The sequence below is a fragment of the Oncorhynchus mykiss genome, chromosome 16 (assembly GCF_057628025.1).
Source record: "Oncorhynchus mykiss isolate SJ-2025 chromosome 16, ASM5762802v1, whole genome shotgun sequence".
NCBI lineage: Eukaryota > Metazoa > Chordata > Actinopteri > Salmoniformes > Salmonidae > Oncorhynchus > Oncorhynchus mykiss.
This window is the reverse complement of record NC_143037.1, coordinates 25,878,785-25,947,298: the sequence shown is the minus strand read 5'-3', so window position 1 is coordinate 25,947,298 and position 68,514 is coordinate 25,878,785. Positions and strand designations below refer to the sequence as shown.

The window sequence follows — 68,514 nt, the reverse complement described above, 5'->3', positions numbered from 1 at the left end:
TATTTCGCAATATGACTAGAGTCGAAAATAGGCTAAATGCAGTAGGCTGGCCAGATATAAGTAATTTATGTTTGACCCCATTCTAATGTAATATCATCAAAATTATATATATCATAATGATTATGGCTAAAGACCAGACATTTTGAGTAAGTTTAACATTTCTAACATAACTATAAGCTTAATAAGAGGCTCATGCATAACAAGTTATAAAGCATTTAAAGCTGGCTATACCTGTAGGCTTTAGACAAAGTTTGACCAACATTTAAAACTAAAATGTACAACCGGACACTATTACCCTCCACTCCTTCTTTCTTCTCTGATAGTATTGACTCAAACATAAATCTTGACCTAAAAAAAAAAAGTAACATTCCAGAAGATAAATGATACATTAACAGATTCTGAGATCAATAATATTATGCTATCTTTTCCAAATGGTGTCCACAAACTGATCAAGCACCTATGGAGTGATAATGTCATTTAGGCTTCTTGATCAGAAATGAAAAGTGCTTTGTACAATTGATGTTGCACTTGCTCAAATGTTTTTTACCATATAACAAATAGCATATCCATTGTCGGGATGTATGCCGGCTGTGTCGTTGCATGTTTTTGTCTGGTGCAATAAGAATAGAGCCGAAATAAATGTAAAGGTTGTGTTGAACATGCAACAATTTCAAAGATTTGACTGAGGTACAGTTCATATAAGGAAAACAGTCGATTGAAATAAATTCATTAGGCCCTAATCTATGGATTTCACATGACTGGGAATGCAAAACGTAGGTCGTGGCATGGATCAGAAAACCAGTCAGTATCTGGTGTGACCACAATTTGACAAATGCAGCAGGACATCTCCTTCGCATAGAGTTGATAAGGCTGTTGATTGTGGCCTGTGGAATGTTAACCCACTCCTCTTCAATGGCTGTGCGAAGTTACTGGATATTGGCTGGAACTGGAACACTGTCATACACGTGGATCCAGAGCATCCCAAACATGCTCAATGGGTGACATGTCTGGTGAGTATGCAGGCCAGAAGAAGAACTGGGACATTTTCAGATTCCAGGAATTGTGAACAGATCCTTGCAACGTGGGGCTCTGCATTATCATGCTGAAAGATGAGGTGATGGCGGCGGATGAATGGCACGACAATGGGCATCAGGATCTCGTCACAATATCTCTGTCCATTCAAATTTACCATTGATGAAATGCAATTGTGTTCGTTGAACGTAGCTTATACCTGCCCATACCATAACCCCACCGACACCATGGGGCACTCTGTTCACCACATTGACATCAGCAAACCGCTCGCCCACACGACGCAATACACATTGTCTGCCATCTGCCCGGTACAGTTGAAACCAGGATTCATTGGTGAAGAGCGCACTTCTCCAGCGTGTCAGTGGCCATCGAAGGTGAGAATTTGCCCACTGAAGTCGGTTACGACGCCGAACTGCAGTCAGATCAAGACCCTAGTGAGGACGAGGAACACGCAGATGAGCTTCCCTGAGACGGTTTCTGACAGTTTGTGCAGAAATTCTTCGGGTGTGCAAACCCACAGTTTCATCAGCCGTCTGGGTGGCTGGTCTCGGATGTGGAGGTCCTGGGCTGGCGTGGTTACACATGGTCTGCAGTTGTGAGGCCGGTTGAATTTACTGCCAAATTCTAAAAAATTCTTATTTACAATGACGGCCTACCCCGGCCCAACCTGGACGAAGCTGGGCCAATTATGCACCGCCCTATGGGACTCCCAATCACAACCGGATGTGATACAGCCTGGATACGAACCAGGGACTGTAGTGACGCCTCTTGCACTGAGATGCAGTGCCTTAGACCGCTGCACCACTCGGGAGCTGTTCTGGAGGCAAAGTGGGGTCAGACATGGTTTATTAGAAGGTTGTACTAAATAAACTGTCCAGTGATATTTCCATACTATGAGGTTGGAATAATACTGTGAAGGTTGGAATAATACTGTGAAAATGATGCCAATGCCCTTTTAGTGTAAGACAAACTATTGCTTGAGAAACTGCTCTTTGCCAAGAAGCTATTTTTGTTTATTTGTGACCATTTTAATTGAAAACAAATCACAATAAGGTAACTTAATTGTTACCCAGAAATGATTTGATATTGAGATAAAAATGGCTGCATTGGACCTTTAATAGAGTTCTTAGAAAATGTGGTCTCATCAAAAACTGAGGGAGATTTTACCGTCATTCTGTTACCAAACTTTGCATATGCACGGTTCCTCAAGTAAGTGTGTCTTTGTAAAATAGTCAATCACTCAAGCCAAGCCATTTGATAATCCCAATGAGCGAGAAACTCAGGGGTCTTCACTGTGCAGTGTCATTCAAGTTTTAGCCGAACAAGAAGATGGAGGGCCTAGCCATCGCTCTCCTGGGTTACTGTGGTAACATCTCCCGCTTACTCGGGGAGATTAGGAGCGCATTCCTGAAATAGTCATTATCCCATCAAGCAGTGCAGGTTGCAGTCCTAGACTACAAAAAAAACAGAGATGGGCAATCAGTGGGCCACAGCTGTATCATCCCCTCACAGGACAGAACATCCCGGTTTGCCATTAGTCCGTGGCAATTGTTAAAAGTAGACATCCTGCATATTGGTGTATGGTTTGTTGAACTTTGCAGGCAAGGATTTCTGCTTGGCATACATTTTAAAGTGAAAAGGTAAAGTCTCAGCGGCACTCGTTTACCGTGGAATTTCCCTTCACTCGATGTTGACATTTTCTACATAATATTCAGTAGTGTGCAGCTATCGTAGGAGGGAATTTCCATATAAAATCTGAGTGTTCTGATCATTCCAAATTACAAAAAAAGTAAACAAACATATCAACTTCATATGGGATGATTTATGATAGGGAACAGCCGGGAATAGAAATGTGGCAATCCTGTTTCCTGCTTCACCAGCCTTGTAACATGAAACGTTTCTCCATCACATGCACAAAAATTAGTTTGTCAATTTAGTCAATCGAATTGCACCAATTCATTTAGTTTGACCCCAATTCAGTGGATCTGACCCTAATTATCATATGCCTGATCAATGTTTGACGATTACATGTCATTTCTATCAATACATGGTTTGGGTTCATTCAAGTTCAGTTCTATTAATACATTTTTTATTCATGTGGGGCTAAATGGAATGCATCTAATTTCTAGAAACTATTGATGTAATCACCCTGATATAAGATTGGCCTCCTTGTTAATGACCAATGAAGATTTCAGACCATCCACATTGTCAAGGCTCTGTGGTGAACCCCTACAAATTATAGGGCTATACTTGTCTAGCGAAGGGGCGCTGTACCAATGATTTACAGTACATTCAGAAAGTATTCAGACCCCTTGACTTTTTCCACATTTAGTTACATTACAGCCTTATTTTAAAATAGATTAAAGTATTTATCCTCATCAATCTACACACAATACCCCATAATGACAAAGCAATAACGTGTTATTGCACAATTTTAAAAAAATCTATTAAAAAATAAATCTGAAATATCACATTTACATAAGTATTCAGACCCTTTATTCAGTACCTTGTTGAAGCACCTTTGGCAGCGATTACAGCCCCGCCCGGGCTCTGGCTGGGCCACTCAAGGTCATTCAGAGACCTGTCCCAAAGCCACTCCCATGTTGTTTTGGCTATGTGCTTAAGGTCATTTGCCTGTTGGAAGGGGAACCTTTGCCCCAGTCTAAGGTCCTGAGTCCTCTGGAAAAGGTTTTCATCTCTGTATTTTGCAACGTTCATCTTTGCCTCCTGACTAGTCTTCCAGTACCCTTCCACTGAAAAACATCCCCACTCCTGAGTGATGGTGCCAGGTTTCTCCAGATGTGACGCTTGGCATTCAGGCCAAAGAGTTCCATCTTGGTTTCATCAGACCAGAGAATCTTGTTTCTCATGGTCAGAGTTCTTTAGGTGCCTTCTGGCAAACTCCAAGCGGGATGTTTGTTTTTTATTTGGGTATATATTTTTTTAATTCCTGACATTTAATCCTAGTAGAAATCCCTGTCTTAGGTCAGTTAGGATCATCACTTTATTTTAAGAATGTGAAATGTCAGAATAAAATGAGAGAGAATGATTTATTTCAGCTATTATTTCTTTCATCACATTCCCAGTGGGTCAGAGGTTTACATACACCCGATTAGTATTTGGTAGCATTGCCTTTAAATTGTTTAACTTGGGTCAAATGTTTCAGGTAGCCTTCCACAAGCTTCCCACAATAAGTTGGGTGAATTTTGTCTCATTCCTCCTGACAGAGCTGGTGTAACTGAGTCAGGTTTGTAGGCCTCCTTGCTTGCACACTTTCAGTTTTACCCACAATTTTTCTACGGGATTAAGGTCAGGGCATTGTGATGGCCACTCCAATACCTTGACTTTGTTGTCCTTAAGCCATTTTGCCACAACTTTGGAAGTATGCTTGGGGTCATTGTTCATTTGGAAGATCCATTTGCGACCAAGCTTCAACTTCCTGTTACGTCCGTTGTTAGAAGGAGACCAAGGTGCAGCGTGGTAGGCGTACATTATACTTTTATTTTAAATGACACCAAAAAACACCAAAAAGCAATACGAATGTAAAGCTATATGCAGTGCAGAAAGCAACTGTACACAAACAAGATCCCACAACTGAAGATGGGAAAAAGGGCTCCCTAAGTATGATCCCCAATCAGAGACAACGATAGACAGCAAGCTGCCTCTGATTGGCCAACAAAGAAATAGACAAACTAGAATGCCCTCCCAAATCACACCCTGACCTAACCAAATAGAGAAATAAAAATGCTCTCTAAGGTCAGGGCGTGACACTTCCTGCTTGATGTCTTGAGATGTTGCTTCAATATAACGACATAATTTTCCTTCCTCCTTCCCATCCATTTTGTGAAGTGCACCAGTCCCTCCTGCAGCAAAGCACACCCACAACATGATGCTGCCACCCCCATGCTTCACAGTTGGGATGGTGTTCTTTGTCTTGCAAGCATCCCCCTTTTTCCTCCAAACATAACGATGGTCATTACGGTCAAACAGTTCTATTTTTGTTTCATCATAAAGGGGTATTGTGTGTAGAAAACATTTATTTCATCCATTTCAGAATAAGGCTGTAACGTAACAAAATTAGTTAAAAGTCAAGGGGTCTGAATCATTTCTGAAAGCACTGTGTGTGTATATATACACATACATACATACACACATCAAACTCATTCCACGGAGGGCAGAGTGTCTGCATATTTTTACTCCTCCCTTGTACTTGATCAATTAATTAAAATCACTAATTAGTAAAGAACTCCCATCACCAGGTTGTCTAAGTCTTAATTGAAAGGAAAAAACAAAAACCTGCAAACACTTGGCCCTCCATGGAATGAGTTTGACACCCCTGGTGCACTGCTTTGAAGCCACCGCGCCGCCATCTTGGCACTCCAACATCTTTGTTTAAAAAAAATGTAGTAGCTAAAGAAATGCATTTACTAATGTCTATATTTGTTTTTGACACAATTATTCTATTACAGACACCTTCATGCATACTTTTAAATGATATTACAGTACCAGTCGAAAGTTTGGACACACCTACTCATTCCAGGGTTTTTCTTTATTTTTATGATTTTCTATATTGTAGAATAATATTGAAGACAACAAAACTATGAAATAACACAAAAAAGTGTTACAAATCAAAATATATTGTATGTTGAGATTCTTTAAAGTAGCCACCCTTTGCCTTGATGACAGCTTTGCACACTCCTGGCATTCTCTCAACCAGCTTCATGAGGTAGTCACCTGGAATGCATTTCAATTAACAGATGTACTTTGTTAAGAAGGAAATCAATTTCACAAATTAAAACCTCTACGGGATCGGTGTCCCCCTGACGGGACAGTTGAGCTAGCGTGAGCTAATGTGATTAGCATGAGGTTGTAAGTAGCAAGAAAAATTATTGTTAATCTAACTGCACTGTAGCTATTACAGTGAAAACATACCATGCTATTGTTTGAGGAGCGTGCACAGGAATGTAATTGAAAATGTATATATTGACCAATTAGGCAAATTTGGGCAGACTTGATACAACATTTTAAACAGAAGTTCCTTGGATCAGTCTAAAACGTTGTACATACACTGCTGCCATCTAGTGGCCAAAATCAAATTGCACATAACCTGGAATAATACATTGTGACATTTCTCTTGCATTTCAAAGATAGGAAAAAAAAATTGCATGTTTTTTTCGGATGATCTTTTACCAGATCTAATGTGTTATATTGTCCTACATTAATTTCACAAACTTCAAAGTGTTTCCTTTCAAATGGTATCAAGAATATGCTTGGTTCAGGTCCTGAGCTACAGGCAGTTAGATTTGGGAATGTCTTTTTAGGCAAAAATAGAAAAAAAGGGTCCGAACCTTAAAGCGTTTGAGCCAATCAGTTGTGTACAGAAGATAGCCCTATTTGGTAAAATACCAAGTCCATATTATGTCATGAACAGCTCAAATAAACAAAGAGAAATGACAGTCCATTACTTTAAGACATGAAGGTCAGCAAAACCATCAAGCGCTATGATGAAACTGGCCCTCATGAGGACCGCCAAAGGAAAGGAAAACCCAGAGTTACCTCTGCTGCAGAGGATAAGTTCATTAGAGTTACCAGACTTAGAAATTGCAGCCCAAATAAATGCTTCACAGAGTTCAAGTAACAGACACATCTCAAAATCAACTGTTCAGAGGAGACGGCGTGAATCAGGTCTTCATTGTCGAAATGCTGCAAAGAAACCACTACTAAAGGACACCAATAATAAGAAGAGACTTGCTTGGGCCAAGAAACACAAGCAATGGACATTAGACCGATGGAAATCTGTCCTTTGGTCCAACTGCCATGTCCTTGTGAGACGCAGAGTAGGTGAATGGAAGATCTCTGCATGTGAAGCATGGAGGAGTAGGTGTGATTGTGTGGCGGTGCTTTGCTGGTGACACTGTCTGATTTATTTAGAATTCAAGGCACACTTAACCAGCATGGCTACCAAAGCATTCTGTAGCGATACGCCATCCCTTCTGGTTTGCTCTTAGTGGGAATATAATTAGTTTTTCAGCAGGACAATGACCCAAAACACACCTCCAGGATGTGTAAGAGCTATTTGACCAAGAAGGAGAGTGATTGTGCGCTGCATCAGATGACCTGGCCTCCACATTCACCTACCTCAACCCATTTGAGATGGTTTAGGATTAGTTGGACTGCAGAGTGAAGGAAAAGCAGCCAACATGTGCTCAGGATATGTGTGAACTCCTTCAAGACTGTTGGATAAATATTCCAGGTGAAGCTGGTTGAGAGATTGCCAAGAGTGTGCAAAGCTGTCATCAAGGCAAAGGGTGACTATTTGAAGAATCTAAAATATATTTTGATTTATTTAACACTTTTTTGGTTACTACATATCTGTTATTTCATAGTTTTGATGTCTTCACTATTATTCTACAATGTAGAAAATAGTTTAAAAAAAGAAAAACTCTTGAATGAGCAGGTGTGTGCAAACTTGACTGGTACTGTATGTGAGCTGAACATAAAAATTAAAAATATATAAAAACATTTTCCTTAAAGTATAATTTTAAGAAAGTACTAATGTTACTCTCACAACTACAACAAAATAAATACTTAAATACATGTAATTTTGTCTTTACATTTAAATGAAATACTGTAGAATTCCATTCATTCCTATGGAGGACTGCTTTTCTGAGGAGTGCCAATATGGCCTACCAGTGCCTTCAAAGCATTTCCATGGCCCAAAAAATAATATCAGCAATCCAGGGTTTATATACATCATTGCACTGTACCCACTATAAGACAAGGCCGATTGATTGTCATAAAACTTTGACATTGGCCTCACAAGGGTCTACAGATAAGAGCAGAGACCATAGTGAGAAATGTAAACACTAGAAGAGACTTATAGATTAACAGGCAGGCATGGCAAGGGTGCATTCATCGTCACGGCTCGGAAATTGCCACTGTCGCATTCCCATGGGAAAGTCCACAGTTTCTCACGTCACTTGCGGGCAAGCCCATCTCAACCACACCCAACTCGATCATTGCAGATGGTGGCAACATACTTTAACGATGATTAGGACCACAATTTGAACACATTGGACCAAGAGTTCACTTGGCCCAGCCCTACAGTAGTTGGACAAAACTTCAGCCAACAGCTTTGACGGGGTGAGAGATAGTTAGCTTGGCTTTGACGGCAGTGTAATTACACACTGTATTTTGATGACAGAATAAAAGTGTTGATAATATGAATATAATGGTAAGATACTCAAATATAAAGACTCAATGACCTAACTGGTGGTTTAAATCTAAACTGGGAGAGAGGAGACTAATAGAAAATAAAACTGTATATTTCCACATAACGCTCCAAAACAGCCAGCATGAGGTGAATCAGAAAACATGCTTGAAATACATTTGACGATTAATTGTTCTTAGGGCAGGATGTGGATGAAAACTACACTCCAAATATCAAATGGGTTAAGGGGATGTTGAATACTTTCTTTTAAAAAAGTATTCAAGCCCTAGCCTTTTGGGGGCCCTAAGCAAAAATGTTGTTGGGGTCAGGGCCCTTGGGCACATGTCCAGTGGGTAATTAGACCATGATTAGCCTACAACAAGTTTAGATATCTAAAAAATAACTGATAACAGAAAACTGCTTTATTGGTCGAGTATACAGATTTGCAGATGTAGCAGGTGCAGCAAAACACTTGTGTTTCTAGCTCCAACAGTGCAGTAATACCTAACATAATTCTTCGGGCACGGAAACAGTCGTCAATTCATATCAAGGGACCTAATGTGTGCCAGGAAATCATTCCCCAAACCATTACGCCACTAGCCTGTACCACTGACACCAGACAGGATGGGGCCATGGACTCATGCTGCATACGCCAAATTCCGGACTGCCAACAGCATGACACAACAGGAACCGGATTCGTCAGACCAGGCAATGTTTTTCTCACTCGTCAATCGTCCAGTGATCGTGTGCCAACTGGAGCTGCATCTTGTTGTTTTTAGATGATAGGAGTGGAACCCGGTGTGGTAGCCTGCTGCAACAGCCCATCCGTGATAAGGACCGACGAGTTATGCGTTCCACGATGCCGTTCTGCACACCACTGTTTTTACTGCACTGTTATTTGTTTGAGGCTCGCCTGTTAGCTTGCACGATTCTTGACATTCTCCTTCGACCTCTCATCAACGAGCAGTTTTGGCCCACAGGATTGCCACTGACTGGAAGTTTTTTGTTTGTTTGCCGCCCCATTCTCGGTACACCCTAGACACTGTCGTGTGTGAAAAGCCCAGGAGGCCAGTCGTTTCTGCGATACTGGAACCGGCGCGCCTGGCACTGACGATCATACCACGCTCAAGGTCAATGGAACAGGAACTGAATGCCTCGATGCCGGGTCTGCCTGCGTTACATAGAAAACCACTGCTATGTGACTCTCAGTCTGTAGAAGCGTACCATTTTCGTGAATGGAGTGGTGTACCTAATATAATGGCGTACACACGGAGTAAACCAAACATTAGAAACACCTTCCTAATATCGAGTTGCGCTGCGCACCCCCCCACCCTTTTGCCCTCAGAACATCCTCAATTAGTCGGGGCATGGACTCTACAAGGTGTCGAAAGAGTTCCACAGGGATGCTGGTCCGCGTTGACTCCAATGCTTCCCACAGTTGTGTCAAATAGGCAGGATGTCCTTGGGTGGTGGAACATTCTTGATGCACGCGGGAAACCGTTGAGCGTTAAAAGAAACAGCGGCGTTGCAGTTGTTGACACTCAAACCGGAGCGCCTCGCACCTACTACCACACCCCGTTCACAGGTACTAAAATATGTTGTCTTGCCCATTCACCCTCTTAAATGGCACACACACACACAACTCATGTTGTGATTGTCACGAGGCTTTAAAAACCCTTTATCTACACTAAATGAAGTGGATTTAACAAGTGACATCAATATGGGATCATTGCTTTCACCTGGGTCAGCCTCATGGAAAAAGTTCTTCATGTTTTGTACACTCAATGTATAGACAGTATGGACAGTATATGAATAGAAAAGGTGTGTACAGCAGTAGATGCGTAGGATGAGCAATGACTAGAATAATTACTGTATATACATATGAAGAGGGTAAAACAGTATGTAAACATTATTACATTGACCAGTGTTCAATGACTATGTACATAGGGCAGCAGAAGATGAAGGATAGAGTAACGGGTGGTAGCCGGCTAGTAGCAGTGACGAAGGTTCAGGGCAGGCTACTGGGCCGGCTAGTGATGACTGTTTAACAGTCTGATGGCCTGGAGATAAACAGCTTCTATCAGTCTCTCGGGCCCAGTTCTGATGCACCTGTACTGTCTGTCTTCAAAACAATTTTATTTGTCACGTGCGCCGAATAGAATAGGTGTCTACCTTACAGTGGTAAGCTTACTTACAATGCCTTTAACCAACAATGCTTTAAGAAAAATAAGTGTTAGTTGAAACAGAAAATAAAAGCAACAAATAATTAAACAGCAGCAGTAAAATAACAATAGTGCAGCTATATACCGGGGGTAACGGTACAGAGTCCAATGTGCGGGTGCACCGGTTAGTTGAGGTAATTGAGGTAAGATGTACATGTAGGTGGAGAAAGTGATAATAATAAACAGAGTAGCAGCAGCATAAAAGAGGGGCCTGGGTAGAGCCCTTTGATACGTTGTTAAGGAGTCTTATGGCTTGGGGGTAAAAGCTGTTAAGAAGTCATTTGGACCAAGACTTGGCACTCCGGTACCTCTTGCCATGCGGTAGCAGAGGGAACAGTCTATGACTTGGGTGGCTGGAGTCTTCAAACAATTTTTAGGGCCTTCCTCTGACACAGCCTGGTGTAGAGGTCCTGGAAGGCAGGAAGTTTGGCCCCAGTGATGTACTGGGCCGTACGCATTACCCTCTGTAGTGCCTTGCGGTCGGAGGCCGAGTAGTTGCCATACCAGACAGTGATGGTGCAGCTGTAGAACCTTTTGAGGAACTGAGGACCGATGAAAATGGGGGCGTGCTCAGTCCTCCTTTTCCTGTAGTCCACAATTATCTAATTTGTCTTGATCACGTTGAGGGAGAAGTTGTTGTTCTGGCACCACACGACCAGGTTTCTGACCTCCTCCCTGTAGGCTGTCTCATCATGGTCGGTGATCAGGCTTACCACTGTTGTGACATCAGCAAACTTAATGATGGTGTCTGGAGTCATGCCTGGCCATGCAGTCATGAGTGAACAGGGAATACAGGAGGGGACTGAGCATGCACCCCTGAGGGGCCCACGTGTTAAGGATCAGCGTGGCGGAAGAGTTGTTACCTACCCTTAAAACCTGGGGGTGGCCAGTCAGGAAGTCCAGGGTCCAGTTGCAGAGGGAGGTGTTTAGTCCCAGGGTCCTTAGCTTAGTGATGAGCTTTGAGGGCACTATGGTGTTGAATGCTGAGCTGTAGTCAATGAATAGCATTCTCACATACAGTTGAAGTCGGAAGTTTACATACACTTAGGTTGGTGTCATTAAAACTCAATTTTCAACCACTCCACAAATTTCTTGTCAACAAACTATAGTTTTGGCAAGTCGGTTAGGACATCTTCTTTGTGCATCAGGCTTACCTGGATAACAATATCTCTATACTCTCTACACTCGCCAGCATTAGCTTTAGCCAGCACCATCTTCAGATTAGCCTTAACGTCAGTAGCCATGCCCCCTGGTAAACAGTGTATGATCGCTGGATGGTTCATCCTTGGGAGCAATTTCCAAAAGCCTGAAGGTACCACATTAATCTTTACAAACAATAGTACACAAGTATAAACACCATGGGACCACACAGCCGTCATACCGCTCAGGAAGGAGACGCGTTCTGTCTCCTAGAGATGAACGTACTTTGCTGCGAAAAGTGCAAATCAACCCTAGAACAACAGCAAAGGATCTTGTGAAGATGCTGGAGGAAACAGGTACAAAAGTATCTATAGCCACAGTAAAACAAGTCCTATATCGACATAACCTGAAAGGCCGCTCAGCAAGGAAGAAGCCTTTGCTCCAAAACCGCCATAAAAAAGCCAGACTACTGTTTGCAACTGCACATGGGGACAAAGATCGTACTTTTTGGAGAAATGTCCTCTGGTCTGATGAAACAAAAATAGAACTGTTTGGCCATAATGACCATCGTTATGTTTGGAGGAAAAAGGGGGAGGCTTGCAAGCCGAAGAACACCATCCCAACCGTGAAGCACGAGGGTGGCAGCATCATGTTGTGGGGGTGCTTTGCTGCAGGAGGGACTGGTGCACTTCACAAAATAGATGGAATCCTGAGGTAGGAAAATGATGTTGATATATTGAAGCAACATCTCAAGACATCAGTTAAAGCTTGGTCGCGAATGGGTCTTCCAAATGGACAATGACCCCAAGCATACTTCCAAAGTTATGGCAAAATGGCTTAAGGATAACAAAGTCAAGGTATTGGAGTGGCCATCACAAAGCCAGGACCACAATCCTATAGAACATTTGTGGGCAGAACTGAAAAAGCGTGTGCGAGCAAGGTGGCCTTACAAACCTGACTCAGTTACACCAGCTCTGTCAGGAAGAATGGGCCAAAATTCACCAAACTTGTTGTGGGAAGCTTGTGGAAGGCTACCTGAAACGTTTGACCCAAGTTAACAATTTAAAGGCGATGCTACCAAATACTAATTGAGTGTATGTAAAGTTCTGACCCACTGGGAATGTGATTAAAGAAATAAAAGCTGAAATAAATAATTCTCTCTCTCTACTATTATTCTGACATTTCACATTCTTAAAATAAAAGTGGTGATCCTAACTGACCTAAGACAGAGAATTTTTAAGAAGGATTAAATGTCAGGAATTGTGAAAAACTAAGTTTAAATGTAAATGTACTTCATGGCTACAGACGTGAGTGCTACGGGTCGGTAGTCATTTAGGCAGGTTACCTTAGTGTTCTTGGGCATAGGGACTATGGTGGTCTGCTTGAAACATGTTGGTATCACAGACTCAGACAGGGAGATGTTGAAAATGTCAGTGAAGACACTTGCCAGTTGGTCTGTGCATCCCAGGAGTGAACGTTCTGGTAATCCGTGCGGCCTTGTGAATGTTGACCAGGTCTTAGTCACATTGGTTACGGAGAGCGTGATCACACAGTCTTCCGGGCCAACTGATGCTCTCATGCATGTTTCAGTTGTACTTGCCTCGAACCGAGCATAGAAGTAATGTAGCTTGTCTGGTAGGCTTGTGTCACTGGGCAGCTCGTGGCTATACTTCCCTTTGTAGTCTGTAATAATTTACAAGCCCTGCCACATCTGACGACTGTCGGAGGCGGTGTAGTACGATTCAATCTTAGTCCTGTATTGACGCTTTGCCTGTTTGATGGTTCGTCAGAGGGCATCAAATCAAATCAAATTTATTTATATAGCCCTTCATACAACAGCTGATATCTCAAAGTGCTGTACAGAAACTCAGCCTAAAACCCCAAACAGCAAGCAATGCAGGTGTAGAAGCACGATGGCTAGGAAAAACTCCCTAGAAAGGCCAAAACTTAGGAAGAAACCAGGCTATGTGGGGTGGCCAGTCCTCTTCTGGCTGTGCTGGGTGGAGATTATAACAGAACATGGCCAAGATGTTCAAATGTTCATAAATGACCAGTATGGTCAAATAATAATAATCACAGGCAGAACAGTTGAAACTGGAGCAGCAGCACGGCCAGGTGGACTGGGGACAGCAAGGCGTCATCATGCCAGGTAGTCCTGAGGCATGCAACCCAGACAGGATGATCACATCAGTGACTCAACCCACTCAAGTGACGCACCCCTCCTAAGGACGGTATGAAAGAGCCCTAGTTAGCCAGTGACTCAGCCCCTGTAATAGGGTTAGAGGCAGAGAATCCCAGTGGAAAGAGGGGAACCGGCCAGGCAGAGACAGCAAGGGCGGTTCGTTGCTCCAGAGCCATTCCGTTCACCTTCACACTCCTGGGCCAGACTACACTCAATCGTATGACCCACTGAAGAGATAAGTCTTCAGTAAAGGCTTAAAGGTTGAGACCGAGTTTGGTCCTTCACAGTTTTATTTGAGACGACTGTACAACCATTAAGATTAATTGTCAGATTCAACAGAATATCTATTTGTTTCTTGGGACCTAGAACAAGCATCTCTGTTTTGTCCAAGTTTAAAAGTAGAAAGTTTGCAGCCATCCACTTCCGTATGTCTGAAACATATGCTTCTAGTGAGGGCAATTTTGGGGATTCACCATGTTTCATTGAAATGTACAGCTGTGTGTCATCCGCATAGCAGTGAAAGTTCACATTATGTTTTCGAATGACATCCCCAAGAGGTAAAATATATAGTGAAAACAAGTGGTCCTAAAACGGAACCTTGAGGAACACCGAAATTTACAGTTGATTTGTCAGAGGACAAACCATTCACAGAGACAAACTGATATCTTTCCGACAGATAAGATCTAAACCAGGCCAGAACTTGTCCGTGTAGACCAATTTGGGTTTCCAATCTCTCCAAAAGAATGTGGTGATCGATGGCACCAAAAGCAGCACTAAGGTCTAGGAGCATGAGGACAGATGCAGAGCCTCGGTCCGATGCCATTAAAAGGTCATTTACCACCTTCACAAGTGCAGTCTCAGTGCTATGATGGGGTCTAAAACCAGACTGAAGCATTTCGTATACATTGTTTGTCTTCAGGAAGGCAGTGAGTTGCTGCAGCCTTTTCTAAAAATGTTGAGAGGAATGGAAGATTCGATATAGGCCGATAGTTTTTTATATTTTCTGGGTCAAGGTTTGGCTTTTTCAAGAGAGGCTTTATTACTGCCACTTTTAGTGAGTTTGGTACACATCCGGTGGATAGAGAGACGTTTATTACTTTCAACACAGGAGGGCCAAGCACAGGAAGCAGCTCTTTCAGTAGTTTAGTTGGAATAGGGTCCAGTATACAGCTTGAAGGTTTAGAGGCCATGATTATTTTCATCATTGTGTCAAGAGATATAGTACTAAAACACTCGAGTGTACCTCTTGATCCTAGGTCCTGGCAGAGTTGTGCAGGACAACTGAGCTTTGAAGGAATACGCAGATTTAAAGAGGAGTTGGTAATTTGCTTTCTAATAATCATGATATTTTCCTCAAATAAGTTCATGAATTTATTACTACTGAAGTGAAAGCCATCCTCTCTTGGGGAATGCTGCTTTTTAGTTAGCTTTGCGACAGTATCAAAAAGGAATTTCGGATTGTTCTTATTTTCCCCAATTACAGTGCCTTGCGAAAGTATTCGGCCCCCTTGGACTTTGCGACCTTGTGCAACATTTCAGGCTTCAAACATAAAGATATAAAACTGTATTTTTTTGTGAAGAATCAACAACAAGTGGGACACAATCATGAAGTGGAACAACATTTATTGGATATTTCAAACTTTTTTAACAAATCAAAAACTGAAAAATTGGGCGTGCAAAATTATTCAGCCCCCTTAAGTTAATACTTTGTAGCGCCACCTTTTGCTGCGATTACAGCTGTAAGTCGCTTGGGGTATGTCTCTATCAGTTTTGCACATCGAGAGACTGACATTTTTTCCCATTCCTCCTTGCAAAACAGCTCGAGCTCAGTGAGGTTGGATGGAGAGCATTTGTGAACAGCAGTTTTCAGTTCTTTCCACAGATTCTCGATTGGATTCAGGTCTGGACTTTGACTTGGCCATTCTAACACCTGGATATGTTTATTTTTGAACCATTCCATTGTAGAGTTTGCTTTATGTTTTGGATCATTGTCTTGTTGGAAGACAAATCTCCGTCCCAGTCTCAGGTCTTTTGCAGACTCCATCAGGTTTTCTTCCAGAATGGTCCTGTATTTGGCTCCATCCATCTTCCCATCAATTTTAACCATCTTCCCTGTCCCTGCTGAAGAAAAGCAGGCCCAAACCATGATGCTGCCACCACCATGTTTGACAGTGGGGATGGTGTGTTCAGCTGTGTTGCTTTTACGCCAAACATAACGTTTTGCATTGTTGCCAAAAAGTTCAATTTTGGTTTCATCTGACCAGAGCACCTTCTTCCACATGTTTGGTGTGTCTCCCAGGTGGCTTGTGGCAAACTTTAAACAACACTTTTCATGGATATCTTTAAGAAATGGCTTTCTTCTTGCCACTCTTCCATAAAGGCCAGATTTGTGCAATATACAACTGATTGTTGTCCTATGGACAGCGTCTCCCACCTCAGCTGTAGATCTCTGCAGTTCATCAAGAGTGATCATGGGCCTCTTGGCTGCATCTCTGATCAGTCTTCTCCTTGTATGAGCTGAAAGTTTAGAGGGACGGCCAGGTCTTGGTAGATTTGCAGTGGTCTGATACTCCTTCCATTTCAATATTATCGCTTGCACAGTGCTCCTTGGGATGTTTAAAGCTTGGGAAATCTTTTTGTATCCAAATCCAGCTTTAAACTTCTTCACAACAGTATCTCGGACCTGCCTGGTGTGTTCCTTGTTCTTCATGATGCTCTCTGCGCTTTTAACGGACCTCTGAGGTTATCACAGTGCAGGTGCATTTATACGGAGACTTGATTACACACAGGTGGATTGTATTTATCATCATTAGTCATTTAGGTCAACATTGGATCATTCAGAGATCCTCACTGAACTTCTGGAGAGAGTTTTCTGCACTGAAAGTAAAGGGGCTGAATAATTTTGCACGCCCAATTTTTCAGTTTTTGATTTGTTAAAAAAGTTTGAAATATCCAATAAATGTCGTTCCACTTCATGATTGTGTCCCACTTGTTGTTGATTCTTCACAAAAAAATACAGTTTTATATCTTTATGTTTGAAGCCTGAAATGTGGCAAAAGGTCGCAAAGTTCAAGGGGGCCGAATACTTTCGCAAGGCACTGTAAGTTGGAAAAATAGGATGATCGAGCAGCAGTAAGGCCTCTTCGATACTGCACGGTACTGTCTTTCCAAGCTAGTCGGAAGACTTCCAGTATGGTGTGGCGCCATTTCCATTCCAATTTTCTGGAAGCTTGCTTCAGAGCTCGGGTATTTTCTGTTTACCAGGGAGCTAGTTTCTTATGAGAAATGTTTTTAGTTTTTAGGGGTGCAACTGCATCTAGGGTACTGTGCAAGGTTAAATTGAGTTCCTCGGTTAGGTGGTTAACTGATTGTTGTCCTCTGTCGTCCTTGGGTCGACAGAGGGAGTCTGGAATTTTTGTGTTGTCTGTGAATTTATAGCACGACTTTTGATGTTCCTTGGTTGGGGTCTGAGCAGAATATTTGTTGCAATTGCAAACGTAATAAAATGGTGGTCCGATAGTCCAGGATTAGGATGAAAAACATTAAGATCCACAACATTTATTCCATGGGACAAAACTAGGTCCAGAGTATGACTGTGACAGTGAGTAAGTCCAGAGACATGTTGGACAAAACCCACTGATGATGGCTCCGAAAGCCTTTTGGAGTGGGTCTGTGGACTTTTCCATGTGAATATTAAAGTCACCAAAGATTAGAATATTATCTGCTATGACTACAAGGTTCGATAGGAATTCAGGGAACTCAATGAGGAACGCTGTATATGGCCCAGGAGGCCTGTAAACAGTAGCTATAAAAAGTGATTGAGTAGGCTGCATAGATTTCATGACTAGAAGCTCAAAAGACGAAAACTTGGTCACATGGTCCTGACGAACCATGTCCAAATAAATCGTCCGGAGTGAAAAAGTTGAATGAAAAAAAAAGCTGAGGGAAAAAACAGAAATATAAACGGTAATTAAAAAGTAAAAACCGTAAAGTTGTCAGGTAGCAAAGTAAGGTTGGCAACAAAACGCACAGCAACACGGCATAGCGGGATTTCTTATAAGCTTCTGGGTTTGAGTCCCGCTCCTTGAAAGCAGCAGCTCTACCATTTAGCTCAGTGGGGATGTTGCCTGTAATCCATGGTTTCTGGTTGGGGTATGTACGTAAGGTTACTCTGGGAACGTCATCGATGCACTTATTGATGAAGCCAGTGACTGACGTGGTGAACTCCTCAATGCCATCGGAAAGAATCCTGGAACATATTCCAGTCTGTGCTAGCTCTGCTTGTAAGTAGGAATCAGGTCAGATTTGCCAAAAGGAGGGCGAGGGAGAGCTTTGTACGCATCTCTGTGTGTGGAGTAAAGGTGGTCTAGAGTTTTTTCCCCCTCTCGTTGCACATATAACATGCTGGTAGAAATGATGTAAAACGGATTTAAGTTTCCATGCATTAAAGTCCCCGGGCATTAGGAGCGCCGCCTCTAGATGAGCGTCTTCCTGTTTGCGTATGGCCGCATACAGCTCATTGAGTGCAGTCTTAGTGCCAGCATCAGTTTGTGGTGGTAAATGGACAGCTATGAAAAATATAGATGAAAACTTTTGGTAAATAGTGTGGTCTAAAGCTTATCATGAGATACTCTACCTCAGGCGAGCAAAACCTTGAGACTTCCCTAGATTTCGTGCACCCACTGTTGTTTACAAATATACATAGGCAGTCACCCCTTGTCCTACCAGAGGCCGCTGTTCTATGCTGCCGAAAAAGCTTAAAACCCTTCAGCTATATGTTATTCACGTCGTCGTTCAGCCACGACTTGGTGAAACATAAGATTTTACCGTTGGTAGGATATATGTGCTCGTAGTGCGTCTAATTCATTATCCAATGATTTAGCCAATGTACATAGGACCGATAGTAAAGGCAGATTAACCACTTGTCGTCGGATCCTTACAAGGAACCCAGACCTTCGTCCCTGATATCTCCGGCTTTCTCTTGCGAATGACGGGGATGATAGCCTTGTCGGGCGTCTGAAGTAAATCCTTCCCATCCGACTCATAAAGAAAAGGTATTCCTCCAGTACAGGGCGAGTAATCGCTGTCCTGATATCCAGAAGCTCTTTTCGGTCATAGGACACAGTGAGCAATCCGTGGCTCAGGTTGCTGAGGTCCTTGATGATGTTTGTAGCCTTCCTGTGACACTGGGTAATGTAGTTGTCCTGGAGGGCAGACAGAGTGCCAGCCCGACAGAATGATCGATGGTGTATCTGTAGAAGTTTGTGAGGGTAGGGATCTTTTAACCCTGTCCACTGCGGCCCATCTATGTGGATGGAGGTGTGCTCTCTCTGCTATCTTCTGTAGTTCACGATCAGCTCCCTTGTTTTGTTGATGCTCAGGGAGAGATTATTTTCCTGGCACCACCCTGGCATTCTCGTCGTTGTTAGAAATCAGGCCTACCACTGTTGTGTCAGCAGCAAACTTGACGACTGAGTTGCAGAAGTGTGTGGCCCCAAAGTCATGGGGGAACAGAAAGTACAGGAGGGGGCCGAACACACACCCCTGTGTGATCCTCAACACTGGGGCCTGAGTGGCGGAAGGGTTGCTTCCTACCTTCACAACCTGGAGTCGGCCCGTCCGGAAATCCAGGATGCAGTTGCACAGGGTGGGGTTCTGTTGGGGCGGTATGCAATTTGTAGTGGGTCTAGGGTGTCGGTTAAGGTGATATGATCCTAAATTAGATGACAGAAGTGAGTGCTACGAGGCAATAGCCATTTAGTTCAGTTACCTTTGCTTTCTTGGGTACAGTACCCTTGTGGCAGGGACTGTCTGAAGTCCCTGCCACATACGTTGTGTCTGCGCCGTTGAATTGCGACTCCACTTTGTCCCTGTACTGTCGTTTTGCCTCCGATATCCTTATGGAGGACATAGGTGGTCTGCTAGTACACATCCATGTTCCCAGTTACCTTGCAGTGGTTAAATGCAGCGGTTTGCACATTCTGTTTTGCACGAATGCTGCCATCTATCCACGTTTTTAGGTTTGGGTCAATTCTAAACATCACAATGGGAACAACATCTTCTATGCACTTCTTGATGAAGAGTCAGTTGATACTCTTCTCAGAGGCAACACGGAACATTTCCCAGTCCATGTGATCAAAACAATCTTGAAGCATAGATTCCAATTATTCTGATGCACAACCAACTTTCGAAATTCCACCTTGTGTATTCTACTATTCTAATTCTCAACAGTAAGTTGAGACACCGACTGACTTCCTACTATATAAAAATCTCTCTCTCTCTACACCACTTGTAAAGTATTTAGACCACTTCACTTGTTACTTTATAGCCTTACTCTAAAGTGTTTAAATAATTTCCCCCCTCAATCAATGGGGTATGAATACTGTCAGAATGCACTCTCTCTCCCTCTGAGTGAGTGAGTGAGTGAGTATATATACACACGCGACAGCCCGCTTGGGATATTGCCAAAAGGCACCTCAGATCATGAGAAACAAGATTCTCTGGTCTGATGAAACAAAGATTGAGCTATTTGGCCTGAATGACAAGCGTCACGTCTGGAGGAAACCTGGCACCATCCCTACGGTGAAGCATGGGTGGCAGCATCATGCTGTGGGGAAGTATTTCAGCGGCAGTAACTGGGAGACTAGTCAGGATCGAGGGAAAGGAGTGGAGCAAAGTACAGAGAGATCCTTGATAAAAACCTGCTCCAGAGCACTCAGGACCTCAGACTGGGGCGAAGGTTCACCTTCCAACATGACAACGACCCTAAGCACATAGCCACTCCTTTGTTGTCTTGGCTTCTGACAAGTCTCTGAATGTCAGTGGCCCAGAATGGGAGAAACTCTCCCAAATATAGGTGTGTCAAGGTGTTTGAATACTTTCTTCTGAAACTCATCAGTCTATTCTTGTTCTGAGAAATGAAGGCTATTCCATGCAAGAAATTGCCAAGAAACTGAAGATCTCTACTCCCTTAACAGAACATCGCAAACTGGCCCTGACCAGAATGAAAAGAGTGGGAGGCCCCGGTACATTAGAGTGTCTAGTTTGAGAAATAGATGCCTCACATGTCCTCTCTCAACGTCAACAGTGAAGAGGCGACTCCGGGATGCTGGCCTTCACAAAGTAGATTTTTTTTAAAAAATGTAATCTTTATAAAACTAGGTGTTCTAAAACTTTTGACCGGTAGAGTTTGTGTGTATGCATGTATGCTTGTATCAATACACACACACAAAATATATATATATATAAATGCATCATGTAAAGTGTTGGTCCCATGAGCTGAAATAAAAGATCCCAGAAATTGTCCAGCTTATTTCTCTCAAATTTTGTGCACAAATTTCTTTCCATTCCTGTTAAAAAGCATTTCTCCTTTGCCAAGATAATCCATCCACCTGACATGTGGAATATCAAGAAGCTGATTAAACAGCATGATCATTACACAGGTGCACCTTGTGCTAGAGATAAAAGACAACTCTAAAATGTGCAGTTTTGTAACAATGCCACATGTCTCAAGTTGAGGGAGCGTGCAATTAGCATGCTGACTGCAGGAATGTCCAACAGAACTGTTGCCAGAGAATTTAATGTTAATTTCTATACCATAAGCCACCTCCAACATCGTTTTAGAGAATTCGGCAGTACGTCCAACCAGCCTCAACTGCAGACCACGTGTAACCATGCCATCCGGTTTCTTCACCTGCAGGATCATCTGAGACCAGCCACCCGGACAGCTGATGAAACTGAGGAGTATTTTGGTCGGTAATAAAGCTCTTTTGTGGGGAAAAACTCATTCCGATTGGCTTTGCCTGGCTCTCAATGTCTCCACTAGAGGTCGACCGATTAAATCGGAATGGCCGATTAATTAGGGCCGATTTCATAACAATCGGAAATCGGTATTTTGGGCGCCGATTTTTAATTGTTTTTATTATTCTTCTTTTTTTATATATACACCTTTATTTAACTAGGCAAGTCAGTTAAGAACACATTCTTATTTTCAATGACGGCCTAGGAACGGTGGGCTACATCGTTCAGGGGCAAAACGACAGATTTTCACCTTGTCAGCTCGGGGGATCCAATCTTGCAACCTTATAGTTAACTAATCCAACGCAATAACGACCTGCCTCTCTCTCGTTGCACTCCACAAGGAGACTGCCTGTTACGCGAATGCAGTAAGCCAAGGTAAGTTGCTAGCTAGCATTAAACTTATCTTATAAAAAAACAATCAATCATAATCACTAGTTAACTACACATGGTTGATGATATTACTAGATATTATCTAGCGTGTCCTGCGTTGGATATAATCTGACTGAGCATACAAGTATCTGACTGAGCGGTGGTAGGCAGAAGCAGGAGCGTAAACATTAATTCAAACAGCACTTTCGTGTGTTTTGCCAGCAGCTCTTCGTTGTGCTTCCAAGCATTGCGCTGTTTATGACTTCAAGCCTATCAACTCCCGAGATGAGGCTGGTGTAACCGAAGTGAAATGGCTAGCTAGTTAGTGCTAGCTAGTTAGCACACTCTAATAGCTCAAACATCACTCGCTCTGAGCCTTCTAGTAGTTGTTCCCCTTGCTCTGCATGGGTAATGCTGCTTCGATGGTGGCTGTTGTGTTGCTGGTTTGAGCCCAGGGAGGAGTGAGGAGAGGGACGGAAGCTATACTGTTACACTGGCAATACTAAAAAGTGCCTATAAGTACATCCAATAGTCAAAGGTTAATGAAATACAAATGGTATAGAGGGAAATAGTCCTATAATAACTACAACCTAAAACTTCTTACCTGGGAATATTGAAGACTCATGTTAAAAAGAACCAACAGCTTTCATATGTTCTCATGTTCTGAGCAAGGAATTGAAACGTTAGCTTTCTTACATAGCACATATTGCACTTTTACTTTCTTCTCCAACACTTTGTTTTTGCATTATTTAAACCAAATTGAACATGTTTCATTATTTATTTGAGGCGAAATTGATTTTATTGATGTATTATATTAAGTTAAAATAAGTGTTCATTCAGTATTGTTTTAATTGTCATTATTACAAATTTAAATTAAAAAAATAAAATAAATTGGCCGATTAATCGGTATCAGCTTTTTTGGTCCTCCAATAAATTGGTATCGGTGTTGAAAAATCAAAATCGGTCGACCTCTAGTCTCCAACCATCTGTGCAATCCTGCCCAGTCATGTGAAATCCATAGATTACGGACAAATTCATTTATTTTAGTTGACCGATTTCCTTATATGAATCGCAACTCAGATAAAATCGTTGCATATATATATACATAAATAAATAATTACACACACAATTATGTTTAAATGGTCAGGAACCCCTACCGGCCACATGGCCATAAGCAGTCGCTTATTTTCGCTTATGCCTAGAGTCGACCCAAGGTTCTCCCCACTCTCTTTACACCATGTGGGGTGTGTGTTATAATTTTAAGCTGTGAAGTCTAGAACATGAGCCTTTTGGACTGTTCCTGGCACCCTCTTATCAGATAGTTCCGGTGGCTTTTGCATCTGGTTAAAGGGAATGCCATTTTCTCCTACACCCCTCTTCCCACTACCAGTGGGGAGAAATAAAGCAAAACCAAAGGTGGGATAAGATAAAGACTAGTGAAAATCACTACAACAAAAAAAAAATAGGTAAATTATACTTCTGTATTCAACTTTATTAGGCCTTTAACAACAGCTGTCTGAGCAGCTTACCGATCACTGTACACAGCCAATCTGTAAATGGCACACCCAACTACCTCATCCCCATATTATTACTTGCTCTTTTGCACTCTAGTACCTCTACTTGCACATCATCTGCACATCATTTCAGCATTAATGCTAAATTGTAATTATTTTTCACCTCTAGGGCCTATTTATTGCCTACCTCCCTACTCTTCTACATTTGCACACAGTGTACATAGATTTTTCTATTTTTATTTTCTTATTGACTGTACGTTTATGTGTAAGTCTGTGTTGTTTTTGTCACACTGCTTTACTATATCTTGGCCAGGTCGGAGTTGTAAATGAGAACTTGTTCTCAACTGGCCTACCTGGTGAAATAAAGGTTAAATAAAATGTAAAGAATGTATCAGGACAGCAAACATGAACACATCAGTGGGATACATGGTTGCAGTAACTGTCAAGCTGAGAACATACCAAAAGCTGGTACAAAAAAGAACATGGAATATCTGAACATGAAGCTTTAGGATAAAGATGATTCCTTACAGAGGGGAAAAATGTGTACCCTTGTAATAGGAGATGGTAAAGGGTTAACATTAGATAATGTCAAACTAAGTCCTAATTCATATTAATTTATATTTAACTGTCTAACTACTTATTAACCATTTACACATTTAAAGGGAACCTTAATGTAAAGTATTACCAAAACATAAGACATGGAAAAAAATGTATTGTCATTTAGCAGATGTTAAGTGCCTTGCTCAAGGGCACAGATTTTTTGCCTAGTTTCCTCAGCGATTCAAACCAGCAACCTTTCGGTTACTTGTCCAACACTTAACCGATAGGCTACCTTGACCAACTTAAGGTTGGGTACACACAGTTGTCTGTGTTGAGGAACAAAATGGTAACTAAATGAATGGCCGAGTGTGGTAGAGAAAGACTATGGGAGAATCTCAATAGCATACTCCTCGCCTCTTTCTCAAAACCCATTGGATGAGAAAGCCAGATGTACCTCTCCTCCAACATTCTCCTCTAAAGGGTTTTGAGAAGGAGGAGAGAGAGCGGAAGAGGATATGCAATTGAGATTCTCCCTATGCCAGGTCTCTTACCAGTCAGTACCGATGTTAGCGTCCGCTTTGAATTTAGAGCATTGATAAAGAATCTTAAAATATGATTTTAAAGAATAATTATATCAGGAAGATTTTAAAGGATTACAAAAGAACATATCATCGTCCAAATTACACTAACATTGATATTTCCATTATTTTGCTCCTGTAACTAAAATCTCCCAATATAATTGTGAGTCAATCCAAAAATCTAAAATGTGAGCTCTTGCCAGTCTTTACTGTGGTTCAAACCCTTACAAAAATCATTGCTGACGTGTTGAGGACTTCACTATCACAATCAAGTCCAGTCTGCACAGGCATTTTTTTTATTACCAAAAAATGTTTTTATTGGCTTCTCTAAATCGTTTTATAAATTCAATAACAGGTACAGCCCTGGAAATCATATCACAAGGGTTTTGAACAAAAAAAAACAAAGACAGGGATGGGGAGGCATCTGCTACAAAATTTGGTGTTCTGGTGACGATAAGAAAAAAAGCCATAAAAACATATCATGCATATCGGTAGAAACAAAAACAAAAAAATTAACATACATTTTTAGTGTTTTTGTACATTTTTGTAAACAATATCCTTCTAGAGATCATATCAACACATTTATGGCGAGTAACAAAAATAAGGGATATAACATGAGAAATTAAAGTTTCTATGAGGCATCTAGAATGCAACACTGCTTGGCGTGAAGGCTTTAGACAAAACAAATACATTTTGCAATTCAACGAGTCAATTGCTCTTCTATAATTGTAAACACAGGCATTGTTACATGATTATACAAATGTTTAACCTATACTACAAGTATTTCCACTACATACATGAAACGTGTCCCTGTTTTCTGACGCTTCAGTGATATGAGGTACATTGATCTCTGAAAGACACACTTGACAAAAATGAGCAAAAATTGCTGTATAAAATAATTCCAATACTGAGCTATATTGCATGCTGGGGAAAATACAATATTGAATACTAATACAATTGCTCAGAGAACGAAGGTGGGGGTCAAAATTATTGATACCTCTGTTTTCAATACCTCACCTTCAGAGGATAATGGCACTGAAGCATAATCTAATATATTTCCCCCATTTGTTTGAGAATACAATATAGATCAGTATTTTACAGTCACTTTTATTGATCTTTATCAAGGTTGTCAATTTTGGACCCCACTGTATATTTAGGTCATTCCTATTTTTTATTTCCTCATCTGTCTCTCGCTCTCCCTCTTTTCTTTAAAAGCATAGTGTGTGTTTTGGAGTGAAGTGGCCAGTCAGCCATTCTTTTGTTCCCTGTGATCTGAGCAGCTTTAAAGTCTATCAGCTGTGGTGGGGGTGGGGAGGGGGGCACACAGGAAATTAACTAAATATCAACCCTGACTGCCAGGAGAGAATGGCTTGAGCTGCGGAAGACAAAGAAGGCCATTGTTTATTCTTGCAAAGTTTGAAGGACTGCCTTTTTGGGGGATATATATATATATATATATATATATATATATATATATATATATATATATATATATATATATATATATATACACACCATAACGTTGAGCCTGTATGAGTGAGGTAATTTTTATGCATCAGGCCTGATTTCATAAGGTACAGACAGATTGATGTACAGTGAACACTTGCACTTCAAAAACACCCTGCAAAAATAAAAACTCTTGCTAGGTTACAAATAAATAAAGGGAAAATAGTTTGTTTTTTGCATCCAGTAGAGTCTTAGTACACCAGTGGGAAGTGTTGCAGCATAATATCTGCCCCCTCTCGAAACAACTTACACCGAACAAAAATAGAAAACGCAACATGTAACGTGTTGGTCCCACGTTTCATGACCTGAAATAATAAACCCCAGAAATGTTCCATACACACAAAAAGCTTAATTCTTTCATTTGCGCTGAGCAGTATTTTGGATTGTAATGTAATATTATTTATTTAACCTTTAACTAGGCAAGTCAGTTAAGAACAAATTCTTATTTAAAATGACGGCCTACCCTGGATGACGCTGGGCCAATTGTGCGCCGCCCTATGAGACTCCCAATCACCAGGTACTGCAGTGACACCTCTTGCACTGAGATGCAATGTCTTAGACCACTGCGCCACTCGGGAACCAAAAATAATAAAGCCCTTCTGTGGGGGAAAAAAACTCATTCTGATTGGCTGGGCCTGGTTCCCCAGTAGGTGGGCCTATGCCCACCCATAACTGTACCCCTGCCAAGTCATGTGAAATCTATAGATTAGGGCCTAATGAATACATTTCAATTGACTTATTTCCTTATATGAACTGTAACTCAGTCAAATCTTTGAAATTGTTGCATGTTGTTTATATTTTTGTTCGGTATCAATACAGAGATCTTCTCAGAACATTGGGTTACATACAGTAATGGCAAATCATTTGTACAACCCTTCCCCTTGACCAAACCGTCAAAAAAACACAAAACAAAAATACATCTATTCAACCCCAGTCTAACCCTCCCTACAGAACAACAAACCACCCTATCCCACCCACCCCCGTTCACAGTTCTCTCCTCTAATAAAATAAAAAATAATAATCACTTGGTTTTGCACATCCTTAATTGAGTTGGGATGTTTTCAGTTTTCAATGACAATTTTGTTTTTCAAAGTGCTTGTTTGATTTCCACTGACCAAAAAAAAGAAGAAGTTAACAGCCAGGAGTGGAGTGGAACCCAGTAAAAATGAGCGACAACAGTTGTTGAAACGTCGCCAACGGGGCCAGCACATTTCCTTGTCACGGGCCACTGAAGGGGCCATCCAAAAGGTGCATGGCCTAGACAAACATCACTTGACACGGTTTATAAACAAAAAAGGTCTGCGGATTGAAACCTCTTTCCGTTGAGCCTGGACTGTGTGCACTACGAGTTCTTGAGTGTATAAAATATCCGCGTCTGCGTGTGTTTTACATGTGGCCCTTTACGGGGAGGAAATGGGAACGGTCATTTTCACATTGACACAGAAGTACCGTAATCTCTACACAGCTACACGTAGAGGAAAGGGTTGTTCAATGGCGAAGAAAACTGAACAGGAAGATCCGCTGAATTTGTTTTGTCTTTTTGTTCCCCCGCTCCTCGAGGGATAAATAGTAAAAAAGCTTTGTAGTCTCAAAGCACACTTAAAAAAAGTGTGCTAATTGCATCTCATAATACAAAGTTTTTATTATTATTATTACACAATTTTTGCCTTAATACCTGAGTAATACGATTCTAGTAACAGACAATATAGAACTTTTTTTGCCATTTGAATTCTGGGCCTTTCCCTGCCACAAACGTAATATTATAGAAATTATTAACATCATTCATCATTACTTTACAACTGTATGATGATTGGTAAAAACAAGAGTTCAAAGAAAAATCAAGCTTAGCTAACCCCTAATTTTTCAGTTTAAATTACATTAAAATCTACGTTTACGTTCATATCATACCAACTACGCTAACAAAATAAAGACAAAATACAGATTTTAAAAAAAAAATGAATATAAAAAATTGCATTTGAGGCCTTGAAGACCTTCCCCTGGTAGAGTTCTCGTTATCAACATTTAATGGCAGTGTTTAAAAAATAAATTGACCTCGCTACAAGAACAAAATGTAGAAGGGTATAGGGACACAAAGAAAAACACAAGACCCGCAACTAGGTTCACCTCGTTTTAACCCTTACCTGAAACTTTGGCTTGTTGGGGTTTTCGATCCTGTACTTACTGGCTCGCTGACGTCAGCTAACAAACTGGTATACCCTGAGAATTCTGACACGGGAGTTCGTATTCGGTGGTCGACCTCGGCCCCAGTGCCGTAGCCCAGCGGGGTGCGGCGGCCCGACTTAAATTGGGAACCAAAGGCCTGGGCGAAGTTCTCGATCTGGTAGGTCGCCCGCAGGTCCATTTCCTTGGGCGTGTCCAGGTCGGAGTAGCTGCCGTTTCTCCCGTTGCCCTTGGCCCCCTGCTCCTTGGGGGCTCCACCGGCGGCCGTCAGCTCCTGGGGCGTGAGCTGGAACACAGGGGACTGGTGCTGCTTCTCCAGCTGCTCTGTGAGCTCCTGAGAGGGGATGAGCTGCTGGTGGCCAGCCGCCTCCAGGCCACTGAGGTGGAAGGCCGGCTGGGAGGGGGAGCCCACCACCATGCTGTAGTGGGACTTAGAGGACGACAAGGAGGAGGAAGAAGAAGAGATGGAGGGGATGGGCAGTGGCGAGGAGTCGGCGGGCGGGTAGCCGCACTCCAGCGGAGACGTAGTGTAGACATGCTTATCGGAGAAGAGGGGCCCCGTAGGGCTGGAGAGCAAAGGGAAGGGCCCGCTGGGTCCCAGCGTGGAGAAGGGCCCGCTGTGGCTGGTGCGCTCCAGGGCCTGCAGAAGGAACTTGGAGTACTCACTCATGACCACCTGCTTGTCGCCGCCGCTGGGCGAGTCGTCGTCCAGCTCTGGGGTGACAGGGGCCGCTGGCTGCAGGGTCACGTGGTGCGGGACGCTGTGGTCCGAGAGGTCAAAGGTCACGTCGTGGTGGTGGTGGTGCGTGCCATCCGACTTGTGGCTGTAGTGGTCCAGCAGGCTCTGGAGCACTTCGTCCGGGATGACCGACTTGTCGTGGTGCTTGAGGTCCAGGGGCGAAGTGTCCAGCATGGTGAGGGTGGGCTCGTTAAGGTGTCCCAGCGAGCCTTGGATCACGCTGCTGGCATGGGTCTGGCCCATGTGGAGGGAGGGCGCCGCATAGTCGTTGCTGGCCACGTGTTGGAGGTAGCGGCGCTTCTTCACAAACTGCATGGCGTCATCGTAGTTGTTGCTTGTGGCTGATGGGCCTCGTTTTGCCCCTCCGCTGGAGGAGCCCTGGAGGAGGACCATGGCATCTAGCCCTGAGCCCCCCGCCAGCTCCAAGGAGCCCTGCTTCTGAGACAGCAGCTTCTGCCCCCCGTCCTCCATGGGGACGAGGCCCTTCTTAGCCTTCTTGAACACCAGCTTGGGTGTGCGGCCCTGCAGGCTGGGGTCGGAACACTCCATTCCATAGTCGTGCAGGTCCCCGGACGACGCGGTGGTGGCAGCAGCCTTCTTACGCTTACGATCACCGCCCTCGCCGGCGTTTTTGGACTTGCCCCTCTTGCATGCAGAGGTGGCGGTAGCGTTTCCCTGAGTGAGTGAGTAGTTGCCCTGGCCCATGTCCCCGTGGGCAAGCTCCAACATGCTGGGGTCCGGGCCCTTCTTTATGGCTTCTCCGCAGGTCCGCTTGTGCTTCAGTAACCGGTCTGTCCTCGAGAAAAACTACAGGGGAACAGGGGGGGTGCAGAGTATTTGAAAACTTTCTAGCCACTGGATTGAGCAAATGGCTCAACGACAGCAAGATGCATCGGCCCACTGTTAGATGCACCCAAAGTGCTTTATGTAATACATGTATCACTAGCCACTTTAAACTATGCCACTTTATGTTTATATACCCTACATTACTCATCTCATATGTATATACACTGTACTCTATACCATCTACTGCATCTTGCCTATGCCGTTCTATACCATCACTCATTCATATATCTTTATGTACATATTCTTTATCCCTTTACACTTGTGTGTACAAGGTAGTAGTTGTGGAATTGTTAGGTTAGATTACTCGTTGGTTATTACTGCATTGTCGGAACTAGAAGCACAAGCATTTCGCTACACTCGCATTAACATCTGCTAACCATGTGTATGTGACAAATAAAATTTGATTTGGCTCTTGACCAAGTGTTATGGTTTGAAACGTCTGATGACAGAGCACATAGCAAGCGTCCAACAGTGTGGAACACCCATGATATTTTGAGCAAACACATGCTAGATTGAGATAAACTGCAAGCATCAAGAACTGACATCAATAACTATTGTCAATCGGACCTGGGTTCAAATAAATGCGTATTCAAGTATGTTACTAAAATACATAGAACATGTGTATTTAAGTATTTTCAAATAATGTGGCCAAATCAGCTACTTCTATTTTACATATTATGTAGTATTTTCAAATAAATTCCTTTAAATTGACAAAACTATTTTCAAATACTTACTTCCAAATACATTATATCAAATACACCTAGGACCAAGCAGACCTTGGTTCAAGTGCATTTAGTACTTAAACCTTTCCACTTACGGGAATTGGCCTATATGGATAGGGGCACAATGTTTTTACCGGAAGAAATAGGCGAATAGAAACGTTAACAGAAGAAATATGAGAAGCATATGTATAATCATGGTAGCAAATGAAAGAGAACACTTTGGAAATCCACAACAGTTCACCTTACTGGACTTCAAGACTGAATCCAAACATTACACTTAATTGTATGTGCATTTTCCATTTACTGTACTTTTTGCAGCATTTGTCAATGAAAGAAATCTGAAATAACACTGGTTACATTCAGTAACATAGTAAGAAAATTCATGAGACTTGGGGTTAGGTGCATCAAACAAAAAAAATGACATGGGTTTGAGTGAGAGGTCTACCTAGTGTCTCCATGGACAAATTGACTGAAGTAAGGAAATGTGTTCCAACAATGAGCTGCATTTTTTGGAATAAATGAAATTACTAGTTACCACAGCCACAAAGTCAAAATGGCCTATTTAAATAATACAGAAACAGAAATTACATTTTTGCTCTTCATTTAAGGTTAGGAATAGGCATAAATTTAACAATGTGGTTAAAGTTAGATTTAAAATCAGATTTTAAGAGAAATCGTACAAAAATCCAGGGTTTATGGCTGCGGGGACCCTACTTTGCGAACCGCTAGTGCCATTTAGAATTGGTTAGCCTAAGCTTTAACCCCCTATACAAAAACATTAGTTTGACAAAGAGCGTATATTCATCAGAATCATTATCCCTAGGCCTACTCAAGCATATTTCATCCCCTCCAGTTCAAAGTGGAATTGTTATTCCATTTAGAAAATTCCAAAAGAACAGGCCAAATCGAACAACGGTATATTGAAAAAGACATTTGTTTGTAACCCTGAAAGACTTGGTCTTTCAACCTGTTTCAAATTAACTCTGAGAATAACTGTTCCAGACACGAGATGCGCGTCACTTCGCACTATTCCGTTCTATTTTATTCTGTTATATTACATCATGTTTTTTATACTATAAAACAGATGCGTCTTGACTGCAATATGGGCTCGGGAAATAAGAGGGTATTTGTCTACTAAATTAACAAAACAAGACTATGCCATTGCACAGCCATAGGCTTCTACAAGCAAGCGCCACTGAGGGTACTACCTTTTTGAAGATCGTGTTGCATAATATAACCAGTTGATATTACGGTTTCAATAAGGGAATCTTAAATGGCACTTTTCTTTTCTTGGCTGTACAAAACATTAGGAACACCTTTATATAGAGTTGCACCCCCCTTTAACCTCCATTCATTGGGGCATGACTACATGGTGTCGAAAGCATTCCACGGGGATTTTGGCCCATGTTGACTCCAATGTTTCCCACAGTTGTGTCAAGTTGGCTGGATGTTTTTTGGGTGGTGGACCATTCTTGATACACACAGGAAACTGTTGAGCGTGAAAAACCCGGGAGTGTTGTGGTTCTTAAAACTCTCAAACCGGTGTGATTGGCACCTACTACCATACCCGTTCACAGGCAAAAATATTTTGTCTTGCCTATTCACCCTCTGAATGGCACACATACACAATCCATGTCTCAATTGTCTCAACGATTAAAAATCCTTATATAATGTCTCCTCCCCTTCATGTACACTGATTGAAATTGATTAAATTAATTACATCAATAAGGGATCATAGCTTTCACCTGGTCAGTCTGTCATGGAAAGAGCAGGTGTTCCTAATGCTTTGTACACTCAGAGTCTGAGGCAATTTAGCAATTAGGATTCGTTATCTGTAATGGTAATAAATGAGGCATTGTTGCGCACTGTTGGCATATAGATAATTAGACCATTTACCCCCCCCAGTGTGGGCCCTTTTCTAAAAAATAAAAAAAAGAACTTGAGTACTTGACTACTCGAACATAAAAATGTCAAATGCCCCATCGCTACTAGCGAAGTTATAAAATATGATCGTACAGTGCTAGACTTTCACAAAGAACTTCAGAGACGCATCGTATTTCTGTTGGGCATAGAATAGAGTCATGAGTGCATTTGGGTGCTGGTTCTCATGATCATTCTCTTTACAATATGACCAACACAGGCTCATTCTGTTCAGAAGAACCCAGGGTATGACGCCATGTCATCCTCGTAACTGTACATCAAACAAAGTGATCATAAACGTTGATATACAAATGACAAGTTATATCATATGGAAATGTGAAATGCACATTTGGACTCACGGACGTGTGGTTTCCTTTCATGACGTCAGAGCGGTATTTTTTTTATAATTCTCAACGTCTCAGAACACATTGATTTACAGCATTGCCCTCACTCAGACAAAACATTTGTAAAAGGAGCCCAATTAGGGGGAGGGTTGGGGGCATATTCTTGTTGCGAGTAGTGCTCAGGTTTAGAAAGGCTGTCAGTTGAATCCCATACAGAGCTGAAAAGGCAGAGACCCTGACCTATGACTTCATGTTCAGCTTACTGTACAGCTACTGCGTTCCATTTTAGGAGCTTATCAGTAACCAAATTTGTTGTGAGTGTTAAAGGCTACATATTTGTACCTGAAAATAATTAAATAAATACACGCCAATACTTTCCAAGTATTTCCAAATACATTAAAAAAAATACTTACCTCGAAATGTGTTTATAAGTAATTGAAATACTAAATTTGAACACAGGTCGGTTGCCAATCAAAAATCTGTTCTGCTTTGAGGGTAAAACCGAGTTACCCTTGTGACTGACTGACAGACTGACTGACCGACCTGTTGGCAGGTGTCACATCTGTATGGCTTCTCTCCGCTGTGGGTCCTCTTGTGTCGCTCCATGTGGTACTTCTGGATGAAGCACATGTTACACTGGTCACAGCTGAAGGGCTTCTCTCCTAAAGAAAGAATGGGACAACATTGACACAGAACCAAATTGTTGTTTCTCTTTGCTTATTTGAGCTGTTCTTGCCATAATATGGACTTGGTATCTTACCAAATAGGGCTCAAAAGCATTAAGGAAAGAAATTCCACAAATTAACAAGGCACACTTATTAATTGAAATGCATTGAAGGTGACTAACTCATGAAGCTGGTTGAAAGAATGCCAAGAGTGTGCAAAGCTGTCATCAAGGCAACGGGTGGCTACTTTGAAGAATATCAAATATATTTTGATTTGTTTAACACTTTTGGTTACTACATGATTCCATGTGTATTATTTCATAGTTTTTGAAGTCTTCACCAGTATTCTACAATGTAGAAAATAGCAAAAATAAAAGAAAACACTTGAATGAGTAGTTGTCCAAACTTTTGTGCGTGCACACACAAACTATTCGGACCCCTTGACTTCCCACATTTTGTAATGTTACAGCCTTATTCTAAAATGGATGAAATGCATTTTTCCTCAATGTACACACAATACCCCATACTGACAAAGCAAAAACCGGGAATATTTGGCAAATGTATATACACTGCTCAAAAAAATAAAAGGGAACACATCCTAAATCTGAATGAATGAAATATTCTTATTGAATACTTTTTTCTTTACATAGTTGAATGTGCTGACAACAAAATCACACAAAAATGATCAATGGAAATCAAATGTATCAACCCATGGAGGTCTGGATTTGGAGTGACACAAAACTAAAGTGGAAAACCACACTACAGACTGATCCAACTTTGATGTAATGTCCTTAAAACAAGTCAAAATGAGGCTCAGTAGTGTGTGTGGCCTCCACGTGCCTGTATGACCTCCCTACAACACCTGGACATGCTCCTGATGAGGTGGTGGATGGTCTCCTGAGGGATCTCCTCCCAGACCTGGACTAAAGCATCCGCCAACTCCTGGACAGTCTGTGGTGCAATGGAGCGAGACGTTGGTGGATGGAGCGAGACATGATGTCCCAGATGTGCTCAATTGGATTCAGGTCTGGGGTACGGGCGGGCCAGTCCATAGCATCAATGCCTTCCTCTTGCAGGAACTTATGACACACTCCAGCCACATGAGTAGTATTGTCTTGCATTAGGAGGAACCCAGGGCCAACCGCACCAGCATACGGTCTCACAAGGGGTCTGAGGATCTCATCTCGGTACATAATGGCAGTCAGGCTACCTCTGGCGAGCACATGGAGGGCTGTGCGGCCCCCCAAATAAATGCCACCCAACACCATGACTGACCCGCCGCCAAATCGGTCATGCTGGAGGATGTTGCAGGCAGCAGAACGTTCTCCACGGCGTCTCCAGACTCTGTCACGTCTGTCACGTGCTCAGTGTGAACCTGCTTTCATCTGTGAAGAGCACAGGGCGCCAGTGGCGAATTTTCCAATCTTGGTGTCCTCTGGCAAATGCCAAACGTCCTGCACGGTGTTGGGCTGTAAGCACAACCCCCACCTGTGGACGTCGGGCCCTCATTACCACCCTCATGGAGTCTGTTTCTGACCGTTTGAGCAGAAACATGCACATTTGTGGCCTGCTGGAGGTCATTTTGCAAGGCTCTGGCAGTGCTCCTCCTGCTCCTCCTTGCACAAAGGTGGAGGTAGCGGTCCTGCTGCTGGGTTGTTGCCATCCTACGGCGGCCTCCACGTCTCCTAATGTACTGACTGGCTTGTCTCCTGGTAGCGCCTCCATGCTCTGGACACTACGCTGACAGACACAGCAAACCTTGCCACAGCTCGCATTGATGTGTCATCCTGGATGAACTGCACTACCTGAGCCACTTGTGTGGGTTGTAGACTCCGTCTCATGCTACCACTAGAGTGAAAGCACCGCCAGCATTCAAAAGTGACCAAAACATCAGCCAGGAAGCATAGGAACTGAGAAGTGGTCTGTGGTCACCACTTTCAGAACCACTCCTTTATTGGGGGTGTCTTGCTAATTGCCTATAATTTCCACCTGTTGTCTATTCCATTTGCACAACAGCATGTGAAATGTATTGTCAATCAGTGTTGCTTCCTAAGTGGACAGTTTGATTTCACAGAAGTGTGATTGACTTGGAGTTACATTGTGTTGTTTAACCTCTTGGATTTAGGGGGCGCTATTTTAATTTTTCCCGTTTTTTTTGTCACGAAAAGATGCATATAATTGACAGCTTTGGAAAGAAGACACTGACGTTTCCAAAACGGCAAAGATATTGTCTGTGAGTGCCACAGAACTGATGTTACAGGCGAAACCCAGATAAAAATCCAACCAGGAAGTGCTGCATTTTTTGAAACCGCCTCATGCCAATGACTCCTTATATGGCTGTGAATGAGCTAGGAATGAGCTTACATTTTCCACGTATTCCCCAAGGTGTCTACAGCATTGTGACGTCTTTTTAGGCATTTCCATTGAAGAATGGCTGTAAGGGACCATATATAGCATGTGGTCACATGGTGTCTCCCGCAGAAAACCTTGCGTAAAATACTGAGGTAGCCATTTTTCCAATCGCTTCTTATGAGAAACCAATTGCCTCGACGGATATATATGTTAAAAACACCTTGAGGATGGATCCTAAACAACGTTTGCCGTGTTTCTGTCGATATTATGGAGCAAATTTTGAAAAAAGTTTGCCGTTAGTTTTTCCGGTCGATTTCTCAGCCATGCATGATGAAGAAACGGGAGCTATTTCGCCTACAAAAATAATATTTTTAGAAAAAAGGAACATTTGCTATCTAACTGGGAGTCTCCTGAGTGAAAGCATCAAGTTTTTCAAAAAGGTAAATTATTTAATTTGGTTGCTTTTCTTATTTTCGTGAAAATGTTGCCTGCTGCCAGCAGAGCCTAGCATAGCATTATGCCATGATAAACTTACACAAATGCTTGTCTAGCGTTGGCTGTAACGCATATTTTGAAAATCTGAGATGACAGTGTTGTTAACAAAAGACTAAGCTTGTGTTTGAATATATTCATTGCATTTAATTTGCGATTTTCATGAATAGGAAAAGTTTAGGGGGATTTATTCTCTACTTAGTTTGACCAGTTTATTCGACCTGGAATATATATTTTTGAAGTTTTCGTCCGAGTTCTCCTGGACCAGCGTCAGCTTTTGGGCACGTAAGCTGAAAGTGCTAGCAAATGCAGCTAATTGGACACTAGTATTGGACATTATGGAACAAAACAACAATTTATTGTGGAACTAGGACTCCTTGCACTGCATTCTGATGAAAGATCAAAGGTAAGGGAATATTTATGATTTAATTTCGTATTTCTGTTGACTCCATTTTTTGTAAAAATCTGACAGCGGTTGCATTAAGAACCAGTGTATCTTTAATTATATGTAGAACATGTATCTTTAGTCAAAGTTTATGATGAGTATTTCTGTTATCTGGCGTAGCTTTCTATAATTCCTCCGGATATTTTGGAGGCATTCTGAACATGGCGTCAATGTAAACCGAGATTTGTGGATATAAATATGCATATTATCGAACAAAACATAAATAAATGTATTGTGTAACATGTCATATGAGTGTCATCTGATGAAGATGAAGGTTAATGATTCATTTTATCTCTAATCCTGCTTTTGTGACTATCTTTGGCTGGGAAAAATAGCTGGGTTTTTTTTGGTGGTGGTCTAACAAATATATGTTGTGTTTTCGCTGTAAAACATTTTTAAAAATCTCTCTCTCATAATATATATATATATATATATATATATATATATATATATAAAAAAACGAAATACCTTATTTACACAAGTATTCAGATTCTTTGCTATGAGAATCAAAATTGAGCTCAGGTGCATCCTGTTTCCTTTATCCTTGAGATGTTCCTACAACTTGATTAGCAGATGTTAATAATACGAGTGTAGCGAAATGCTTGTGCTGATAGTTCCGACAGTGCAGTACTATCTAACAAGTAATATAACAATTCCACAACAACTACCTTATATATATATATATATATATATATTACACACACACACACACACACACACACACACACACACACACACACACACACACACACAACTGTAAAGGGATGGAATAAGAATATGTACATATAAATATATGGATGAGCGATGGCCGAGCAGCATAGGCAAGATGTGATAGTATAAAATAGAGTACAAACATAATAGATGAGTAATGTAAGATAAACGTTATTAAAGTGGCATTATTTAAAGTGACCAATGATTGAGTCTATGTAGGCAGCAGCCTCTCTGTGTTAGTGATGGCTGTTTAACAGTCTGATGGCCTTGAGGTAGAAGCTGTTTTTCAGTCTCCCGGTCCCAGCTTTGATGCACCTGTACTGACCTCGCCTTCTGGATGGTAGAAGGGTGAACAGGCAGTGGCTCGGGTGGTTGTTGTCCATGATGATCTTTTTGGCCTTCCTGTGACATTAGGTGCTGTAGGTGTCCTGGGGGGCAGGTATTTTGCCCTCGGTGATGCATTGTGCAGACTGCAACCCTCTGGAGAGCCCTGCGGTTGATGGCGGTGCAGTTGACCTTACCAGGCGGTGATACAGCCCGATAGGATGCTCTCAGTTGTGCATCTGTAAAAGTGTGTGAGGTTTTAGGTGCCAAGTAAAGTTTCTTCAGCCTCCTGAGGTTGAAGAGGCGCTGTTGCGCCTCCTTCACCACAATGTCTGCGTGGGCGGACCATTTCAGTTTGTCCTTGATGTGTACGCCGAGGAACTTGAAGCTTTCCACCTTCACTACTGTTCCGTCGATGTGGATAGGGGGGGGTGCTCCCTCTGCGCTTTTCTGAAGTTCACGATCATCTCCTTTGTTTTGTTGACGTTGAGTGAGAGGTTTTCCTGACACCACACTCCGAGTACCCTCACCTCCTCCCTGTAGGCTGTCTCGACTCAATGTTTCCTTCCCTCACCACCTGGGGGCGGCCCGTCAGAAAGTCCAGGACCGAATTGCACAAGGCAGGGTACAGACCCAGGGACTTAGGCTTAATGATGAGCTTGGAGGGTACTATGGTGATATGGTGATGTGGTGTCCTTGGAGTCCACATGTGGTAAATTCAATTGGACATGATTTGGAAAAGCTCACCTGTCTATATAAAAAGGTCCCACAATTGACAGTGCATGTCAGAGCAAAAACCAAGCCATGAGGTCGAAGGAATTGTCCGTAGAGCTCCGAGAAAGGATTGTGTCGAGGCACAGATCTGGGGAAGAGTACCAAAACATTTCTGCAGCATTGAAGGTCTCCAAGAACAGAGTGGCCTCCATCATTCTTAAATGGAAGTTTGAAACCAACATGTCAGAAGCCACTCCTCAGTAAAAGGCACAGCCCGCTTGGAGTTTGCCAAAGGGCACCCAAAGGACTCAGACCATGAGAAACAAGTTTCTCTGGTCTGATGAAACCAAGATTGAACTCTTTGGCCTGAATGCCAAGTGTCACTCCTGGAAGAAACCAGGCACCATCCCTAAGGTGAAGCATGATGGTGGCAGCATCATGCGGTGGGGATTTTTTACAGGGGCAGGGACTGGGACACTAGTTGGGATTAAGGGAAAGATGAAAGGAGCAAAGTACAGAGAGAGATCTTTGATGATAACCTGCTCCAGGACCTCAGAGTGGGGCGAAGGTTCGGCTTCCAAAAGGACAATGAACGTAAGTAAGCACACAGCCAAGACAACGCAAGATTGGCTTCGGGACGAGTCACAATGTCCTTGAGAGGCACAGCCAGAATTTGGACTTGAAACTGATCCAACATCTCTGGAGAGACGTGAAAATAGCTGTGCTGCGACATTCCCCAACCAAGCTTACAGAGCTTGAGAGGATCGGCAGACAAGAACAGGAGAAACTCTCCAAATACAAGTGTGCCAAGCCTGTAGCGTCATACCCAAGAAGACTAGATGTAATCACTGCCAAAGTAAGGCGTAAAGGGTTTGAATACTAACGTAAATGTGATTTCAGTTGTTTATTTTTAATACATTTGCTAAATATTATTTGTCATTATGGGACAATTGTGTGTCGATTGATGCGTGGGAAAAAAACTTTTTAATCAATTTTAGAATAAGGCTGTAACATAACAAAATAAGGAAAAAGTTAAGAGGTCTGAATACTTTCCAAATGCACTGCGTGTGTGTATGTAGATACACACACACTACCAGTCAAGTTTGGATGCACCTACTCATTCAAGGGATTTTCTTAAATTTGTACCATTTTCTACATTGTAGAATAATAGTGAAGACATCAAAACTATGAAATTATTTCATATATGTTATGTAGTAACCAAAAAGGTGTTAAACAAAACAAAATATATTTTGAGATTCTTCAAAGTAGCCACCCTTTGCCTTGATTACAGCTTTGCACACTCTTGGCATTCGCTCAACCAGCTTCATGAGGTTGTCACCTTGAATGCATTTCAATAAACAGGTGTGCCTTGTTAAAAGTTAATTTGTGGAATTTCTTTCCTTCTTAATGCATTTGAGCCAATCAGTTGTGTTGTGACATGGTAGGGTTGGTATACAGAAGACTGCCTTATTTGGTAAAAGACCATAGTATGGCAAGAACAGCTCAAATAAGCAAAGATAAACAGTCCATTAGTTTAAAATATGAAGATCAGATAAGCCGGAAAATATCAGGAACTTTGAAAGTTTCTTCAGCTGCAGTAGCAAAAACCATCAAGCACTATGATGAAACTGGCTCTCACGAGGACCGCCACAGGAAAGAAAGACCCAGAGTTACCTCTGCTGCAGAGGATAAGTTCATTAGAGTTACCAGCCTCAGATTGCAGCCCAAATAAATGCTTCACAGAGTTCAAGTAACAGACATATCTCAACATCAACTGTTCAGAGGAGACTGCATGAATCAGGCCTTCATGGTTGAATTTCTGCAAAGAAACCACTATTAAAGGACACCAATGAGAAGAAGAGACTTGCTTGGGCCAAGAAACATGGGCAATGGTCATTAGACCAGTGGAAATCTGTTCTTTGGTCTGATTAGTTAAATTGGAGATTTTTGGTTCCAACCACTGTGTCTATGTGAGACGCAGAGTAGGTGAACGGATGTTTTTCACATGTGTGGTTCCCACCATGAAGCATGGAGGTGGTGTGATGGTGTGGGGTGCTTTGCCGGTGACACGGTCAGTGATTTGTTTAGAATTAAAGGGACACTTAACCAGCATGGCTACCACAGCATTCTGCAGCGATACGCCATCCAATCTGGTTTGGGCCTAGTGGGACTATAATTTGTTTATCAACAGGACAATGACCCAAAACACACCTCCAGGCTGTGCAAGGGCTATTTGACCAAGGATAGTGATGAAGTCCTACATCAGATGAGATCTGGCCTCCAAAATCACCCGACCGCAACCCAATTGAGATGGTTAATGATGAGATGGACTGCAGAGTGAAGGAAAAGCAGCCAACAAGTGCTCAGCATATGTGGGAACTCCTTCAAGACAGTTGGAAAAACATTCCTTATGAAGCTGAGAGAATGCCAAGAGTGTGCAAAGCTGTCATCAAGGCAAAGGGTGGCTACTTTGAAGAATATAAAATATATTTTGATTTGTTTAACCTGTTAGAGCTCTAGGGGCGCTATTTCATTTTTGGATAAAAAACGTTCCCGTTTTAAGCGCGATATTTTGTCACGAAAAGATGCTCGACTATGCATATTATTTGGAAAGAAAACACTCTGAAGTTTCAGAATCTGCAAAGATTTTGTCTGTAAGTGCCCCAGAACTCATTCTTCAGGCGAAACCAAGATGATGCATCACCCAGGAATTAGCAGAATTTCTGAAGCTCTGTTTTCCATTCTCTCCTTATATGGCTGTGATTGCGCAACGAATGAGCCTACACTTTCTGTCGTTCGCCCAAGGTCTTAGCAGCATTGTGACGTATTTGTAGGCATATCATTGAAAGATTGACCATAAGAGACTACATTTTCCAAGTGTCCGCCTGGTGTCCTGCGTCGAATTCGGTGCGCAATTGCCAGCTGCTTCTACTTTACCATTTGATTCAGGGGAGAAAGCATGTGTCCAAGAACGATGTATCAATGAAGAGATATGTGAAAAACACCTTGATGATTGATTCTAAACAACGTTTGCCATGTTTTCAGTCGATATTATGGAGTTAATTTGGAAAAAAGTTTGCGTTTTGAGGACTGAATTTTCAGATTTTTTTTGGTAGCCAAATGTGATGTATAAAACGGAGCTATTTCTAATACACAAGGAATCTTTTTGGAAAAACTGAGCATCTGCTATCTAACTGAGAGTATCCTCATTGAAAACATCAGAAGTTCTTCAAAGGTAAATGATTTTATTTGAAGGCTTTTATGTTTTTGTTAATGTTGCGTGCTGGATGCTAACGCTAATGCTAACGCTAAATGCTAACGCGAAATGCTAACGCTAGCTAGCTACTTTTACACAAATGATTGTTTTCCTATGGTTGAGAAGCATATTTTGAAAATCTGAGATGACAGTGTTGTTTACAAAAGGCTAAGCTTGAGAGATGGCATATTTATTTCATTTCATTTGCGATTTTCATAAATAGTTAACGTTGTGTTATGCTAATGAGCTTGCTGATAGATTTACACAATCCTGGATACAGGGGTTTTTTCATAGCTAAACGTGACGCAGAAAACGGAGCGATTTGTCCTAAACAAATAATCTTTCAGGAAAAACTGAACATTTGCTATCTGAGAGTCTCCTCATTGAAAACATCTGAAGTTCTTCAAAGGTAAATGATTTTATTTGAATGCTTTTCTGTTTTTTTGTGTAAATGTTGCCAGCTGAATGCTAATGCTAAATGCTACGTTAGCCATCAATACTGTTACACAAATGCTTGTTTTGCAATGGTTGAGAAGCATATTTTGAAAATCTGAGATGACAGTGTTGTTAACAAAAGGCTAAGCTTGAGAGCTAGCATATTTATTTCATTTCATTTGCGATTTTCATGAATAGTTAACGTTGCGTTATGGTAATGAGCTTGAGTCTGTATTCACGATCCCGGATCCGGGATGGGGAGATCAGAAAGGTTAACACTTTTTTTGGTTAATACATGATTCCATATGTGATATGTCATAGTTGTGATGTCTTCACTATTATTCTACAACGTAGGAAATATAAAAATAAAGAAAACCCCTTGAATGAGTAGGTGTCCAAACTTTTGGCTGGTACTGTACATACATACAAAAAAAATGGCATTCAGGCATGAGGGTTGGGTTAATTTCCAGTCAGGAAGTAAATTGAATTTCAAATTCAAAATGTCTCTTTGAATTTCCATTTACTTCCTGTATTGACTAAATTGAAATGGAATTGACCCCAGCGCTGGCTGTCGTAGGTCAAGACTCACCACTGTGGATCTTTTCGTGCCGCTGCAGCAGGTACTTCTGGATAAAGCTCATGTTACACTGACTGCACCGGAAAGGCCTCTCACCTGTGCGATCAAAAATACAATCACCCACTCTCCACATTAATTGACTATCAGTGGGGGAAAGCAGAAGTTGGCTTTATTCAAGTCTCAGTTCATTAAATTAAACTTTTTGGATAAACACTGCAGATGAAGCAAACACGCTAGGGTAAGTTAGAGTGAAAACCTAAAGGGGATAGTTCAGCCAAATAACACATTTATATTTGTTCCCTTACCTTGAAAGCAATCTCTGGACAGAATCAGCAATAAAACACTTTGCGGGAAGGAACAGTGTCTTGTTTACCGAAACCGATGTGGATCGCATTCTCTCCTTGTCCATAGACTACTTTCAAGGTAAAGAAATGTATATATACACACACAGACATTTGTAATTTGGCTGAACATTCGCTTGAAAGAAACAGAATAAAACAGAATTCCTCACCGCGGCGACAATGAGTCAAACCTGCAAGAAATGTTTGTCATTTAGATTACCTCAACATTTACAGGACATTTGTGGCATCAAACAAACGTCATCCATGCTACTCACGTCAGTGATATTGGGTGTATTCGTTTTAGCTCACCCTGTGTTTTGGGTGGGTGAGGATTTCACTTTTGGATCAATAGAATGACCTAAAACAAAGTGCACACTCCAGCCACCCCAAAATAATTCCCATGCAGAAAGCACTGAAAGCCTCTCACCTGTGTGGATGAGCACGTGTCTGCGGAGGTGGTAGGAGCTGCGGAAGGCAGCGTTGCAGTGCTCGCAGATGTGCGGTTTGGAGTTGGGAGAGAGGCCGGTCCCCTCGCCGTCCAACATCATGGCCTGTGCGGGGCGCGGGACAGAATGAAAGGTCAGTATAACCCGAATGCAACTTTGCGTCAAAGTGTAAACATGTTGTTTGAGGGGACAAACTGCTGTTAACATGACCTGACCACAGAAAAACTGATCTGCTGTGTGACTTTTTGGTAGCTTTGATTCTAAAAATGCTTAGTAATGAAAATGCTAGAGATGTGCTCTACCTTGGGTTCTCCACGTTTTCTTCTGGCTTTCCCCTCCCCATCACTGTTGCTCTTCCGTCTTCTTCCCGACGTCTCTTTCGGCCCTTTCTCTGGTCTTCCAGACATCTGTGGACAAAGCAGAGGAGGTTGGCCATGTAGACAGATACGTGCTTACACACACACAGTGTGAATATTCTCAAAGGAGCGATAGGTGCTATACTGATAACTCACTTTGAGCTTCACAGAGAGAGTACAGTACCAAAGACAAAAATATCAAAGCACACATGATAACTCTACAGAAAATATCTATTGAGTGAGGCCCCCTTTCAGCCACTAAAACTACAACGCTAAAAAAAATAAACATGGGTCCCTCACCGGCTCTCCCATTCGGACATTGCCGAGGCTGAGGTCGTGCAGAAGCATGTTCTGATGGTTGTGGTGGTGGCCTCCACCAAACTGCATCTCCAGCATCTCGTTGCCCTTCCCCACGCCCCCTCCGCCACAGCTGCCACCCAGCCCTGCTCCTCCCCCGCCAGCTCCGCTATAAAGGGGCATGCGGTAGTCCAGCTCGCTCATCCGCTCTTGCTTGATGCCCATGCCGTGGAGGAAGCCGTGGGCGTTGGGTGGCGAGTCGCGCTCCTTCTTCAGGATCATCTCCTGTGGCAGGTCACCCCCCATGACCGACTGCGAGGCCAGGCGGGTGAAGCTGGTGACGGGCGGCAGGTGGCTGAACATGAGCATGCCGGGGGCAAAGTTTGGGTCCATGCCCCCATTGCCTCGTAGAAACTCGTTGCCTAGCTTGTCTTGGATAATACTCATGGTTGGTCAGCACGTGTAGAAAGGGGAAACACTAAACGGGGCCAGGTGGGGATGTCCTGGAAGAGAAGGGAGGAGAAGAGGCTAAGTATAGAACCACATTATCAGTTTTACAGTTTACAATTGTTATTTAGTAGACACTCTTATACAGAGCAACTTAACTTTTTAGGGATAGGGGGCAGCATTTTCACTTTGGATGAATAGCGTGCCCAGAGTGAATTGCCTCCTACTCTGTCCCAGATGCGAATATATGCATATTATTATTACTATTGGATAGAAAACACTGAAGTTTCTAAAACTGTTTGAATGATGTATGTGAGTATAATAGAACTCATATGGCAGGCGAATACCTGAGAAAAATCCAACCAGGAAGTGGGATATCGGAGGTTGGTCGATATCTGAGGTTCAACACATCGCCTATTGAAATCCCAGTGGGATATGGATCTGTTTGCACTTCCTACAGCTTCCACTAGATGTCAACAGTCTATAGAACCTTGAATGAAGCTTCTACTCTGATGTGGGGCCGGATGAGAGGCGAATGAGTCAGTGTTCTGGCACAGAGCCAGGTCCCGGTCAGGCGCATTCCACATGATATCAACTAGGTTCCATTACTTCTATAGACACAAAGGAATTCTCCGGTTGGAACGTTATTGAATATTTACAATAACATCCTAAAGATTGATTCTACACTTAGTTTGACAAGTTTATTCGACCTGTAATATAACTTTGAAGTTTTCGTCCGACGTTCGCCTGGACCTGCACGAGTGTTTGGATATGTGTACTAAACGTGCTAACAAAAGTAGCTACTTGGACATAAAATAATGGACATTATCGAACAACACAACAATTTGTGGAACTAGGATTCCCGGGAGTGCATTCTGATGAAGATCAAAGGTAAGGGAATATTTATAATGTAATTTCGTATTTCTGTTGACTCCAACATGGCGGAGAAATGTTGTTTCTATCTGAGCGCCGTCTCAGATTATTGCATGGTTTGCTTCTCCGTAGTTTTTTTTAAAAAAATCTGACACAGCGGTTGCATTAAGAACAAGTGTATCTTTAATTCTATGTAAAACATGTATCTTTCATCAAAGTTTATGATGAGTATTTATGTTATTTGATGTGGCTCTCTGCAATATTTTGGAGGCATTTCTGAACATGGCGCCAATGTAAAAGGATTTTTGGATATAAATATGCAAATTATCGAACAAAACACATGTATTGTGTAACATGATGTCCTATGAGTGTCATCTGATGAAGACCAAAGGTTAGTGATTAATTTAAATCTCCATTTCTGTTTTTTGTGACTCCTATCTTTGGCTGGGAAAATGGCTGTGTTTTTTTTGGACTTGGCGGTGATCTAACAATCATATGTTGTGTTTTCGCTGTAAAGCATTTATTTTTATCGGACACGATGGGTAGATTAACAAGATGTTTATCTTTCATTTGCTGTATTGGACTTATTAATGTGTGAAAGTTACATATTTCTAAAAATATATTTTTGAATTTTGCGTGCTGCCTTTTCAGCGGAATGTTGTCAAGGGGGTTTGTCCTAGAAAGGTTAAAGGATTAATTAGGGTTAAAGGGACATTTCACAATTGTTCAACTTCATATTCATCATCTCCAGCAGGGATGTTTCCAATGACATCATTGACTTTAACCAATGAGTAGGCATTGCCTACTGATTGGTCGACATCATTGGAAACCCTTCTCTTCTATCTTTTTGACTACAAAAATTAGAAATGTACTATTAGCACATGTTGATGTTGGGGTGGTGCTGGTGAAATTTCCCTTTAACTGCCTTGCTTGAGGGCACGTTGACAGATTTTTCTATATCTTGAGTTGAGAGAATATAATAGCAAAGTTGTTTTCTCCTGTGGCTTTTTTGCACGAGAAAAAAAACTGGACAGTTATTCAGAGGAAAATATAGGCTGCAAGCCTGCAATCTTGTAAAGTAATCTTGTAACCCTGACCTCAGGGCTAGACTGGTCCCAGGTGGAGTCAGCGTGTCCTCCATTTCCCCAGTCATCCATTAATTACTTGATTGGATTTATTGGGCTTTGCCTATCTGGAACAGGATGCATATGAGCAATTCTATTTCTATGGAGTGAGGCTATGATATAGTGGCTGGGTTATGGTTATCAAGCAAACCTTCTGAGGCTCCTTTGAAGAGCTTTTAAACATCCTGCCTCTTGTTCACTTGAAGCAATGTAATGGTCTAATGTTCGATGTAGGATAGCTCACATTTCCAAATGCCAGGCGGCAATGGCTAAATCAAATGGCCATGATTAAAGAGGGCAAAATAACTATGCTGTTAAAGCAGGGACTAATTTGCCTAGTCCAGTGCTATCATGCAAAGCACTAGCGGAGCGACATGCGTTATATCAATGTCACATAAGGTTCACAGCACCGCAGCAAAATCAAGGCCATTACTAACCATGCTAAGTCTCTCTCACCGGGTCAACAAAGATTAAATAAATGACTTAAGCTAAAGCAAAGCTTAACCCCTTGACTGCAGGCAGCATACACCCAACAATGGACCAAGGTCAGCAGCTGTGGCAGTCTGAATGGAATATCTTACTAATAAATGGTGCTGAAGATTTCGCTCTCGAAAACCCAACGCATTAAAAAGGCATTCTGCCTTATCTCATGGGTTCTCAGCTATAAGCACTGCTTACCGGTGGGACCATGCGAAATACAATCCTAACACTCTGTTTTAATGTTTAGAAACGTCAATAAATCAGCGCTTGCGATGCGCCCTGCACACCAATTTTCAGGCACTAGACTACCGAACAGTGGACATCCCCTGCAGCCGGACCTTCATATCAAATAGGAATGTAGATTGATATGGAGACTTACGAAAAAGATTCACCCAGTTTGAACATCATATTGTTTTTGTGAATCTATCAATTCCCTGGGTCATTTCACGTGTATCTGAGCTATTACCGTTCAAGCCGGCAGAAGATCGGTTGGTATGATGTAGCATTGCGATAACGCCGCTCTCATTACACTGGCAGTTAGTAAGTTGACTTTTAGACTGCATACATCATACATTTCAAATTTCAATACTGTCCGATGTCATAATGCAGGAGGTTCTCTTTTTCGTTAAATTCCTATCTCGAAAAATGTGTAATTTAACAGAGGCGATAAAACATTTCTCCTATTTGTCTGCCTTTTCAGTCCAGGGTGCATTGCATGTTGTCGTTGCGAATGTCAGACTCCACTCTGAGGCACATCGATCTCCAGGTTGAACATGGTGAGATTGTAGACTCCTAAATTAATAGTGCAGTTTGTTCAGGTGATTTTACAGCTAACTAGCCACTTCACATGGTGATATTGACGTTGGTATTACTGTGAGCCGCAACATTTGTTAGCTAGCTAATAGAGAGAGCATTGTGGGTTTTGTAGTCAACTTCAGCTGCAACAGATTTCCACAACACATTTTCATGTTGCTTCCAACCTTAACAAAATGAAACATTTCACAAAAAATATAGTTCTCACATATTAGTGTAACACTAAGTTATAGGAATTAGTGGTTTCGGAGGATTCTTTAAGTTGTCTGCATGCTCCCATCCAAAACATTTTGTGCACAAACATTTTTCTCGAGGCAAGCCCAAGTTCGGGAGCTGAAGTCTATGGCCCTTTGTTGGTTCATTGGTCAACAGTAGGCATTCTTCAATTAAGTGTTTGTCATTCAACGATACTCATTTTCATGCAAATGTGTCCACTTCAGAAAAACTGCATCATAGATGTAAAATTGTGCGACTAAGATCTCCTCTGCAAAAAACACAGTAATGACAGATTTCTTGAGTTATCATAGATTAATTTAGACTATTTTGAGGAAGTGTATACTGGCACTGGTGTCTCAAGAGAGATAAACCGTGCTATTGTGGGTTTTTTCAAGTTTTTCAAGCGAAGGTCTTTAAAGGGAGTATGCGACTTGGGCTGATGCCATTCGAGTCAACAGGTCGATTATATGCACGCAGCTCTTTCTCCTACACCCTCCTTTTTCTTTTAACTAATAGTTATTACAATTATTATGATCATCATAATAAGTCATGTCATTTGTATGCGTCTTATACACTGCTCAACAAAAATAAAAGGGAACACTTAAACAAGTCAATCACACTTCTGTGAAATCAAACTGTCTACTTAGGAAGCAACACTGATTGACAATAAATTTCACATGCTGTTGTGCAAATGGAATAGACAACAGGTGGAAATTATAGGCAATTAGCAAGACACCCCCAATAAAGGAGTGGTTCTGCAGGTGGGGACCACAGACCACTTCTCAGTTCCCATGCTTCCTGGCTGATGTTTTGGTCACTTTTGAATGCTGGCGGTGCTTTCACTGTAGTGGTAGCATGAGACGGAGTCTACAACCCACACAAGTGGCTCAGGTAGTGCAGCTCATCCAGGATGACACATCAATGCGAGCTGTGGCAAGAAGGTCTGCTGTGTCTGTCAGCGTAGTGTCCAGAGCATGGAGGCGCTACCAGGAGACAGTCCAGTACATCAGGAGACGTGGAGGAGGCCGTAGGAGGGCAATAACCCTGCAGCAGGACCGCTACCTCCGCCTTTGTGCAAGGAGGAGCACTGCCAGAGTCCTGCAAAATGACCTCCAGCAGGCCACAAATGTGCATGTTTCTGCTCAAACGGTCAGAAACAGACTCCATGAGGGTGGTAATGAGGGCCCGACGTCCACAGGTGGGGGTTGTGCTTACAGCCCAACACCGTGCAGGACGTTTGGCATTTGCCAGAGAACACCAAGATTGGCAAATTCGCCACTGGTGCCCTGTGCTCTTCACAGATGAAAGCACGTTCACACTGAGCACGTGACAGAGTCTGGAGACGCCGTGGAGAACGTTCTGCTGCCTGCAACATCCTCCAGCGTGACCGGTTTGGTAGTGGGTCATTCATGGTGTGGGGTGGAATTTCTTTGGGGGGCCGCACAGCCCTCCATGTGCTCGCCAGAGGTAGCCTGACTGCCATTAGGTACCGAGATGAGATCCTCAGACCCCTTGTGAGAGCATATGCTGGTGCGGTTGGCCCTGGGTTCCTCCTAATGCAAGACAATGTGTCTGGAGTGTGTCAGCAGTTCCTGCAAGAGGAAGGCATTGATGCCATGGACTCGTTCCCCAGACCTGAATCCAATTGAGCACATCTGGGACATCATGTCTCGCTCCATCCACCAACGCCACGTTGCACCACAGACTGTCCAGGAGTTGGCGGATGCTTTAGTCCAGGTCTGGGAGGAGATCGCTCAGGAGACCATGCGCCACCTCATCAGGAGCATGCCCAGGCGTTGTAGGGAGGTCATACAGGCACGTGGAGGGCACACACACTACTGACCTCATTTTGACTTGTTTTAAGGACATTACATCAAAGTTGGATCAGCCTGTAGTGTGGTTTTCCACTTTAATTTTGAATGTGACTCCAAATCCAGACCTCCATGGGTTGATAAATTTGATTTCCATTGATAATTTCTGCGTGATTTTGTTGTCAGCACATTCAACTATGTAATGAAAAAAGTATTCAATTAGATTATTTCATTCATTCAGATCTAGGATGTGTTATTTTAGGGTTCCCTTTATTTTTTTGAGCAGTGTACATTGCATTCGGGAAGTATTTAGACCCCTTGACTTTCTCTACATTTTGTTATAGCCTTATTGTAAAAATGATTAAATTATTTTCCCCTACATCAATCTACACACAATACCCTATAATGACAAGGCAAAAACAGGACTGTATAAATTTGTACAGCTATTTTCAGGTCTCTCCAGAGATGTTGGATTGGGTTCAAGTCCGGGCTCTAGCTCAAGGACATTCAGAGACTTGTCCTGAAGCCACTCCTGCGTTGTCTTGGCTGTGTGCTTAAGGTCGTTGTCCCGTTGGAAGGTGAATCTCCGCCCCAGTCTGAGGTCCTGAGTGCTCTGGAGCATGTTTAAAATCAAGGATCTCACTGTACTTTGCTCTGTTCATCTGTCCCTTTAACGTGAATAGTCTCCCAGTCCGTTGCTGAAAAACATCCCCACAGCATGATGCTGTCACGACCAGGCTTCACCGTAAGGATGCTATCGGCCAGTTGATGAGCGCTGCCTGGTTTCCTCCAGACGTGACGCTTAGCATTCATTTCAAAGAGTTTTATCTTGGTTTCATCAGACCAGAGAATCTTGTTTCTCATGGTCTGAGAGTCCTATAGGTTCCTTTTGGCGAACTCCAAGCAGGATTTCACGTGCCTTTTACCGAGGGAGGAGTGGCTTCCATTTGAGCGTTGGCCAGTAACCGAAAGGTTGCTGGATCGAATCCCTGAGCTGACTAGGTAAACATTTGTCGTTCTGCCCGAGCAAAGCAGTTAAGCCACTATTCCCTGGGTGCAGAAGACTTGGATGTCGATTAAGGCAGCCCCCCAAACCTCTCCGATTCAGAGGGGTTGGGTTAAATGCGGAAGACACATTTCAGTTGAAAGCATTCAGTTGTACAACTGACTAGGTATCCGCCTTTCCCTTTCCTCTGTCTACTACCATAAAGGCCTGATTGGTGGAGTGTTGCAGAGATGGCTGTCCTTCTGGAAGGTTCTCCCATCTCCACAGAGGAACTCTGGAGTGTTGTCAGAGTGACCATTAGGTTCTTGGTCACCTCCCTGACCAAGGCCCTTCTCCCCTGATTGTTCAGTTTGGTTGGGCAGCCAGCTCCAGGAAGAGTCATGTTGGTTCCAAACGTCTTCCATTTAAGAATGATGGAGGCCACTGTGTTCTTGGGGACCGGCAATGCTGCAGAATTTGGTACCCTTCCCCAGATCTGTGCCTCGACACAATCCGGTCTCGGAGCTCCACAGACAATTCCTTCAACCTTATGGCTTGGTTTTTGCTCTGACGAGCACGGTCAACTGTGGGACCTTAGGTGTTTGGACATGATTTGGAAAGGTGCCTATCAATTGAATTTACCACAGGTGGACTCCAATCAAGTTGTAGAAACATCAAGGATGATCAATGGAAACAGGATGCACCTGAGCTAAATTTCAAGTCTCATAGCAAAGGGTCTGAATACTTATGTAAATAAGGTGGGGGAGGGGGGTTGTAATAAAATGTTGTATTTGATCAATTTTAGCATAAGGCTGTAACGTAACAAAATGCGTAAAAAGTGAAGGGGTCTGAATGCTTTACAAAGGCACTGTACACGGCAAAAAAAATTGACCAATCGATTGGTCGAAAGATTAATAGGCTACACTGATAACTCATGCTTGACTGCCAAACGTATACATGTCCCCATAATATTTAAATTAAGGAACTGTGATAACCATTATTTTAGCAATTCATGGTATATGCCACCCCAAATAAAAATGCTTCACATCCTGCTGATTTGAGCTGCTGAACAGTATTTGCACATGAGCCGCATTTATGGATGAGAAAGTGAAATTGCCCTTTCCAATAAATTTTGCACAGCGGGGAATCGGGGATGCTCTGCGTTGCGATCTATTGCCTAGGACATCAACAGCCAAGAATTCATTAAAGAAGATATGTAGCACAGCACTTTTTGCCCATTTTGGCCTAATTAAATTGATGCATTTGGCGATGATGAACTTCAATTCCACTTGAGCATTGTAGAATAGCTTAGCCACTCATTAATAGCATAATCTATACTTAATATACTCTTGGTGAATTTACATGGCACTGCAAGATAAGACATTGCGAGATACAAATTAAAGATATAGCCTACGCGCACAGTTACGACTGACTGTCTCCCCCTTCTTTGGTCTGTTGCGTCTAGAATACCTTAGCCTACTCATTGATAACCCCTACTTTTGTGAACTTGAGACATTTCAAGTCAAGAAATTGACAGATACAGCATTGCAAGATACAGCATTTGAATACCGACGCATGGTTAGGACTGTCTGCCTGGTTGTCGACTTGCTTATCTATGCCCCCCACCCAGCTCCTTATTTGCTGTGAAAGACGCAAAAAAAAGTTTGTGCTCGGAAGTAGCCAACGTCAACTACGATGGGTAAGGAGTCGAGGAATTGAGTCATTTGGCGTCGACTCTCAACGACTACTTGATTATCCATGGTCTACGCAAATGTTACAAATGTTTATAGCACAGCATTGTAGAATACTAATTTCTGATTGGTTAGAAGGGCATTCTGAAATGGACATTAAAACCAGGTAACGGGACACTTGTAAAAGATATCGGGACACCTTGCAATCCTGACGCAATATGCACCTACATATACAGACCATACTAAATACAAAGTTACAGAAAGCTAAACCAACAACCACACTACATTGTAAATGCAGATCCATCGAGGAAAAACTTAGCTAGCTAGTATTGATGTTTCAGCAAAGATGTGGGTTTTTTGGAGCATTTGATAGCCTAAAGTGGTGAGTGATGAACTAGAATTTCTCCGGTCCCTATGTTGCAGTATCTAGATTGTCATATCGTCAAACCGTTCTTCTCTCACACTGTGGTTTCTGGTATAAGCGGTTTAGTACACAAGTGGGCGCCAAAAAACACAAAAAAGCCCATTTGGCATCTATATATAGCGAAGCTGCATGGGGCTGCTAGCTAAATATGTTAACGAGCGCAAACAATATGCAAAGACGGGTAATCAAGCTCATAAAGTTCTACATATCTAGGTAGGAGCGACCGAATGTCATTTTTGTTGAGTTTGGACATTACAAGCGAATGTGAATGAGACATTGTGCAAAGTAACAAAGTTTTGACGAATTGCAGCACTGGCGCTCCAGCAGCATGTCTACAAGATGTGTGGAGACTGGAGTCGCTAGGGTAACTGGCCTGCCTGCTCTAAGATGAGGGGGGAGGAGCAGACGGGCTGAGAACAGAGAAGAGAAAAATACAAGGAAATCAAGATAGCAATGGCAGCTGTACAAATAACTCATCCAAAAGGGCTTACCTTCTCAAACACGGCAGAAAGCTAACACAATATGATTCTCCGTCACCTTATTAATTCAGCCACTTTTAGATAGCAAAAAAACAGGGGTCGTGTTTACGCATAATTCAGTGTTTTTCAAACATTAGAAATGTGATGACCATGCATAGTTTTATTTATTTATTGTAAGCTCATTTACTTGTGTGGCTGCCAGCCAAATAGTGTTGTCATCTGATGAAAATGGAAGCCATTTTATGTCGAATGTGTTGCACTAATGTATTTTCTGTGATGGAAAACGATAGTTGCACGTCCCTGATTACCCCAGTGAAGCAATAAAACACTACTTTCAATATAAATCTTGACCCCCTGTCAATACACAGCTGGACTCATCTGCTCCCGCTTTCTCCTGTTGTGCTATTTAAGTGATAATGCAGAGAAGCCGGGGTTTGGAGGATATATTGGCACGGGTGTTAGGCCCGAGACGAAGCCGAGGGCTGGCAAACTGTGCCAATTTATCTTCCAAACGTCGGCATCAATGGCATTATCACTTTTATTCAACGGGTTAACATATTCAAATAATGATTAACATATTTTCACAAAAACGTTATGTTGAGGAATTTATTCATACTAGTTCATCCTTCCGCAAGATACAGTCTAATGAGGCGCGATTATACCTGGCATAGAAAATGTGTTCTCTCGTCAGAAAACCGGTGTTCAGAGGAGCTAGCCTACAACACAGCTAACACAATCACCTCAAACTGAAGCTGGAATGACTGCAAACTAGCTGCACTTCATTTAGTTTGATCTTTTTCCAATTTACATTTCTTTGTATATATATCCATAAAAATTACACCAGCTGATTCATGGTTTTGAGTGTCTGACAATGTTACAAATGTCAGACACAGACAGCAAGGTTTATAAAAATCTTAGCAGCTGAAAACTAAATGTTAGTCTAAAAGAAATGCGAGATAATGTCTAGATGCTTTTTATAGTGGAGATGAAGTTTATAAAATGTCTGGCTGGGCTGATGAGAGTGGATTGCACAGTCAGATGGAACACAGTAAATAGGCATTTTAACATTATAGATTTAGCCGGTAGTAAGTTGTGAAATAGACATCGGCTGAAATGAGGTTTTAACTAATCAACATTAGACCCAACACGTAGTGCTTAGATACAGCCCTTAGCCGTGGTATATTGGCCATATACCACAAACCCCTGATGTGCCTTATTGCTATTATAAACTGGTTACCAACGTAATAAGAGCCGCATTCAGGGCTCGAACCACCCAGCTCATAATTACAAACAAACATGTGGCTCAACTGTGCTCGGGAACTAAGTAAGTAACTAAGTAATTCAACATGTAAAATAACGTGACAGGTGAAATAAGAACGCAATCTGCTTCATCTAACGCATTGCACAAGTTGCCTGCAGGTATTTACTTAAAGTAGCGACAAATATTATAATTTATTTTAAACTTCACAGTATTGATGTTATTGAAAACCCATCCTGTGGCTATTTCCAAACACTATGAGGTACACCTCCTAAGCCTATTTCTGATTGGCTGGAAGGGCTTTTATAGAGCATGCATTAAGGTATATCCTCACAGTAGAATTCAAAGGCTATAGTTCATGCTTACTTGTTCTATGTTTGACCTGCTTTTGATAGCAACAGTCGAATTAAAAACATTACTGGCATTGCTGAATTGGATTTTCATAATAGCAAGCTGATGGTTTGGTTAGCTAAAAGAGTGAGTCTGTTTGGTTACCCAGGCAACTACTATTGCTATCTTGTAAACTTGCTAACTACTTGAGTGGACGTTGAACACATTTCTACAGGCAAATGAATAATTATACCATTGGTATAAAAGGGATTATAAACTGGGTGGTTCGAGCCCTGAATGCTGATTGGCTGAAAACCGTGGTATTTCAGGCACTATACCACAGGTTTAACAAAACATTAATTCTTACTGCTCTAATTACGTTGGTAACCAGTTTATAATAGCAATAAGGCATCTAGGAGGGTTGTGGTATATGGTTAATATAACACACCCCCTCGTGCATTATTGCTTAATAATCAGCTCAGGGCTCTGTGTTCTATAGAAAATAATGAACGTCATGGAAGTTGTTTTCCTTCGATGCGCTAGCAGCCCCTTGTTGATTATCTCTTCCTTATTGTGGTCCTAAATGCATCATAATAAAATGTTGCCCAAGATTCTAACCCTCTCAAATTACCTTGTGCTCGCCCAATGCCAATTAGACATCACCATAACATTAGGTCCGTGAAGAACAGTGTAGCCAGCCATCACCAATCAAATGTAGGCTAGCTACTTCTGAAACATTATCCAAATCACGTGTTACGTGCGACATTTTGTATATCACATGCAGCCAAACAAAAATCGTTGCTGCAATGCAAAAATGTGCACTTTTATGTTCTCCATTTCAAATTACACCGTCTGGTTGACAATCGATTAAAATGTATTACCCGGGATGTGAACACCTTGAATTTGCTGCCCGTGACAATTTATAAGAATAACCACAGGCTTCAGTCACTCACTATCTGTGATAAAACACATCAAATTACACGGTCCACTATTCTAAAACAAACGATATTTCACCTTGAATTTAGTAACAATGTAGTATAACGTTAAAACTACTATTTGGCTGACTATTCCAGCTGGATCCTGAACGGCTCAGGCGCAATTGTATTGTTTAGTCTAGCCTACCATTTGTCTACGCGACATCGAATTATACGGAAAGCGGATGGGCTTTTGTGATGCATAGCTAGCTAGCTGGCTACAATGAAACGAATTACGTTAGCTACCTACCTAGATGTCCTCGCCAGCTTTGCTGATACAAAACACACTTATGTCACATAAATGCAATACTATTAAAACACAATAACACAGGACAACAAATCGAATCATACATTATGAAAATAGAACCTAGATGGCGACGGCTCAATAATAGTGGTTAACGTTCGCTAGTTGTGCTAGCTAAATCCAAGTAACGTTAATCTCAAACTGACAAAACATTACATTACCCTGGGATTCAATGGCTTTACAGGTCGACCTTAATAAAAACTCAAATACTGACATTAGCTCACGTTTTTATTAACCCATTTATGAAAAACGATTGGTTTGCTGTCCTTGGTTGGGAGCAGGCTCGAGAAATACATTCTGGTCATCTCTGGCGTTCGAGTAATATTTATCAGACTACTACTTAACTAGTTAGTTATAACTGTAGCTAATTATAGCTAGCAATTACCGCTGCATTTAGTAATACATGATGTACTGTTTGGGATCTAAAGTTAAATTGCACCGCATTCTGCAAATAGTAACTACGGACGCTATGAGCCAAATGAGTGCATACCAGCTTGCTAAAGCTAACGAGCTAGCCGCTCCAACTGAAACCCCGCATTACTATGATCCATGCAACAGAGAAACAATGATGCTCGGCTTTGAGTGAATCTCTCGCTGGTTGAAACGATTTGCGTTTGACATTTCCACGTAACTCGACAAATTTCAACAAATACTCAAAATTAAATGGATATGTATATTTACCTACACATGACCGCTATTTGCATTAAACGTTCGTATTCTCTTCCCTTTCTCGTTCTTTTTAGGTTTTATAGCCAAAACATTGTTGTCTTGGGGCCCCTGCTTTCTTCCATCTTGTCTTGGCGCGGGGAATTATGGGTCTAGCGAGCGGACGGGTCCTGAGAGGGGAGGAGACAGGGGTTTCCCCTAGAGTCAGCGCTATCTGGGGTCCTTGGGACGTCCATACCGTGAATCAAAAACCCTAACCTTAACCCTTACCTTTAACAATTTTACATTTAAACTTCAATGAGGTAGGGATTTCTCACCGAACCCGGAAAGCAATGAGCTTTCCACTAGCTTTGATAGCCACAAAGTCAGATTCCACAGCCGCAAAGCCCAAATTGGCAAATAAACAACACTTAATTTAAGGTTTAGGTTAGGAATAAGGTTAGCAGTGTGGTTAGATATAAGGTTAGGGTTAGGTTTAAAATGAAATTTTAGGAAGATATATTGTATGAATATGCTGGGTTTATGCCTTTGTGGCTATAGAAGCTAGTGACGACTGGAGACAGGCAAGAGAGTTACTGCAGACCTGCAGTACCCTAGAGATGGCTAGTGTGACCTAAGGTCACAACATCCTTTCCACTGTCAGGTCGATATTGTTGACTGGAATATTATCCACTATATTTTGTTTTATTTTATTGTGGTTCAATTGTAATTCTGTAAGGTAAATCATCATTGCACTCTAGATTAAACAAATGCAGATGTGCTTCTGATGATAGAAGTCACAACATTCTGAATATTGAGTTAATGTGGTCTTTTGCAGTGGTCTTTTGCATCATTATTTGAAACAAATGTGGTCGTCTAGGTCTCTGCCCATCTCTCTCTCTCTCACACACACACACACACACACGTTTAAATTTTCTGGTCAATCACGTACTCTAAGTGTTCATTTCATTCAAAAAGTAAAGAGGTAGTTCTTTATCAATATTGCAATGTTTCCAGATGTTTTTCAATGTTAAAATGTTTCAGTGAAGCAAGTTAAGAAAGTTACAAGGATTGGGGTCCTTCCTTTGGGTTCAAGTTCCAGCTGTGTTGGGGACAGATTTCTGTGTAGCACCTTTAGTCTGGTGAGCTTGAAGCACAGCCACTTCCTCATCCACATTGGACCACAGGGATTCTTGGAACTTCAGCATGTGGAGCAACTCAGAGTTTTGTAACTCCAGCAGCATGTCTGTGATCTTCTTAGACTGGCAGGGGTGCATGTTCTGTATGAGGGTGAAGAGATTCTCACCCAGCATTTGCTTCTGTTCCTGGGGAGGAAGAGCAGCAGCCAGCACAGAGGCCATCTGAGGCTCCTGGACTTGAATATGGAAAGCTGTGGGTATTGGGTTGCTTTGTAATGTTGTACTCCTGGATGGGGGAAGATATGAGAAATGATTTCCAAGGACACCAAAGCTTGCTTCAGTTACATTTGTAATGAACGAGAAGCTTGCTGTGCGCTCCTTCTATAGGAATTTCTTGACATCTGTAACGGCTCTCGTTGGTAGAAGGAGACCAAGGCGCAGCGTGGTAGGCGTACATCGTAACTTTATTGATGACACCAAACAAAATAACAAGGTCAAAAAACGAAAGCGCACAGTTCTGTCAGGCTACAGAAACTAAACAGAAAACAAGATCCCACAACCTAATGGTGGGGAAAAGGGCTGCCTAAGTACGATCCACAATCAGATACAACGATAGACAGCTGCCTCTGATTGGGAACCACACTCGGTCAAAAACAAAAAAACAGAAGACATAGAATTTCCCACCCGAGTCACACCCCGACCTAACCTAACATAGAGAATAATAAGGATCTCTAAGGTCAGGGCGTGACAACATCAAAAGAGCTAGGGATTTTTCTGCCATTGAAATCCTTGGGCGGGCTGTTTCCGGTTGCCAAGTCCAGAGAGTGTAATATTTAAAAAAAATATATATATATAACTTTTTTTCCCCAGTAAAATTTCAGAATGAAAAAACGCTTTCAGTGTAAACATAAACTAGTAAAACCAGATATATATAGAATGTAGAAAAGATAATGGACCTATATATTTCTAAATAATTTAATTTCTGAGAACTAACAACTAAGTAAAAGCTAGACAGTTTTTCACAGCTCCATGGCAAAATGTGTAGAATTGCAGGAAATGTATTTTAAAATTGAAAAATTGTTTCTCAGTTCCAAGGAGAAATTAGTAGAATTGAAGGACATTGGCTTAAAAATGCCAAAATTACTCTAAACCGCCATGGGCGGGATCTCTAAAATTGTATCCACATTTTGTCCATGCAGACGGTCCAACCGTGCCCCCTGCCACGCCCACCATCCAAGCCATTTTTTGATAAAAAAAAAAAAACCCTGAGAGGACACAGATCGTACATGTATTATCACACTCAGATGAATGATTATCATATTGCTTAATTGTACACTTAATTCTGTATGAATACATTTATGCATTAATTTAATTCAAAAGTAAAGAAGTGCTTCTATATCAATATTGCAATGTTTCCAGATGTTTTTCAACGTAAAAATGTTTTCTGACATTTTTACTGGTGTCTTATTTTTTCAAGGAAGTTTCAAGGATCCCTTCCTTGGGTTCAAGCTCCAGCTGTGTTGTGGACAGATTTCTGTGTAGCAGCTTTAGCCTGGCGAGCTTGAAGCACAGCCACAGCCTCATCCACCTTGCTGTGCTCTACCTCTATAGGAATTTCTTGACATCAAAAGAGCCAGGGATATTTCTGCCATTGAAATCCCTGGGTGGGCCGTTTCAGGTCACCGAGTCCAAACAGTGTAAAAAAAAATAATTCCAGCTTTTTTTCCCAATGACATTTCTGAATAAAAACTTAAAACGAGTAAAAACCAGACATAAAGTATGTAGAAAAGATAACTATTTATTTTAAAATAATGTCATCTATAAGAACTAACAATCAGCTAAACATCACTTTATGCTGTACAAACACATTTATGTAGCCCCTTCCTGCAGTCAAATGACCAAATCGCCCTCCAGTGGACACATGGGTGGAATGTTATTAATATTTAATATAATCCAGTGTTTTCTCAAACGGTTATGTTATAGTTCAGTCTTCTGTGATGTATACAACATGTAATACTGGGATACAAACTCCAAATTGAATAAATTTCAAGTCTATATCTGACATGATACTGGTGTCTTATTTTTTTAAGACCATAACCATGTGTGTGAGATGTATACTTTTGTTTCAAAGTAGACTTGTTTAAGACTACCAAGGAACACTCTGTGTGACCCTGATGTAGCCCATTGCAGTAAAAGGTTAACAAGGCACATTTCATTCCATCATACATACAGTGCATTCGGGAAAGGATTCAGACCCCTTCACTTTTTCCACATTTTTTCCCCACATGTTACTTTACAGTCTTATTCTAAAATGGATTAAATAAACAATGTTCCTCATCAATCTACACACAACACCCCATAATGACAAAGCGAAAACAGGTTTTTATGAATGTTTGCTATTTTATTAAAGAAATATATACAGAAACACCATATTTATGTAAGTAATTAGACCCATTGCTATGAGAATCGAAATTGAGCTCAGGTGCATCCTGTTCAAATTGATATGTTTTTTTTAGATATTTCTACAACTTGATTGGAGTCCACCTGTGGTAAATTCAATTGATTGAACATGATTTGGAAAAGCACACACCTGTCTATATAAGGTCCCACAGTTGACAGTGCATGTCAGAGCAAAAACATAGCCATAGGGTCAAAATAATTGTCCATAGAGCTCCGAGATAAGATAGTGTCAAGGCACAGATCTGGCGATGTTTACCAAAACGTTTCTACAGCATTGAAGGTCCCCAAGAACACAGTGGCCTCCATCATTCTTAAATGGAAGAATTCTGGAAAAACCATGACGCTTCCTGGAGCTGGCCGCCTGGCCAAACTGAGCAAATGAGGAAGAAGGGCCTTGGTCAGGGAGGTAACCAAGAACCCGATGGTCACTCTGACATAGCTCCAGAGTTCCTCTGTGGAGATGGGAGAACCTTCTAGAAGGACAACAATCTCTGCAGCACTCCACCAATCAGGTATTTATGGTAGAGTGGCCAGGTGGAAGCCACTCCTCAGGAAAAAGCACATGACAACTCGTTTTGCCTAAAGGCACCTAAAGGACTCTCAGACCATAAGAAACAAGATTCTCTGGTCTGATGAAACCAAGATTGATCCCTTTGTCCTGAATGCCAAGCGGCACGTATGGAGGAAACCAGGCACCGCTTATCACCTGGCCAATACCATCCCTACTGTGAAGCATGGGGATGGCAGCATCATGCTGTGGGGATGTTTTTCAGCGGCAGGGACTGGGAGACTAGTCAGGATCAAGGGAAAGATGAACGGAGCAAAATACAGAGAGATCCTTGATGCAAACCTGCTCCAGAGAGCTCAGGACCTCTGACTGGGGCTAAGGTTCACTTTCCAACAGGACAACGACCCTAAGCACACAGCCAAGACAAAGCAGGAGTGGCTTTGGGACGAGTCTCTGAATGTCTTTGAGTTGCCCAGCCAGAGCCTAGACTTGAACCCGATCTATGCTAGGCAAGAAGCATGGGGAAATAATGTCTTGATGCTTTTCTCCACGGGTGAGGAGTTTATGAATGCCTGTCTGTGCAGCGATGCTCCCCATCCAACCTGAGAGCGCTTGAGAGGATCTGCAGAGAAGAATGTGAGAAACCCCCCAAATACAGGTGTGCCACGCTTGTAACATCATACCCTAGAAGACTCGAGGGTGTAATCACTGCCAAAAGTTCTTCAACAAAGTACTGAGTAAAGGATCTGAATACTTATGTAAATGTCATATTTCAGTTTTTTTTAATTATACATTTGCAAGAAATTCGAAACAGTTTCTGGTTTGTCATTATTGGGCATTGTGTTTAGATTGATGAGTAAAACAAACAATTGAATCAATTTTAGAATAAGGTTGTAACATAACAAAATGTGGAAAAAGTGAAGGGGTCTGAATACTTTCCGAATGCACTGTACGTAGCCTACTTCTACTGAAGCTTGCTCATGGTTGTCAGTGTGTCTGCTCTGGCTCTGGGCTGGGGCCATGTATGGTGGCTTGGTGCCCACGATGCGGCCGTTCATCTCCGCCACTGCCTTGGTTGCTAAGGAAGCCAAAAAAAGCCCCAAAGTGGCATCCAAATACTGCTGTGGACTGGATTCATATGGCCTGTGTTACTGCCATTCTAGGAGAGATTATTTTATTTCATAGTAGGAATACTTGAGACTGTAAATCACTCCATCAGTAAGGCTAGTCCTAAAATAGATAGATGGTTGGGGAGGCCAACAGCAGATTCCATACTGTGCAAAGAGTCCCAACTGCAAGAGTTCTCTGAGTCCAGTGTGTTAACCAAGGGGAGGAGGTTGGGAGAGGGCCCCAAATCAAATTCCAAATAGCTTGCACTGCCCCTGGGGAGACCTGGTCCATTTTAAAGCCAAGAAGAACACACTGAAGAAAGACATGGTGACGCAACTCTACTTAAATAATATTGTAATGATGTTTCAGCAGAAATGTTTTTTGCTCACACTGAAACATCAAGCCGACAATGAGTGGTAACTCAAGACATCTTGGCTGAAGACGTGGCTCAGGATATTATCAGGGAATGCACACTTCAGACTTCTAAGGCTGGTCATCCTCTCTGACATTGAGTTGTCTCTGGAGGTCTGCAGGATTGTTGTCATAATCTTACTTGATGCTGCAGACCTTTATAACTTCAGGAAAGATGTCCAGCCCAAATGACCCAAACAAGTTGCTGACATGCCTGGACAAAAGAGGGGAACTGAAGTTCAGGGAGGAGCACCAGTACTCTTTTGATGAAGAGTGCAAGTGTGCTTACCCTTTCAATGTCCTGAGTAGATTATATTAATTTCTCCATTATTTATTAATGGATCATTATAGATGAAGAAATATGGTAAATGATTGCCTAGCACAGGGAAAATGTATCAAATGCTTGCTGAAATTCTTGCTCCATAGGGCTCCCGAGAGGCGCAGCAGTCTAAGTCAGTGTAAGAGGTGTCACTGTAGTCCCTGGTTCGAATCCAGGCTGCATCATGTCCGGCTGTCATTGGGAGTCCTGTAGGGCGGTGCACAGTTGGCCAGGGTAGGCTGTCATTGTAAATAAGAATTTGTTCTTAACTGACTTGCCAAGTTAAATATAAAGGAGTTCCTTTTTCAGGACCCTGTCTTTCAAAGATAATTAGTTAAAATCCAAATAACTTCACAGATCTTCATTGTAAAGAGTTTAACACTGTTTCCCATGCTTGTTCAATGAACCATAAACCATAAACCATAAACCATAAATTAATGAACATGCACCCGTTGAACGGTCGTTAAGACACTAACAGCTTAGGCAATTATGGTCACGGTTATGAAAACTTAGGACACTAAAGAGGCCTTTCTACTCACTCTGAAAACACCAAAAGAAAGATGCCCATGGTACCTGCTCATCTGCGTGAACATGCCTGAGGCATGAGGACTGTAGATGTGGCCAGGGCAATAAATTGCAATGTCCATACTGTGAGATGCCTAAGACAGCGCTACAGAACGGACAGCTGATCGTCCTCGCAGTGGCAGACCATGTGTAACAACACCAGCACAGGATCGGTACATCCAAACATCACACCTGTAGGACAGGTACAGGATGGCAACAACAACTGCCCGAATTACACCAGGAATGCACAATCCCTCCATCAGTGCTCAGACTGTCCGCAATAGGCTGAGAGAGGCTGGATTGAGGGCTTGTAGGCCTGTTGTAAGACAGGTCCTCACCAGACATCACCGGCAACAATGTCGCCTATGGGCACAAATCCACCGTCGCTGGACCAGACAGGACTGGCTAAAAGTGCTCTTCACTGACGAGTCGCGGTTTTGTCTCACCAGGGGTGATTTGCATTATCGTTGAAGGAATGAGTGTTACACCGAGGCCTGTACTCTGGAGCGGGATCGATTTGGAGGTGGAAGGTCCATCATGGTCTGGGGCGGTGTGTCACAGCATCATCGGACTGAGCTTGTTGTCATTGTCGTCAATCTCAATGTTACAGGGAAGACATCCTCCTCCCTCATGTGGTACCCTTCCTGCAGGCTCATCCTGACATGACCCTCCAGCATGACAATGCCACCAGCCATACTGCTCGTTCTGTGTGTGTTTTCCTGCAAGACAGGAATGTCAGTGTTCTGCCATGGCCAGCGAAGAGCCTGGATCTCAATCCCATTGAGCATGTTTCTGACCTGTTGGATCGTAAGGTTAGGGCTAGGGCCATTCCCTCCAGAAATGTCCTTGGTGGATGAGTGGGGTAACATCTCACAGCATCTTTCTTTTGGTGTTTTTCAGAGTGAGTAGAAAGGCCTCTTTAGTGTCCTAAGTTTTCATAACTGTGACCTTAATTGCCTACCGTCTGTAAGCTGTTGGTGTCTTAACGACCGTTCCACAGGTGCATGTTCATTAATTGTTTATGGTTCATTGAACTAGCATGGGAAACAGTGTTTAAACCCTTTACAATGAAGATCTGTGAAGTTATTTGGATTTTTACGAATTATCTTTGAAAGACGGGGTCCTGAAAATGGGCCGTTTCTTTTTTTTCTGAGTTTATTATTTTTTTAAAGTATATTTTTCTGCACATCGAAGCATACCTCTTGAGTTTTCTGTATCCTCCTGACTGGTGGTTCTTTTTTAAAAGAAACTAAATATGCTTGTCCGCATCTTTGCTCAAATCTGGATAAAAGATTGAAGGGAATGTGTGTCTTATTCAGTGCATTTAGTTATTGATTGTTTTACTAAAGTCTACTAACTTTGCCAGCAGGCAAGCCAGCTACGATAGTTAGACAAGCTAGCTACTCTAACTTGATTCATAGCCTGAAATGGCTTCTTGGTACCTAGTTATGAGGTTGGGAAATGGGGAACCTATCCGGGCTAGCTAAAGCCAGCTTCATAAAATTACTAAGTGGTTATTAGTATTGCAGAGAAAACAATTATTTTTTCTTTTTTAAACAGGACAAATCTGAGGAGGCACGCGACCCAGTGCCCTCTAAAGATGGGTTAGCTAACAATGTCACGGAAACGATGTGTGCGCGTCCATGGGGCAGAGGTCAGAGTGTTGTGGTGATTCTGAATGGACAGATTGTTAGCAAGGATGACAAGAAAGTGCCATGTGGGGAATCGTAAGTGGGTCATTTCATCTTGTTATTGAAACCATATCTTGTTTTGAGGTGTTTTGACTGATTTAATGTCAATGGTGATATGGCTAAAATTCTCTAGCGTGCTAACTTACAACTGTAGCAATGTATTGGAGAGATAACAAGTGCTCATTGCTCATATTTATGTTTTCAATAAACATTGAAGGCTAAATATAGCTTACATGTTGTTAACAATCTAAGTCAAACCCATCTGTTTTGCCCCATAGTGGCGCACACCTCGGTTTGTTGCTAAACAATCAACCCGTCTATCAGCATGACACCATTGTAATGGAAGGTCACAATGTTGGAGAGGATGACTTAGGAGTAAACCAAAGTCACTTAGAAGTAACCCAACTTCATTCTCTGCATCTCCGCGTGTCTGCAATATTGTAAAACAACAACAACAACAACATAAAAATAAGAGTCCCCATTGCCTAGAGATCTTTCCCTATATTGTACATGGTTTGACACTGATGGGGTGATTTACAATGTTGTGCAATAGTATTGACTGATTGCTGGAAACGGTGAACACACTTTAACAGAGACAGATCTAGTCTCTCTCTAGTCAGCAGATTGTGCAGTCAACCTTTCTACCTGTTTTTGATTATGGTGATACTATTTATCAAAGTGCAGCTGCTTCTACTCTTAAACCCTTCAATGTCGTCTTTCATTGTGCCCTTCGTTTTATCACAGGAGACAGTTGTATTATTCATCGCTCTATTCTTTACCAAAAGGTTGGCTGGACCTCTTGCAAATCCCGTAGATCAAATCGTTATGTTATTTTTGTTTACGAAGCCCTGCTCCATAAACTTCTGGCTTACCTAACATCACTGTTAAGATCTTCAATTTTCTTTTTTTTTAAGTTATCAAACCTGTTCACAGGGTTGGTTAACTCTGAACACTCCTTTGGTGTCTAGAGAGTCAGGCAAATCAGACTTTAATTTCCTTGCACCTTATGTGTGGAATGATCTACAATACACATTCAAATGTGAGGAATTGGTGCATGTAGAGCATTTCAAACGGTTGTTAGGGGACCTTTTTATTGCGTCTGTTTTTTATGATTGTGTTTTGCTTTTAGTTTATTATTGCGTATACTAAGGTGTATTTTATTGTGTTTATGAATGTGTAGTTTAATGTGTTTATTGTATTGTGGTGGTATACAGGGCTCATCTGGAAAAGAGACCGTGGTCGCAACATTGACTCCCTGTCAAAATAAAGGTTAAATTAAGAAAATGGCATACATTTCTCTTCTGATGAAAACAGCTACTATTCTGTGAACAAAACACTTAAAAGTGAATTTTGTATCACGTGAAGGAAGCTCAAAGTGGATTTCTATTGATTATTCCATCCAGAGGGAGCGGGTGCTTCGCGTCACTCGCCTAGGGACAAGACCTGTGAATTGTTTTGCTCTCAGGAGCAGGGTGCCATTGAAAGTGACACACGCCGTTTGGTGCGACGCATGCCCAGTGGCGAGCGTGGTGAAACTGACAAGACATTGTCTGTCCTTTTGCGTTTTGAAGTCTTTACCTGATAAAGTCTTGTTAGGATAGGTCAGTTATCCCGTGAGAGCTTTTGTGCCAAACCCACTAAGGGATTTCAGATGCCACGCTTATGGTCATGTACGTGTAGCAGCAGAGTGTAGGGTGAGAGATTCTGAGATGTGAGAAGTGTGCAGGAGGGCATGGGACAAAGGAATGTGTAGTATTAGTGGGAAAAAACTGTGTGTGTCAATTGTGGGGGTGCCCATGTTGCTGGGGATCACAATTGTCCGGTGCGAGAGAGACAGGTTGGGGTGGTGAGGGTCAGAGTGGAACAGAGGGGGTCATATGCTGAGACAGTGAAGAGAGTAGAGGATGATGGGTCAATGGTGGGTAGTAGGCTCAGGCCAATACAGAGTGATATGCTTCAGTTAGATTGGCTTCTTAGAATTCATTCATTGCCATTGTTATCAAATGTACCGCAGCAATGGAACGTAAATCACAGAGAATGTTGTGGTGGCAGCTGCAGAGAAGTACTTGGGTGTACATGGTTTTACTGCAGGAGAGTTACAAGGTGTGTTGAATCAAAGAGTCCCGTCCTCCCAGGCCGTCTGCCTGGTGTAGGGTCAGTTAGGGTCAAAGTAGTGGAATGGGGTGGTGATATTTTTATTTGATGAAATATTGGTGGTGGTGCTTTTCTATTTTTGTATGACAGAATGTAACGTGATCGACCACACACTACCACACAGTAGGTAGCGGCATGCAGAAACAATGTGCAAAGCCATGACACTGTGAAGGAAATTTTATCATGTGAAGAGACAACCTTGAAAATGTTAATCTTGTCTTTCGTGTCATAAATAATCCTTGGTTCCTGCCTGTTCTTGGTAAAGATATGGGGGGGGGGTGACATGACCCACTCCTTAGGACCATCTGGCAGAACGCCATGAATATGTTCTATAAGTTAAGATAGGAGACGGTGCCAGTCACATGTCGGAACCAACCCTATGAGCTATGCCTATGTAATGTGTCTGTAACCAGTATGTAAGAGATCTAACGGGACTGCCCCAGGAGAGCTCCCGACAGACACGGACTATACTTTTTTGGTTACTACATGATTCCTTATGTGTTATTTAATAGTTTTGATGTCTTCACTATTATTCTACAATGTAGAAAATAGTTTAAAAAAAGTAAAAACCTTGAATGAGTACTTACGATTCAGTACTACACAAATTGGTTTAATTATTTATTTACTAGCTAACTAAATGATAACACAGGATAAACATACACACTTAATATGTTAGAAGCAGGTCCCTAGCGGATTGACACAATTTGGCGGCTTGTTACAAAAGACAAGGAGAGGGCGAGAGAGACAGAGACATAATACTTTGATACATTTAGAAACAGTAATCATATACTTGGCACTCGAACCGCCGCCCATTTGGAATAAGAAATCGTGAATGTATTTACGTGTAAATGTCTTGGTTCTTCGTGGATTTCAGTCGGAACCAGGCTTTCTTGGAAAGGTTGTTGGGCCAGTTTGCGGCATGCTTGTAAAGGCTCTGATTGTCCAAAAGGGGTCCCGACTTGTCTCGTACTGTTGCTCTCCTCTGCCGTCTGTCGTCCTGTCGTGTAGTCCTGAACAGAACTACAGAGCTCACTCTACCTCCACTCTC

General features: G+C 42.1%; 1 protein-coding gene across 4 annotated transcripts; it reads right to left on the bottom strand.

Moving 5' to 3' along the window:
- Positions 1–26,259: 26,259 nt before the first annotated feature.
- On the bottom strand, positions 26,260–57,318 carry znf281b (zinc finger protein 281b). Of its 4 annotated transcripts, none has more exons than XM_090202409.1 (7): positions 57,147–57,318; positions 44,260–44,759; positions 43,906–44,010; positions 43,585–43,708; positions 42,829–42,912; positions 33,389–33,507; positions 26,260–29,820 (listed from the first exon to the last, which is right to left on the bottom strand). In XM_090202409.1, exons 2-7 carry the CDS (start codon positions 44,701–44,703, stop codon positions 28,231–28,233), a joined length of 2,466 nt encoding a protein of 821 aa, XP_090058535.1. In that variant the 5' UTR covers positions 44,704–44,759; positions 57,147–57,318; the 3' UTR covers positions 26,260–28,230. The 4 variants fall into 4 exon arrangements, with proteins under 4 accessions (XP_090058535.1, XP_090058533.1, XP_090058536.1 ...); XM_090202407.1 differs by having other exon boundaries at positions 42,829–42,922; positions 43,586–43,708; positions 57,147–57,285; XM_090202410.1 differs by having other exon boundaries at positions 57,151–57,282.
- Positions 57,319–68,514: the final 11,196 nt, after the last annotated feature.

Coding starts and splice junctions, on each gene's coding strand:
- znf281b (XM_090202407.1), bottom strand. CDS start 44,703: ATGAGTATTATCCAAGACAAGCTAGGCAACGAGTTTCTACGAGGCAAT. Junction 42,923..43,585: donor GACACGTGCTCATCCACACA/GGTGAGAGGCTT, acceptor GATTGTATTTTT/GATCGCACAGGTGAGAGGCC. Junction 33,508..42,828: donor GCACGAAAAGATCCACAGTG/GTGAGTCTTGAC, acceptor TTCTTTCTTTAG/GAGAGAAGCCCTTCAGCTGT.